Source organism: Idiotropiscis lumnitzeri, chromosome 8 (genome assembly GCF_059441095.1).
Source record: "Idiotropiscis lumnitzeri isolate Australia: NSW breed Sydney's pygmy pipehorse chromosome 8, RoL_Ilum_1.0, whole genome shotgun sequence".
Lineage (NCBI taxonomy): Eukaryota > Metazoa > Chordata > Actinopteri > Syngnathiformes > Syngnathidae > Idiotropiscis > Idiotropiscis lumnitzeri.
Genome location: NC_142398.1, coordinates 2861038 through 2933126, shown reverse-complemented (window position 1 = coordinate 2933126; position 72089 = coordinate 2861038). Strand labels below are relative to the sequence as shown.

At 40.9% G+C, this 72089-nt stretch overlaps 2 protein-coding genes and 1 pseudogene across 3 annotated transcripts in view; 2 read left to right on the top strand and 1 right to left on the bottom strand.

Annotated features, from left to right (window-relative positions):
- Positions 1–5573: 5573 nt before the first annotated feature.
- LOC148331506 (5S ribosomal RNA) lies at positions 5574–5702 on the bottom strand (annotated as a pseudogene).
- A 12228-nt stretch (positions 5703–17930) lies between these two features.
- On the top strand, positions 17931–55056 carry LOC148331505 (noelin-2-like). Its single transcript, XM_088302836.1, has 9 exons — positions 17931–18123; positions 18377–18526; positions 22289–22438; positions 24560–24715; positions 46240–46459; positions 47344–47450; positions 49247–49423; positions 53112–53285; positions 54635–55056. Exons 1-9 carry the CDS (start codon positions 18001–18003, stop codon positions 54953–54955), a joined length of 1578 nt encoding a protein of 525 aa, XP_088158962.1. The 5' UTR covers positions 17931–18000; the 3' UTR covers positions 54956–55056.
- Positions 55057–62208: 7152 nt separating this feature from the next.
- The window catches only part of trip10b (thyroid hormone receptor interactor 10b), a 29874-nt gene continuing 19993 nt past the window's right edge, over positions 62209–72089 (top strand). Inside the window, exons 1-3 of one of the 2 annotated variants that reach the window (XM_088302441.1) lie at positions 62209–62297; positions 63540–63680; positions 71942–72057. In XM_088302441.1, coding sequence (XP_088158567.1) covers positions 63657–63680; positions 71942–72057 — 140 coding nt within the window. In that variant the 5' untranslated portion in view covers positions 62209–62297; positions 63540–63656. The remainder of the gene's footprint in view (positions 62298–63539; positions 63681–71941; positions 72058–72089) is intronic. The other variant, XM_088302442.1, reaches the window with a different exon arrangement.

Genomic DNA, 72089 nt, shown 5'->3' with positions numbered 1-72089 from the left:
TCAGAGTCCCACTCCCTCACACAACCACCCTTATCGTGTACGCATGCTACGATTCCATCCTGGAAATTAATTCAAAACGACAAGTCTTGGTGGATTATTACTGATGAACGGGAGAGAGCTGGAGAAACTCATGAAACGTCTACAAGGGCGTTTATTTGGAGGCATTTACGCTTCGGATGAAATAAATTCGCTGCAACCTACCCCACCAATCTTCTACATCGTCAACACACATCCTCGCAACCTACCTGGAGAGCATTGGCTAGCTCTAACGCTGGAAAAAGATGGAACGAGTACTTTTTTCGATGCTTTTGGATTTCCCCCGGAATTTCAATATTATCCGCAAACCATAAACTCATTTTTGAAAAAACATTCCCGCCGTATTTTGTACCATAACAGACGGCTACAACATGAACTGTCAATCACCTGTGGTCAGCATTGCGTCTATTATTTAACCCATAGAGGTTGCGGGTTGAGTTATCAGGATGTGTTAGCATGCTACAAGGATGATGTGTTACAGAACGACGCCATGGTGTCTACTTTTGTTAAACATTATCAAACGTGTGTAGAAAAGCCATGTAACGGACAGGCGGCGTGTTCTTTTCACAAATTTAAAACGTCATTGTCTGTAATCATTTCAAAATGTTTTTATTGAATAAAACATATGTAAAAAACATACAAACATTTTCGATTTTTCATTGACACCTATGAGGGGGAATAACCCAACCACTTTACAGAAGCATGTCTTCTTTTTCTACTCATCTTCTTCCTACTGGATGTCCTCTTCTCAATATCACCATCATGAGAGCTTAACGACCCTCGGAGTTTCAATCTTCTGAATTCATCGCGGGCGTGGGGGTTGACGATGGTGGTTTCAGGAATATTGAGTTCGTATAGAGTGTGCAGAAACTCCTTCCAGCCTCTGGGTGTTCGAGTCGCGATGTTTTTGCCCGTCACAGTAATCTGTCTGAGTAAATCGGTCATATGAGATCCTTTTATCGGTTTATCTTGATACATAAATTTGTGACGAGGGGTCCAACTTCTATGAGTGTCCTTGAGTTTTCTCAAAACATAGTTGGTGTTTTTCCGATAACGAGTCGGAACGTTTTGCAGTATATCGAACCAGGACTCAGTTTCATCCCCCACCTTTTTGTCTTGCACTTCGACAACCGAGCTCTTTGAAGGGTTCAAAACTTCTGGTGTTAGCGGTAGGGCCATTGCTAGGGGTCGTTCTTCCTTTTCTCCTTGTTTGTGAAGAGTTAAATAACGGTGCAGTAAAGACTGATACTTTATTTTTTCATGCGGGGTTAACGATCGATCTTCTAAAATGGCTTTCATCTTCACATCCAAAGCCTGTTCAGCCGTCTGTCTGATGGTAGGTTTGGGTTTTTTCAGTCGTTCCAGTTGTTGAGGCGATAGAAGAAACATCTTCTGGGTTGCTTTCAAACTCATGATGGTTAGTTTTTGTTGATTAATCCTCCTAAAAGATTACCTTGGAGGGGTAGCATCTTTGGTAGCATCTTCAAAACTTTCTAAAAAGTATTTTTTCTTCACAGGGAATATCTGATTAGTCAAAATACTGATTTGTAATTTATCCCGAGGATTTTTGAACAACACCATGTAGTTCTATGATGTCTATATTGGGTAAAGATTTTCACCACTTCCGGGTGCTGCGAGGCTTGGAAAATCAGATCGTCGAGGATCAGATGAGTCTGATGTAACGGAAACAGGTTTTCGTCCTCAAAAGACTCCGGGAGACCTTTTATGAATTTTATGTTTTTAATCAGCTTTTGTAATTGGTTGCACATTGGGTTGATACGAGATATAAATCCAGACTGTTGAAAATAAAATATCCGAAGAAGGAGACAACTAAAACCATAATAAGACCAGAATAAAGTAAGCATATTTGAAATGTAAATTAGCCAGCTAATGATCTTTAACTATCCCGTTAGCATTTCTCACATGGTGGCGTCACGCACGGAAGCTTTTTTTTAAATTAGCCAGCTAAGGATCTTTAAATAAACTGTTAGCATCTCTCCCACAGTGTGGCGCGGACGCTTTTCCTTTTTCTTTGGGGGTTCTGGTGCGGCGATCGGGTTCGAGGGCCTACAATTTTTATGAATAAGGCCGGAGGGGTCAAGGCCAGAACGGTACAGAGATCATGGCCGGAGGGGAAGGGCCTGACCGCATACTAATATAATTTGTAAGCATTAATTTGACACCATAAAACAAAACAATGACAACAAAGAGTGATGCTCAGATGGAATGAAATATCTCAACAAAATACTTGTTCTGTGAGCATCACACATGTAATGTGAATCATGCCAGCCTAAGTTGTTATGATCCATATTTGGTGTTTTTTGTTCCGTATTTAGTTTCATGTTTTTTCCTTGCGTTTAGTGTGTCTCGTCATGTTTATTGTGTCCACCTGTGTTTGTCTACCCAAGCCCCAGTGTAAACCAACCAGGTCCTTCCAACCCTTTGTGTCTTGTCCAGGTGCTCCTCATTGTCTCATTAATTTGTTTGTATTTAGTTCTCAGTTGTCTTTCCATATCAGATGTTCATGTCCAAGCCAGTTGTCCTCCAGCCTGTCTCACCTTTTCCAGTTATGTTAAGTCCTTGTGTTTCGTCGCTCCCTGTTGTTTTGTATTTTGTTATTTTATTTATTCCAAGTTCCTTGTTTGCTTTTTATTTCGTCAATTCAGTACCACTTAAGTTTCCCTTGCCTCGCTTCCCTGCATTTGGGTCCTCATCCACCTCAACCTCCATGCCTACCTTACATGAGTGTGCAGCTCCGTTTAATTGGACAGGTTCATGGAATTTCCTGATGGTCAGTGTTGCATAATGCGCCTCCTTGAGCACTATTGCTACAACTGTAGGTCATTAGCCAGGGATTACGAGTCCGCGGTGTTTGATTAATGTTAACCTAGGAACACGTCTTGGTGTCAGAGAAATGGCAGAGGCATCCCCTTGCCCTACCTGCTGCTGTCCCTCTTATTCAGCAGAACACCAGGCCTTGCCTCTCCCGCGCTGTCAAAAACAGAAGCTTGTTCTATTTGGGGGGCGGCATGGTGGACGACTGATTAGAACAATGGCCTCTCAGTGCAGAGGTCAAGGGTTTGCGTGTTCTCCCCGTGCCTGCGTGGGTTTCCTCCGGGTACTCCAATTACCTCCCACATTCTAAAGACATGCATGGTAGGATGATTGATCACTCCCCCTGCCGGCCGGCCACCTCGGCCGGCCCCCACAGCCGGCCCCCTCGGTGGGCCCCTGCCGGCTCCCTCGGCGGGCCCCCGCCGGCCGGCCCCCTCGGTGGGCCCCCCGCCGGCCGGCCCCCTCGGCCGGCCGCCCCCCTCGGCCAGCCCCATAGCCCCATCAGTTCTTAAGAGGTGCCATGGCACTACTAGATAACATCAGGGGAGGGACTTCACTGGTCACCACACTCCTTCGAGTCACGGTTTCAAATAAAAAACAAAACAAAAAACGTAATGTATTAAAACATGTATTTCTCATGCCATCTATATACCCAAAAGAAATGAAAATAACACAAAAAGATTATCGCAATGGCTTCTTGGGAGCCACTCAGCCTTAGCCAATTACAGCAATGGATTTTTGGGAGCCACTCAGAATCACATGGCTGTTTAGAGAGATGTGCTGTTGTGCTTTGGGCTTTTTGCAGTCTGTAGTCTAAACCTGGGACGTTTCTTGCTTGCAATAACATAAATGATAAGACAGACTTTGCACATTGTGGACAGCTGCCCTTTTGTCCAGCTTTCTCCTACACCATCACCCAAACACCATAGTCACATAATGTATAGTCGCAGTCAATTTGGAGCATATATGACTCAGACTTTGACCAGTAGGGTGAGCGAACATGCACTCCGAACAGCCCAATGAGTAAAACAGTTGATGGTCGAGAGCGATGTTCCGTCCATTTTATGGGCGCCGCCGTTGGTTTTGGGGAACATTTGGGACTTTAGAGTGCGCCCTATGGTCCGGAAAATACGGTAGTTTAGTATGTCCAATTGGGATGTTCTTTTATTATTTAAGCAACATCGATTGTCAATCATATTGACTTTAATTGCTTTGTTACCTTCTCAAGATCCAGACAGAGACACACAAGATCCATCCATCCATTATCAGTACCTCTTCTCCTCAAAAGGGTCACGGAGATGCCAGAGTACCTGGAGGAACCCGGAGAACATGCAAACCCGACACAGGAAGGCCTGTGCATTGATGGCAAGCCTCCCAGCGTCAAGAACCAAGCACCATGGTCATTGAGGAAACTCGACGGTGTGGTAGGAGACTTTTTTTTGGAATGTGGGAGGAAACCAGAGGTCCCATGCAGGCATGGAAGAACATGCAAACTCCACACAGGATGGCCGAAGCCCCGATTGGAATCCTGGATCTATGCACTGTGAGGCAGACGTGCCAACCACTCGATCGTCGTGGCGCCCATCCATTAAATGTTGTGTATGAGCGCATTTCACCCATGTGTATGAGCGCATTTCAGTAATGTGTATGAGCGCAATTCACTAGTGTGTATGAGCGAAAACATTTCACCTATGTGTATGAGCGCATTTCACGAGTGAGTATGAGAGCTATTCCTGAATTATGTCCCGAACGGCACCTCATAAACATGGGGGGGCTTTCACTGCTATCCACCCATGGTCACGTACCATTTATTTGACATTATTTAAATTAAATTGGAATAAATGGAAGAATAAAGTGGAACTAATAAATTAAGAACAAATGATATAACCAGTGAAGCTAAAAGAAAATGAATGAAGCTTCTCCACACCTGCTAATTGCCAGATTAACTATACAGTGGAACCTCGGTTCTTGAACGACTCTGAGTTCGAACAAATCGGAGTCCGAACAAAAAAAATAGAGAAATTCTTGCTTCGCAGTTCGAACAAACATCGGAGTTCGAACGCCGGTACGACGCGTGAGTGCGTACGCGAGGGTGGGATGCTGAGCGGCGTACGGGTGTAGATTGCTCTCTTTGTGACCAACTGTTGTCGCGTGCGGACGTGCTGCGTTTTGCTCTCGCATTTTATATAGGTGTACGAAGTGTTTTAGCCCCTAATCATGCCGCCAAAGAAAGTCAGTGCAAGCAGCAAAGGAATGGTTTCGGTGTTCGAACTATTCGCTTTTCGAACAGGGTTCTGGAACGGATTATGGTCGAGAACCGAGGTTCCACTGTACTTCCCTTTACTGCATTCAGTAAACACCATTTTTTTAAATTGATTCATTAACTTTTTATTTAGTAAACACTGACTGCACCAACCCAACCGGACTGCATCGGGTCATCTGTCTGCTACACCTGTAAACTCCGAGGGTCCCCTTTTGGTCTTAATGTGTAGCTCCGGAACCACACTCAAGTCTCCAGACACGCATTTGCAAATTGCCACACGCATTTGCGAGTCCTCCACGGCGAGACTGTAGCAACACCCAAAGGCAGGTGGATGTTGGCATTTTGTGCTCTCAGCCTGTCAGGCGAATATGTGGAAATTTATTAAAAAGCAGCTCGCATACTTGCTGACATTTGTCAAAAGTTTTTTTTTTTTTTTTGCTGTGCACAGCACCTGGAATTCCCAGGCGGTCTCCCATCCAAGTACTAACCAGGCCCGACCCTGCTTAGCTTCCGAGAACAGACGAGATCGGCCGAGATCGGCCGTTCTCAGAGTCGTATGGCCGTAAGCGACAATTCCTTTCATAATTTTGCATTTTATACATGTGGTCTTTATTGTGGCAAATACTTCAATCCAAAAATACGTAACAAGAATCTGAAACTATAACCACAGTCACAAATGTGTAACAACAATCTACAATGCATGATTGAAGTCACAGATATGACAAATATCAGCAAATGTGTACAATGATTTGTTGGCACATAAAATGCGGACAAAAATCCGTATAGATGGGCGACCTGTAAAAACGGGACCTTTTGATTGGCTGTGTTCTTACAGGTGACGTTTGCTACAGTCCTGCCGCGGACGACTCGCAAATGCGTGTGCTGATTTACAAATGCGTGTCAGGAGACTTGTGTGTGGCTCCGTAGCTACACGTTCGGACCACATGGGGGCACTAATATTATACCAGCCCCGTACCACCAATATATACACCAAGAACATGGTGGGGCATTCACTGCTATCCATGGTCATGTACCATTTATTTGACATTATTTAAATTAAATTGGAATAAATGGAAGAATAAAGTGGAACTAATAAAATAAGAACCAATGATATAACCAATGAAGCTAAAAAAAATGAATGAAGCTTCTCCACCCCTGCTAATTGCCACATTAACTATACTTCCCTTTATTGCATTCAGTAAACACCATTTTTTAAAATTGATTCATTAACTTTTTATTTAGTAAACACTCACTGCACCAACCCAACCGTACTGCATCGGGTAATCTATCTGCTACACCTGTAGACTACGAGGGTCCCCTTTTGGTCTTAATGTGGAGCTCCGGGGCCACACGCAAGTCTCCAGACACGCATTTGCAAATTACCACACGCATTTGCGAGTCGTCCACGGCGAGACTGTAGCAACACCCAAAGGCAGACCTGCGTGAAGTTGGCCCCCCATTTCTTGCAAAATAAAAATGGGAAATAGTTTGTTTCGTTTGTGCTGCGTTTGTGCTCGTTTGTGCTGTTAAAATTTTCGTTTGTGCTGCTACGGTTCCAGAGATATTACACTTTGTTTTATTTCGAGTGATGACGTCACCCTGCCCCCCATTTTCATCCAAATGGGTCGGGAATGGTGCCATTCGTTTGTGCTGCGTTTGTGCTGCGTTTGTGCTGTTAAAATTTTCGTTTGTGCTGCTTCGGTTTAAAGGAGTGGAAGAGTTGAAAACTGGCTAGTTTTATTCGATGTCCTGCATCTTGTGTCACTGTTATTCTGTGGAATGCTGTGTGGGTGGCTGGTGAAGTTGGAAAAAGAAAGTGAAAGAATGTGAGGTTTGGGAGGTTTTAGGTCGGTGCCTGGCGCAGACAGATACCTCGAGGGGGAAGGGATGCACAAGAAACTGGACCCTTCAGCCACAAGCAGGAGGGGCCACCACTTGAAGAAAGACCAAGAGAAGCAAGCTAAAGTTAACTGCAGCATACACATAGCCAATAGAATCATGCCAGGATGCCTTTGTCTCTGTGTCATTTGCATATTGTGTCTATAAATTAATGCTGAACAGCGAAGACAGAGAGAGCTGTATTGAGAGGGACCCAAACTCAAGTTGTAGATTTGTGTGTTAAGAATAAATCCACTCGTGTGTGAAAATGCCGGCTTCCTGATACCTTTCTATTGCAGAACGAGCGCGCATATTGTTGGATGAGTGAGAGTTGGGTAAAGTCACAAATTGGAGTCAGATTATTAATTTGAGTTTACATTGGTTTAAAATTAAATTCTAACATTGATTTAAAGATAAATTCCAACAATTTATGGTGACGCCTGACGTGATGCATGAGAGGTAAAAGAAGTTTGGAACCACATGAGACTGGGTCTCGCACGTCCACACCAGGTGACGACCTGAGAAAGGATAAAGTATAAAAGAGCCACACATCCGACCATCTTTCCTCTTGGGCCCACAGTGAAACAAGGTAAGCAGAACCCTTTCAAATTCTGCACATTGGCAACGCTAAATTATAAGAGGAAGGAGGAGCGGAACGTAGTAAGCGTAAAAGTGTTGGACGCTATTAGGGTGTAAAATCTGGGATTTACCTTCTAGCATAATTAATGGTGCAAAAGTAAAGTAGTATAGTTAAAAAAAAATAAAAAGTGTAACAGTGTGGACGTTAGTAGGGTCTGAAATCTGGGATTTACCTACTAGAATAGTTTGGAACTATTCGTGGTTAAGATACGGTATAAAATCTGGGATTTACGTATCGGGACACGGTTTAAAATCTGGGATTTACGTGTCTGTGTGGAAGCTGTGTGAATGTGAAGGCTAAAATTGTTCTGCGTAAGAAGTGGTTGGGACACACACGAGTGGATTTCAAGATGGCGAAGGAGAGTAAGTGTGATAGTGGTCTCGGGTGTGGCACGGAGATTAAGGATAAATTCATAAAACTGAAACATAAAAAAGAGAAGAAAAACATGAAGTAGGGATGAAATAAGAAAAGAGAAAGAAAGAAAGCTAGAGAAAAGAGAAGAAATTGTGTCAGTGTAGAGATTGGAAGTTCAATAAGAAAAGAGAAAGGAACAATTAATGTTCCATTGAAAGGAGGATGATGAAACAGGCAGTATTGAAGAAGGTGTGACTTGAACAAATGAAAAGGATAAGAATTAGGGTCTGCTGTAAGGAGGAATTGAAGAAATAAATATTTTATGTTTCATACTTTAGTTGATGGTCTTTCTATTAAGGTAACTGTAATTAGTAACTGGAATGAAATGCACAGATGGAAATGACACAAAGAAAAAAGATTGGTGTTAAGAAATCATAATTGAATGAAGCTTTTGAGAGCATGAGAAAACTTTGCAAGAGCATAGGTGGTTCCTGACTTTGTAGTTTGTGATTTGATACCTTGATTGGTTGAGTGGCTTTGGTAAGGCTACAGTGAATTTGGAAAATTAAAGGAAAAATAAGAGTGAGAAAGAATTTACAGAAGGCAATGGGTAGAGGTGTAATCGTAAAATCATGAGTGTGCTGTAACAAAGAGTTCACAGCCCTTTGAAGTTGGATGCTCATTCCCAAGTAGGGGGAGGAAGTCAGAGAAAGAGGATGAAGTGATTGAAAAAGTGGAAGAAAAGACGGAATGTCTGAGAGGCATTTATCCACAGTTGCCAGACTCGCAACAGTATGTGTTTGAGCCGCCGCCCGATCCGACGGCGCCATTAATGGGGGGGGAGCAGAATGGTTTGAGATGCAAAAGATAACGATTCAAGGATGGCACCAGCGACCATACAATTGATCGAACAGGCTGTGAATAATGAGAGAGAGGGTGCGCGGAGAACAGCAGGGGAGTGTGGAGACGCCCATGCTGGCCCCGGGGGGAAGCACCAGCAGGAACATGTAAACATTTCAGACACAAGAGGAAAAACAGGCATCAATGGCAGTCGTTAACTGATTGAAAAGGAAGATATGCCTTTTGGTGTTCTCGAAAGAAGGTCACAGTCTTTTTGTTTCAGAGGTGTGTCTCGGCACCCCCCTCGATGTTGCTGACGATCTAATCTTCAGGCATCTGCCTCTACTTGAGGTGTTCTCATGTGGTCGAGCATGGGTCGCACTGTGGAGCAATTTTTTTTGCAGTGCTAGTGTAGTAAGGTACGGGATAAAATATATGTATTCAACCTAACAATAAATACAAATTAGCAGGGAATTAGAACACAAGTTAAATACTGAAACATGCAGGGGATGCCTGAGGAACAGCAGGGCGGCGACAATCTTATTAAAATTTAAATTTTTAAGCAAAGGGATTGTGGTTTTGGGATAAATTTTAAGTGAAGTATCCTATGAACATGTTGAAAGAAAATCTTTGGAAAGGGGAATATCTAGCCATTGGAGATTGGTTTACCAAATATAAAGTTGGACTAAATAGTTTTGTAGATGATTTATTAACTGATGTGTATTAAATGTGACAAAGGTGGAAGACAGATGTTTTTTTTGACTGTACGACGCGAACGCTGACATGACAATTTTAGAGGACATGACATCATTCCATAAATACCAGACTGCTAACATTCGCATCTATGAGCTGTTTGATGTCACAGGTGCAGTTTCGTCAGCTACGTCCTTGAGAGGAGAAACAACTTCACGGGGAGTGAATGGGAAAATCCAGAGACCCACAGTTGTAAATTTTGGCATACGCTGGCTAAATTAAGGCAAAATTATGGATCTGCCAGCACAAATCTCAGTGAAATCAAGGCGGACGCGCCAAAGGAGGGGTCTCTGTGTGGAATTGGAAAGTATCGTTTGGTGAATGAAAGTGTGAAAGAAAAGTGTTTGTATGCATATGTGGTTTGAGTGAATGTTGTAGGGACGGGCCTCAGGACAGAAAATTGTTTGAGGTCACCGGCAAGCCCTTACAGTACTTAGGATGCGATGGGTGGACAGGCCTGATCAACCTGAATCCCTATTGCACTCCCGAGTATTGATTTTCAAATTGTTTTTGGAGAAAGATTGGAGTAATTAAATTCAAGCATCAAGTGAATGATTGATTGACGTTATTACACAAAATTTATGCAAAACTGAAAGTTTTGGAAGGAAGATAATTTGTCTCTTCTCACTGGCAATTGCCACACCTCCAGTTATCTCCACAGGTTTGAGGTGACATGTGACCAGTGTGACCAGAAGGCCAGAGAATGCTTCAAATAGCGCCTCACCACTACCATCCCAGAGGTTCTCCTCAACAAGGAGGGAGATATAAGATATATTCACATTGGATGCGCGACTAGATAACACACACCCAGTCCAGGATAGGGCAAAATTTTCTTGGATTGTTCAGACTTTTCCATATAATACAGCACCACAGCAGTGATACTTGAAGTTAATGTCGAATTAGTGGCACTGTTTTTATGGAAAATTACTCACTTAACGCAAGGGTAAGTTGTTGTAGAGGAGATATTTCAGACAAAAATGACCCTGAAGTGGTCTCAAGCACGTGTCTCATGTTGGATGTATGAATGTAAAACACTGTTTGGAAGAACTTATAGAATACCTCAAATTTAAGAACAAATGGGAAATAGATGTTGAAGCAACTTTAGTTGACCATATGTGAAAAATGTTACGAAAACAAAAGACAGGCGCAAATTTAGAGTGACAAAGCTCTTTCCGTCTCCCAGCAGGGCAGTAATCTAGTAAAGCCAGGATACTGGGTGCTTGTAAGAAGTTTGAAGATAAGACATTTGTAATTACCCAAGGGGGAAGGAGGGGTTAGTAACAGCTCTCACAGCTGTAAAGATAGCAGAAAGGTCAACATTGGTTTATTCGACACGTTGTAAAGAGGTCACACGTTGTAAAGAGGTCACGTTGGTTGAAATCTCCTACAAAGGAGACACCAGACTAAGAGGTTTATACAGAGTTACAAGCGGGACAAAATTTATTTAAGAGGAACTGTCCTCACTTGAGGCCGAGGCCAGACCTGCTGACCAGCATGATGGTCACCAGCTAAGTGGGGACACCTCAGGTGAGATTGGCCGTGCCGTGCATCAGATATTTCTGGCCCGTTGGGGTCGATGTTGCTGTGTCTTTCAGGTGGGGAAGGGGGAGACAGGCCTGGTCTATGTGGCCAGGGCGAGACGTGAATAGAGTGAGACTTCCGGCAGTGACCCATCCAATAATGTCGACATTACACAGCTGTTCCAGTTGGCCGTCCACAAGGGCGTGCACCTTCCAGTGGCAGAAATCAGGCGAAATAGTCCATCAATGAAAAATGCTACTCGGGCTAAGTAGAACACATTTTGTACATAATTTTGCACGACATCAGAAAAGGAAAATATGGGATTGGATTAAGGAGCGTGACTAAAATTGTTGTACTTGCAGGTTTAGAAGGCCAAGAGAGATAAGAAAAAAGGAGGCAGCTGCTCCTTCCACTTCTGCTGCTTCTGGGCAAGGTTCGGGTGACGCAGCGCCACAGCAGACTGGCTGCTGTCCATAGCAGGCCGGTCAACGAGGTTGGGATTGCAGTAACAGAGGTACGGGTGGTTATGGACAGGGATTGTGAGTGGGGTGTGCTCTGGCTGCGGGGTGTGGGGTCACTGGGTGATGAGCTGTCCATGCCGAGCCACTTTCTGGAATGTGCCATCCTCCGGTGCCATATCTGTCACAAAGAGCTCCACCAGCGCAGGGGGCGCCACCGTTACCCACTCCCAACGCACTTGACACAAACCCGCTCGTACCCCATTCCATGACAGGGGGCCGCGGAGCTTCAGCGTTCGAGGACTAGCAGGTCCTAGCATTCCGGGGACGGTGGATGGACAAGTTTTCGATGGTGCTGGATATTGGGGCGAGCTATGAGCTCCTTCCGCAACCCCCACTGAGCCATGTGGACTCTCTACATTGCCTGAGTCACTGCCATTGACTGAACGAACACTGGAATTCGAGTGGCATTCCCGGATGGGACTGAACTTGACCCTGCACATCCGTCGGAGGGAGCATATGTCGTGCTCTCTTCCTTCCCAGTGGCTAAACTGAACTGAAACATTTGAGGGCAGCTCTGAAACCTGGTTCCCATCCTCCCGCGGTGGGTATGCCCTGTTCTTGCTCTGGTCTGAGTGGTTTAGCAACCGCCACCCTTTCAATTCACCGATTGACATATCACATTGTACATGTGATCACAAACATGATTTGGCTTATCAAAAATGCACTCATCCAAATTTAGTCATGAGTGCATCTTGCGTTAGAATTATATATTTGTTATGTCTACCTGCGTTGCCTCGCACGCGTGCCTTGTCCCTGAGCAGCGGAAATGGTATGAATTGTTTACTTTTGCCGAGCCACAAATCGCATTGAATATTGATGAGCGTCATCATACTAGAGATCTAGACCCCATAGTTGTTGCACAATCGGGAGATCATATTTCAGCACCGACATACAAATTCTTTGGTTTTGGGGACATTACTAAATTTCAAAATTTCCAGGGAAGGGTCGCTCGGAAATGGTAGTTCTGTGTGTGTCTCTGCTAGAGGTGTTGTGGACCCAGGGCCCGACTGATTTGGGGCTCGGCTCCACAGCTCCGCGATTGTTTTTACTGTCTCTACCCCCTCCCCCAGTTGACAGAATCAGTGTGGGCACAGCCTGTAGGTGGATTGAACCAATCATGAGACAATAGGAGGTGAAGACTGCAGCGGTCTTGGAGCTGTCTATGTCTTGTAGAGCACCTTTTCTTCCCATAAAAGAAAAAAAAAAAGAAAAAATAGAGGTTTAATTCGGTATCTGCGTTATTATAGTTTTGGGATTTTTTATTTTAAGCATAAATGGTTACTATTTCATTTGTGTTGCTTTAAAATTTGTCAATTAACAGTCAAAATTGGAGCGTTAGCTCGAGGCTTAATTTGTAATCTCGGAACACAGTTAGATATTTGAACTCAGTGAACTCAGCATCACTGGAGTCGGACATCACTCCGTACATCAACCTCCGGGTGCTTTCCCGGAGGTTGACTCAATCTCGCTGATAAGGCCAGTTTAGAGTTCTGGCTAGAACCTCACACGCCATCCAATTGGGAACTACGGGACAAAAGTGGTACCATAACTCACAGTTGCGCCCGGCCCCAGTATTTGTGCCCGCCAAGGTTGAGCGTAGAGGTTGACCGCCCGGACGGGCAGGTCAAGAGAGGGAATGTGTAGATGGCATGAATTGCATCAAAGTCAGACACTTTTGAGTCTGAACAAAGACGATGACGATGCAAATGTTTAACTTATTGACTATTTTGCCTGCTGGCGTGTGCTTTGTGTGGACGATGTTGGCGTTTGAACATAGGATGCGGGATGACAGAAGTGATGGAGCGAAAGGAGCATGTAATGGTATGGTATGGAGCAGAGCGAGATGATGGTAAGACGCTGACACAGACACAACAACTACTGCTAAATCTGAAATGTAAACAACCGACACAGGTGAACACTTGGGTGACAATTTTAATTGGACACACCCATGGAATGATGTGGGAATAAAAAAGAAAGAGCCTATTTTTGACACCCAAGTTGCAAAACAAAAGTTCACCTGCCTAAAAGTTAAATGGGACGGGTCCTGGGATTGGAAATATCCAGGAGTCATGGTGTAATGAAAATGTGTCTTTGCCAGTAGGAATCCCTCTCGCTCGTGATGATGTTTGGCTGTGGTGTGGAGAGAAAGTGCTGTACGATAGGCTTCCCACCAATGCCTCAGGTAAGTGCGCCCTGGTAACGCTGATCATGCCAGTTAGTGTGACAGCCTTAGATCTGGCCAAAATGGAGTGGGAAGGTGTTGGACAATGGGGAAGAATCCCCTTCCTTAACAGGAAGAGAAGGGACAAGCAAGAATGGTTGAATGCAGGAGATCCCACGTATATAGATGCAATTGGAGTCCCAAGAGGGGTCCCTGACGAGTATAAATTGGTGGATCAAATTGCGGCAGGATGGGAGAGTATTTTCCTGTTTGTTACGGTAAACAAAAATGTGGACCGGATTAATTATGTTGATTATAATGTCCAACGATTGGCGAACTTCACCACCTCGGCACTCCAGGCAGTGCATGAGCAATTGGCTGCCACATCTCTGATGGCATTCCAAAATAGAATGGGCTTAGATATGGTGTTGGCTGAAAGAGGAGGAGTGTGTAGTATTTTTGGGGATCAGTGTTGTACTCTGATTCCCAACAATACATCTCCTGACGGTCGCCTTACCAAGGCATTGGAGGGTCTGCGCACGTTAAGTGACAAAATGAAGGAGCACTCAGGTGTGGACACCAGTTGGTACTCTGACTGGTTAAACATCTTTGGCAAATATAAAAGCTTGATTGCATCAGTACTGATTTCTATCGCTGTGTTTGCCGCTATTATGGTGTTATGTGGATGTTGTTGTATTCCATGTAGCAGATCATTAACTGTTAAGACAATTGAACGCACGTTGGGGCCGCTCCCTCCTGGTGGCCAGTACATGATGATCCCTCAGAAGGACCCCCAGGAGGGGGAGACAGCTGTGGCCCTCCGGGAGTCCGGGATGTGAGTATGTGTAGATGGCCTCAGCGACCTGAGGCCATGAGGGGGGAATGAAATTTTCTATTGATTTTTAAGTTTTACTAATTCTCTATTGATTTTTAAGTTTTACTAATTCTCTATTGATTTTTAAGTTTTACTAATTTTCTATTGATTTTTAATTTTTACTAGTTTTCTATTGATTTTTAATTTTTACTCATTTTTATTGATCTTTAGTCTTTTACTAACTCTCTATTGAGCTTTACCTCACATTCTATTGATTTGTAAGTTGTTACTAACTTTTCATTGTTTGATTTTTAGCTCGTGTTTAACAATAAAATAAGGGGTTCGAGTGATGACCTCAGTTGTCTGAGGTCATGAGAGGGAATAAAGGAGTGGAAGAGTTGAAACCTGGCTAGTTTTATTCGATGTCCTGCATCTTGTGTCACTGTTATTCTGTGGAATGCTGTGTGGGTGGCTGGTGAAGTTGGAAAAAGAAAGTGAAAGAATGTGAGGTTTGGGAGGTTTTAGGTCGGTGCCTGGCGCAGACAGATACCTCGAGGGGGAAGGGATGCACAAGAAACTGGACCCTTCAGCCACAAGCAGGAGGGGCCACCACTTGAAGAAAGACCAAGAGAAGCAAGCTAAAGTTAACTGCAGCATACACATAGCCAATAGAATCATGCCAGGATGCCTTTGTCTCTGTGTCATTTGCATATTGTGTCTATAAATTAATGCTGAACAGCGAAGACAGAGAGAGCTGTATTGAGAGGGACCCAAACTCAAGTTGTAGATTTGTGTGTTAGGAATAAATCCACTCGTGTGTGAAAATGCCGGCTTCCTGATACCTTTCTATTGCAGAACGAGCGCGCATATTGTTGGATGAGTGAGAGTTGGGTAAAGTCACAAATTGGAGTCAGATTATTAATTTGAGTTTACATTGGTTTAAAATTAAATTCTAACATTGATTTAAAGATAAATTCCAACAGGTTCCAGAGATATTACACTTTTTTATTTCGAGTGGTGACTCTGGACAGGCGTAATGGTGCCTCTCTTCCGAAGTACCAGCATCACTGCAAGTTTGGCAGCTGTTGAAGCAGAGTTCAACAACATAAAAAAGGGCTTTTCAAGCATGAAAGCCTTCTCATTCGTGTTGACCGTTTCGTTGCTCGTCATCTTGCCTTCATTGAGAGAAACGTGGATTTCTGCTGCAAAACAAAAAAGCTGATGTAGGTGATGTATTAAGACCTGACGATGCCTCTACTACTTCTCATACTGAGGGAAAAAAATACATTAAAAAAATGATGTTGACCTTGGTGATGAGTCTGATGCTGCTACAGTCTTCATACTACTACTACTGAAGTTGAGAACTGGAGAGGCTTCGTAGATTGACACCGACTGTAACTCCCTCCGCAGGCACGACAAACACAAATGGTTTTCTTTTGGATAACGGGTTTAATGAAGGCGTCTTATTCCAACAAAGTAACTAATGTCACATACTGGAAGAATATAGAAATGAAAAAATACCTCGTTAGCTGCTGCCGCAAAAGAGGGAATTGAAGGGTGAATTTTTGAGGTGATCACTTGTCCTCCTTGTCTCTATTCTTAATAAAGTTTGACTGAAGCGACTGCAGGGTCAAACCAGTTGATCGTCGAAACACGTGCGGAGCTAAAACCGGGAAGTATTTAAAGGGAAACGGAAGGCAAGGGCGTGTCCTCCAAACAATGCAATACTATGTATATAATTAAATGTAAATACTAATATGTAAATTACTTAACTGCATACATGAACTATACATATAATTAATTATAAATAAATAACAAGGAACAAATAAATTAAATCCATGCCCAATTATGGCTACATTTACACTGACCTTGGTATGAGTTGAACAGAAGTTGCCCTGCTAGAAATTCCCAGAAGTCTGGTGCTGACAGAATTTACTTTGAGAGCAGTCATAGCATTTCAAAGAGGCTTGACCCAGGATTCTCTTAGACATTATGTGGCATACTGCAGGAGGGCTGCTTTTGGCTGGGAGATGTACAATGACCTGGAAAGTGGAGTGAAAGCAGCATCAGAAAAGACAAAGATCTTCCCACATGCTTTGTTCTTCACAAAGCAGTGATTGCTTAATTGTTGCAATGTAAATAGTTTGGTGTTTTTTTTTGTTTCAGTTTTTTTTTTTTACACATAAAGCTATTGTTTCAACCCAAGCTTTCTCTGCAGGCTCTCATCAATTACACATGTACTGTTTTTACATGAATTCAGTTGTTCTCAAATGAGGGAATGCTACATCGAGGGGTGTGTTTATGTTGTTTTTATTTCAAAATAGTTCAATGGATATGTTTCGACCTCACTTCTGCTATAATTTAAGAAATAATCACATAGCTTTAATGACTACTGATGAAATAAATGAGTGAGCAGTAGAACAACATATTAAAAGAAATAAGATCGAATTTAAAGTAATTGACAGCAGTGAAAACAGGAAGATTTTAAGAGAACTGTATGCTAGCAAAAAAAGCTACAACTGTGAGTGTAACATGTTTACCTGAAGTTCCTCCGGCAACAGTTGCTTTCCAGAATCATGAAGAATGTAAAATGCGCAGAAACATACAAAACATCGGTTCATTCCTGGAACTAGTTTATAACCTGGAATTAATAACAAATACGAGTGATTGAAGTGATTAACTGAACGCGGTAGCATGATACCTAGCTCCTTGTTCGACAGCATCCAAAATAAATTTGACTGACGCCGGAGCGTTAGTGTTTGTGACGTCACCGCGTGAATTAAAACGTAGAATATCTATCGAACCGAAGCAGCACAAACGAAACTTTTAACAACACAAACGCAGCACAAACGAATGGCACCATTCCCGACCCATTTGGATGAAAATGGGGGGCTGGGTGACGTCATCACTCGAAATAAAAAACTGTAATATCTATCGAACCGAAGCAGCACAAACGAAAATTTTAACAGCACAAATGAGCACAAACGCAGCACAAACGAATGGCACCATTCCCGACCCATTTGGATGAAAATGGGGGGCTGGGTGACGTCACCACTCGAAATAAAAAAGTGTAATATCTCTGGAACCGAAGCAGCACAAACGAAAATTTTAACAGCACAAACGAGCACAAACGAAACAAACTATTTCCCCCTATTTTTGCAAGAAATGGGGGGCCAACTTCACGCAAGTATACCCGCACATCCCTTCAGTGGAAGTCCCACACATCTCATACAAATGAGACGCCAGGAAACACATTCATGACCACCAGGTGGAAGTGTTGCACTTGGAAAAAAAGGCACCACTTCGCAAACAGCACCAGGCCACAGAGAGCAAGCGTTCTGATCAATTCCCAGCATCACTCTCTCGCCCTCTTTTCCCTCTCTCATGCAGGCAATCAATCAATACGTGGACAGGAAGCAGAACGAGCAGGCTGACTGCAGTGGACGAGAAGGAGGACAAGGACAAAAGGGAGGGAAAGGAAAAAGAGGACACGCTTTTGTTTTTTTTGTGAGTGCGCTTTTTTTACGTCATCTCAGGTTGGAGGAGGGATGCGGGAGAGTAAAGGCGAAAGAGGGAAAGAGCTCCTCGCAGCATCTAGAAATCATCCTCACATGGCCATGACAGGATTTCACATCATCGCAGAGACTTGACGTTGGGAAGCAACTGAGCAGACGTTTGCTTTCCTTTTCCTTCTTTTTTTAAGCATGTCAACAGTTTAATTAAGAAGCTACTGTGTGTGTGTGTGTTTGTGTGTATGAAGATGAGTGTACCCATGCTGAAGATCGGCGCCATGCTGAGCACAATGGCCATGGTCACCAACTGGATGTCCCAGACGCTGCCCTCACTGGTGGGACTTAATGGGACCACTGTCGCCATCTCCCCCGATGGCACGCACGAACGAATTGTCAGCGTATGTACACTTTGTATTTTTACGCACGTGCACACAAAGACACACGCTTCGAGGATTTGTCACGTGATGTCAGTTGAAGTTTTCCCACAATAGGAATTAAGGATAACAAAAGTCCATGGGAGATTCTCAAAGACTAGCAAGTTGTTAACATTATGAGAGTTGAAGCATCATGTTGCTGCATTCTTAAAATGGGATTTAAGTAGTGCCCTCTGGTGGATAAATGGAAAAATTAAGTTATTTATTGATTAATTTATATATGAAAAACGCTTTGTTCCAGCTCCAGCTATATATATATATATATATATATATATATATATATATATATATATATATATATATATATATATATATATATATATATATAATAAAGCTGTATGCTTTGCATGTGTCAATAGTGCCATCTCTTGGACTAAAATGAATGTTTCAAATGCAGTAATCCAGAGTGAAATGTTAACAAGTGATCAGATTAGTGATTATTTGTTAAGATACATTTTCAAGCATTTTAAGTTGATATTTTTTCAAATTGTTGTGTATCTTTGCCTTTTTATGCAGATTTTGACAACAGAGTAGGTACTAAACCATTTTGAAAATAAATATCAGCTGGCCACCTCTGTTCATTCAACCAAAGATCAAAATGGCACTGAAGGGTATATTTAAAATTTTGTGCCTGACTTTTAGTTTATCTTTATTTTTTTTATTCCCCCGGTGCTTTCACCCAGCGGTATGCCATTGCCAAGTTTTTTTTCCTTTTGATGTCAGCTGAAGATGTCTCACAAGAGAAATTCAGGATCAAATACTCTGCGGGAGATTCTCAAAGACTGCCAAGTCAAAACATTTTGGACACCCTGTAATAAGATCCATCATGAGAGTTGAAGCAAAAACTAGTGTTGAAACACTGGAAAGCAGTCTTGAGGCCACATTTTGAAGTTCTTGGATTTTTATTTATTTATTTAGTTTTAGCCATGCACTGATTCAGATGATTAAAATTCCGAAAACCGATTAATTGGACGATTAATAAAAAATATATAATTATATATATATAATTATATGTGTATATATATATATATATATATATATATATAAATATATATATATATAAATATATATATATATATATATATATATATATATATAAACACACTGTATTTTCATGGCCAAAGACGACCTGTATCAAAGGTCGCAGCGTCAGTTGAGGGTTCTATTACGGAATTAACACTTACACGGCCGCGGCACGTGGCGCAATGAGGCGCTATAAGGCGCTATGAGGTGCTATGAGGCGCATGCTAGCTCGCGCATGCTAATTCTCATCAAAGAGAGACTAGAGCTCTCATGTCCACATAAACAATCTCAGGGGAGGGATGTCACTTGTCATGATTGGAGGGCCACAATGGGTTCTAAAATTTAACAGAGTGGCCGGACCAGGAGCAGATGGATGGAGTGTTTTGGTAACCTCACCTCATCTGAGAATAAAATACATTAATTTTAAATGAACGTGAACAAAAGCATTACAACAATATATATATATATATATATATATATATATATATATATATATCTTTTAAAAGCTCAGTATTTAGAAAATAAAACATTAACATGATTTATTCATTGAATTTTTTTCAAGTTCAGTTAAAACGTTTAACAGGCCGTAGTTTGCCCACACCTGCCTTAAAGTCACAGTTTTAAATCAAAACCAAAAATATCTCTGAATAGCATACAGGCAAACAATGAAACAAACAAATAAAATTAACACAAAACATGCATCTCTCATGCCATTCACATCTCAAAAAGAAAGAAAACAAACACAAAACGATTACAGCAATGGATTTTGGGAGCCAATCAGCCTGAGCAAATCAGCTGTTTAGAGAGATGTGAGTGGTGTGCTGTGGGTAGTGTTTTTTATTTTTTTGCATTCTATTGTCTAAACCTGTGATGTTTCTTGGTTGCAATAACAATCGTGGACAGCTGCACTTTTGTCCAGCTTCCTCCTGCACCATGACCAAAAAACATATTCACATAATATATTTGTCACAGTCAATTCAGAGCATAGTAGTCTTAGAATTTGACCAACAGGAGTGCTAACATGCAGTCTGAACCGTCCTCAAGGGATCAGGCCCGATGGAGAGAATTTCACATCTATAGATCTATGGGCCTCAGTCTATACACAAGGCGTGTCATTTCAAGGCACCTTGTTTGTTTTGGCGAATATTTGAGATTTTAAAGTGTGCCTCATGGTCGTGAAAATATGTATATAATATATGTATAATATCTAATAACAAAACGTAGAAACTTATTTTGTGGTCTGTTAATGCTCACAATAATAATATGAATTAGAGGCAGAACATTATACTATTTAACGGTGCTTTGTCCCTTCGTGTTTGCTAAACTTGACTTTTTTTGGGAGGGGGGGTATTTGAATGACATTGTCTTAGTCTTGGGTTGTAATGTGTTTATGTTCTTTATTAAAAAGAATCTTTAAGAGCGAACTAAATTGACTGATTGAAATCGGCCGGTTGATTGAACAGTAAGGACCTAGTCTTGTCTCAGTCTCAGACAGGCTGGACTCAGGTTTTTCCATCAAGATCAATGCAGACCAGCACTGATCTGCTGTTGTTCAATGCCATTAGTGTGATAATGAGGAGAAGCCACTGGTCAAATAACAAACACCTTCAATTCGTGTGCTACGAAACACACTTCCTACGACTGTAAGTTGTGGCTTATTTTTTTTTATTTCTTATGGGTTATGCATGCCTCAGTATGTTTATATTCAGGTTGTGTGTGTTTATTTTCAGCTTGTGTGTTCATATTCAGCTTTGCAGATGCTATGTCTGCTATGTGTTTATTACGGTACTTATTGATGGCATTAAAACTGAAACCTCCGAAGTTATAATTTATAAAATAAATAAATTCACAATCCATAGTACTCGCGAGTCCACATGTGTGCTATTTTTAAAAATTATTGACCAATAAAAGATGATTTTGGAGGTATGAGGACTCCGCCCAGTGGCAGTGAAAATCATAGTACAGAAAAAATTTATTATTTTATTTATAATAAAATAAATAGAGGTCGAATGTATGTGCGGCATTTCAACACACACCAACCCACACACACACACTCATTTGTTTGTGCTACCGGCGGTGATATCTCCTCTCTGGGAAGGCTGGATCGCCTGTGGGACATCTGGCCATTTGTTACCGTAGCAACAACAAACCCTAGCGTTGAAGTCAGAGGGAGATGTCAGAGGCTGAGTGAGGCTCCTCCAAGATGTTGAATGTGTTGAGTTATTTATTCTGTTGGGATTATGGACAGTAAACAGACCAACTAGCCAATCACTGCTTCTGCAAGTATTGATTAGCATCTTGGCTGGCCAATGACTGCAGCGAATTTCTGTTCCCTTGCGCAAGCAATCATTAAAACAATACGAACTGTGCTGTGATCTATTTGAGGGGCGTGCTCATTCGAAAATTGTCCAAATATGTGGCTATTTAAGAGAAAATGTATTTCTTTGAAAGCAGCCATTTGAAGAAGCACGATGGCCGCTTTCCCGCCAAATCTCCCGCTCAGAGATTCGCGGGAGCGCTTCAATTAGCCAGAAAGTCCCACTTATGCGCGCTTGGGTGAACAATTATGCAATAAGACTAGAGCAGTCTGATCTATGAAGCAATAATAGGGAAGCTGGAGGACTGCTGTTGACATTTTGCTGTGTGTGCACATGTGCGCGCTTGTTTGTGCGCATGTGCGCTTGTTCGTGTGCATGTATAAAGGGTTTGTATCCGGGCTCAGAGGAAGCTTGGCAGGTGTACAGCACCGCGTCGGACCCGGACGGCCGCTGCGTGTGCGCCGTGGTCGCTCCTGCCGGCGACCTCTGCAAGCGAGACCTCCGCAGCCGCCAACTGAGCCTGCTCACTCAGCAGGTGCGTCTGTGCGCGCATTTTACGACACACACAACAAATAAACAAAAAACTTTTGAATCGACAAAAAAAAAAAAAGAAGAGCAGCATTTGGCCTAAACCACCAAGTCTCATACACACACACATGCACACGCACACTTCCTGCCCTAACCCATGCTGGGGAGACCGGAGACCAGTGGGAAACACACACAAACAAGAAAAACAAACCCTCTCTGTCTCTCGCTCACTCGCGCACAAACACTCACAAATCGACGCACTAAAACCAACAAAGATTCACACACACATAAGACAAACGCACACCCGCACACACACACGAATGCGCACGCAAAACATTAGCACAAAACGAAGACATTACACACAAAAATACACAAGAACACACACAAATATACATTGCGATTAATACACCTAAATCCAAACAAAAAAGTAAAAACTGGTCTTTTCTCATCTTGAGTGTTTTTGTCACTGTTTTTTTAAATGTTTTTTGACGACATTGTTGGAGATTGAAAGCATTGAGTGTTTCTCAAAAAATGTGTGATCAATAATTCATTGCAGCTGTCATAAGTGAGAGTCAGCATGCAGCCCTCTTAACATGTTCACATACATTAAAAAGCACTCGCTCACTTATACATTCTCTACATGCCCTCAAATCAGTACACACGTGAAAGTGGATTGCAGTCGACAAACCTAATATCTGTTTTTTTACAAGCCAACATATGCATTTTGGTGAATTGAAAAGACAGTTTTGTTCACGAACTTACCTTGCATTTAATTCCAAGTTGTCTTTGAGGTTTTCGAAAGTCGAGACCTGTAGATTCGAATTTGTCCGTGTTTCGTCCTTAATGAGACTCAAAATTGTCTTTGTCTACATTGAGTAAGGGGAATTGTCTTTGAAGTTTTCAGAACCGCTAGTGTTCGATTGTAACTATCAAAGGCAATTGAAAGTCTCAATGAACCTGACTGTTTTTTTTTTGTTGTTCACATTTTTTTCACATTTTGTCAAAAATCAAGACAATTTCCAGTCTCTGGCAGACTATAAATATGGAAAATGTTGTACTAATCCCAAAATATTTAGATTCTTTTGCAATATTACGCATTTCATATTCGTTGAAGACTTTTAATACAATACAATACAATACAACTTTATGTAAAGAGCGCATTTCACAATGTTAAGTCATACAAATCAAAGATTCTTTGAGTCTCTGAAAACACAAACACACATTTTGGTAAGGTTACTGATAGTTGAGTTGTGTGCAGGCAACGTGGGTTCAGTTCCCACTCAGTGACGGTGTCTATGTCTACCCTGTGACTGACTGGCGACCAGTTCAGGGTGTAGTGCGCCTTTCGCCCGTAGTCAGCTGGGATAGGCTCCAGCACCCTACCGCGACCCTGCGCAGGATAAGCGGTGTGGATAATGACATGACATGACATGACATTTTGGTAAACATCAAGGACACCAAATTGAAAATTTCCATATGTTCATTATCACAATATGTTCAATGCCACTTTTTTAGAGCACTACTATCAAGATGAATTTTCACTCTTGATTCCGCAGCGATACTGTGTATTGATACGAGTAATACTTTTGATATTAAAAGTTCAACAGCAGTCTTTCTTTGTGGCACACAATGATTTACTGCTGTCTTAGAATGTGCCATTCTAGTGCCAACTACTTGCTATCTTTTCATTTATTTATTTTTTTCCAAATATCAGTGGCTGCCTTCATGAGAACCAAATACCTTAAAATAACTCCTGCCGGTAGTGGTTCTTGGCCATCCCTGATGTTCGGTTTAGAAATAGTCCATGTTGGGTTTTCCAAGGACTCTTGACTTTGATGTTAAAGACCTAATGTGGTTTTGGTAAAAACAAAACAAATCACGACTCTTTGATAAACTTTTCAACTTGTTCCCAATAAGATAGCGTATGTGTTTTGGTGACAAACATGACATTCAAGTGTATTTAGCAAACAACCGTTTTTGGAACCATCGAAGACATTTTGTTCTTCAGTAAATCGTCACAACACTCTAGTTTTGTGGTTTAGGGTTTGCCGGAATGTGCACCCAAGTGACTTAAGGCTACAAAACGGACAGATGGATGGTGAACTGCAATGTTTTTGTTGTGGTCCAGGTACAGAACGTGAGTCAGTCTGTGGAGGGGGTCCACCTGCGGACCTCCAGGGATCTGCGACACTTTCGTGAGTCTGAGCCACTGCTGCGGGGTGTGGACGGACGTCTGCATTCATACGTCAGCAGTCCTCGCACGCTGACATCCAAGGGGCTACAGGTACACACACACACACACACCAGCACGCACGCGCGCACACACACGCCCACAAGCAGCTACAAGCTCTGGTGTGAACACATTGATTTCACGCTGTTGGGGGAGGAGGAGGAGGAGGACATAAAGTAGCGTGTGGATGCTGTCGCTGTGCTGACACCTGCATCGCTGCACTAAGTAGGAGATTGAGAGCTCTGCATGGCAGAAAGAAAAACAACAAGAATCTGAAGGGGAGGAATGGGAAATTGTATTATTGATGTTGGCTTACGAAACCAAAGCAGAGGAGAAAGGCGCTTTGAAAGTCAGCTCTCTGCTTTTTTTTTCCCACTGCAACTATCTATTAGTTGGCTCATTGATGGGCCTATTTTGTCTAGGATATTTTATGAAGGTGTTCAGTTATTTAAAAACTCTTTGTCAACAGTGTTTTACGTAAGCTTCATTATGTCAGGTTCATTACGTTAGGTTCATTCAAGACTCTAAATTGTCTATGATATTTGATAAAAGACATATGAAAGACATATGATAGGGTCACTAAATTGTTCATGCTTGTGTACAAAAATATGTACGTTAGGTTAGTTAAAACCAACCATTTTTATGTAAGGTTCTTTAGGTTAGATTCATTGAAGATTCTAAATTGTTTGATATTTTACAAAAATGCGTTTGTTACATTAGTTGACATCTAAATTCTTAGATTTTTTTTATGAAAATACATACGTAACATACGTGTCATATCCTAAATTGCATGCCGTTCATTATGTTATGTTCATGGAAAACTAAATTATCTGATATTTAACGATAATACATACATCGGATTGTTTAAAAACTTCAAGGCGAATGTCTATGATGTTTTCTGAGAATATGTAACGTCCGTTAGGTTAGTTGAAGACTCTAAACTGACTGTGGTGTTTTCCAAAAATGTGTACATGAATTTTGTTGATTACATTGTCTGATGTTTACATGAGGAATATGATGCTGGGTTTGTTCAATACAAAATGTTCCTTCATATTTTTATGAAATGATGTATACTGCATTCATTAAAGACTGAAATGGTATGATATTTTTAACATAAGTCAAAAAGTTAAAAAAAACAAAAAAAAACGTCTGTTCGAAGACCCAAAAATGTCTTGACCAAAAGACATTGGTAATGTTTGTTGAAGACGCTGGAGCAGCTTTTGATTTTCTTTTTATAAACATTAAATTCAGGTTTGACGGTAACTGAGAGTTAGTCTAGCGGTTTTTATGAACATCAAAGACAATTGGCACTGTGTTCCAAATTATTATGCAAAGTACATTTTACTAAAAAATATTCAATAATTGATGCAAATATCAGTAACTATAATTTTCAAGTCATCAGTTGTGGGTTAATTTCAAATTTCATTGATCAAATTTCAAAATTATAACAATATTTTTTACAATAAATAAATACAATAAATAATTCAAAGTCTGCTGTTCCAAATTATAAAGCACAACAGCACTTCGATATGTTATAGGCTGTATAGAACTCAAAACAGTCAAATGTTGAATTTGTACCATTATAAAAACTTATTAAATAAAATGTTTTTATTGAAATAACTTTTGAATAAACAGGTAGTGGCATGTTAATAAAGGAGCTCTTGCTTGAGATCACTTTAATAAGCGTTAGATCCATTGAACTGGTGAGCTCTTGGACAGTTTTTAATTGTAGGGCTGCACGATTTTGAAAAAAAAAAAGATTATTCAGACCAATATTGCGATTACGATTCGATTTGCCGTTTTTCTATTTTACACGTTAAAATGCTACTGTTTGTAAAATACGTATTCAGGAGCATTAATGACAAGAGCCAACAGTATCTGAGTCAAGGCTGAAGCGCTGTCTGTCTTTATTGTGCACTTCCGTGACTCGCTGCCGCTCAGTACGGCAAGCGAGACGGACAAAAACAATCGCGGACAGTAAACAGATCTCAGAATACATTACACCCGAGGTATTCACTTAAAAGTCACAGAGGTCCACGACTAAAATATCTTCCAATTAAAAGGTCCGAACCAAAGTCCAACTTCCCTTAATGTCTAGCCTATGTTTATATTTTTATATAGTTTCGATATTTAGTCATTTTCAACAGAGCACGCTTATATACTAAATATTTAGCAATGTTCCCATTAAACACCTTTGCCAGTCAAACAAATATAAGGCGTTTATTTCACATTCAAGAAAATGTGGCTCCAGGAATTTAAGGGTGCCACTTCCAGAAAAAAAACTGTAAAATATCTCCTGCAGAAATATATCAAGTGCTAAGCATTGAGTCAACATCTTTGACCTTTTTTTTAAATCAAAGAGTTATCAGCCTAAAAAAAAAACGGAAAGCCTAATTATCCAAGTAAACCAGGTCAACATGTTCAGTACACAATGAATAAAAATGGCTGTCCTTATGAAAAACTAATTCAAAATGAGCTATGACACCACTTTTTCTTTTGAATATTTTTTTAACTTCTCTTAATGAGAAAAATGAGTTTGTGACTGCCCTGCCAGTGACTTAAATCTGGGTTGGAACGGAGTCAGGGCCTGTTACGTTATTGTATGATTAAATAACGAGAGAGAGAGCGGTTAACTTGCTTGTTAACGTTTACTATGACGACTCTCATTTTCCTTACAACTCTACATTCCTGTAACAAGTCCCCTGATTGGCTGAGATAACAACATTAACTTTGATTGGTTATATTAACCTTTACACATCTCCCCCTTTTAAGTAAGAAACAACATCAACATGACTTCACTTCAAACAGTCAAACGTTTTTTGTTTTTTTTTCCACATAGGAACATTGATCATAACAGTCAGGAACTCTTTTCACACAATCACAAGTCCAGTCGTTTGGGTGGACGTGAATGTCTGCCTGAGCTTGTAACATAAGCAGCATTTGGCTCTGCTGCAGGTTGATTCATCCTAGGCAAGTCAGTTTCCTGCCTGTTGGTTGGAATGGATGCTGACTGCTGGGTAGCTCGCAGGTGTGCGCGGTTTCTCCTCAACAGTCCATCCTCTGTTCTGACTAGGTATGATCTGGGGGCGTCTGTCTGCTGCACAACTGTCCCGTGAGTGCTTTCTGTAGTGATCCATACGTTCTGGCCAGGATGTATCTCCGGTTGACTCTGTGTTCTGTGGCGTCTGTTATAATATTCCACTTGTTTCCGTTTACCTTGTGTGTCTGTGGTCCGGAACTGTTTAATGTTGGGCCAGCGTGGACGTAGTGATTCGGGCACTTGTGGGAGTGTGGTCCAGAGCTGTCTTGCCATAAGAAGTTGGGCTGGAGAGTAACCATTTTCCAGAGGGGTAGCTCGATAACTAAGCAACGCTCTTGCATAGTCTCCTCCCTCTTTCCATAATCCCTTGACGATGGCCACTGCCCGCTCAGCCTCACCATTGGCTTGTGGGTATCGCGGACTGCTGGTTATGTGAGTAAAGCCGTACCCACTGGCAAAGTCCTTAAAGAGTGAAGCAGCAAACTGTGGCCCATTGTCTGACACGAGCACCACCGGAACTCCATGTCGAGCAAAGACGTTCTTTAGCGCTGCTGTGACTGTTTCAGCTGATGCTGTATGGAGGTGTGCCACTTCGATGTAGCGAGAGAAATAATCTATCACTATCAGGTAGATTTTCTCATTCCAGATGAACAGGTCAGTTCCAACGCGTTGCCACGGTCTCTCCGGCACAGGGGTTGGTAACAGGGGATCCCGCTGTGTGTGCCGGTGTTTCACACATGTCTGACAATTTCCCACTTTGTTTTTAATTTCATTTGAGAGTCCTGGCCACCAGACTGACTGACGGGCTCTAGCTCGGCACTTTCCTATCCCTTGATGACCCTGAGGGAGGATGTTGAACATGTCATCTCTTAAGGAGCTGGGAATAACGATCCTTTGTCCTTTCAGGAGCAGGGCACCGGACATAGAAAGATAATTCCTCGCATACCAGTAAGGTCCGATATCAGCTGGAAGGTGAGTTTTGTCAGGCCACTTGGTTTGACAGTACTGTCTCAAAGTACTGCAAACTGGATCCTCTTTCTGCTTTTCTGCGAGCTGTTGCAATCTTACTTCCGTTGCTGGAAGACACTGTCTGGTGGAGTCCACGAAGATTTGAACATCCGCCTCCATCTCTTTCTCCTCCTGTGTGGCTAAGTGACTCACTGGAGCTCTCGACAATGTGTCTGCCGCGGTGAGTTGCTTCCCTGGCACATGCGCAATGTCATAGTTGAACCTTAACAGTCGTAGTCGAAATCTCAAGACACGGGGAGGAAGCTCATCCAGCGCTTTGCAACTCAGCAAAGGGACCAATGGCTTGTGATCCGTCTCAATTGTGAAGTTCATCCCTAGCAAGTACGCCTGCAGGCGTTCACATGCCCAGGTTACTGCTTGCGCTTCCTTCTCAATCTGAGCATAACGTTTCTCAGCATCCGATAGCTGTCTGGAGATGAACACGACTGGTTTCCAGTCTCCACTCTCAGGCTGTTTCTGGATCAGGACTGCTCCAATCCCAAATGATGATGCATCAGCTGACACACGCGTCTCTGCATAAGGTGAGTATACAGCCAGGACTCTGGGTGAGCTCATTTCTGATTTTAGCTTCTGGAAAGCTTCTCTTTGTGGTGTCACCCAGCACCATTCTGTCTTCTCTGACTGAAGGACCGTTAGGGGCTGGGCATATGAGGACAGATGAGGCAGGAACTTGCCCAGGTAGTTAGCCATGCCCATCACTCGCCTCACATCAGCAACGCAGCTGGGCTCTGGCATCTCCAGAATGGCTTTGACTTTCCCTGGGTCAGGCTTAATACCTTCTGTTGAGAGGCTGTGTCCAAGAAACATTATCTTGCTTTTAGTAAATTCACACTTGTTCAAAGTTAGACCCGCCTCACGAAGTCTCCTCAGCACCTGGTGTAGTCTAGAGTCATGTTCAATTTGGTCGTTCCCATACACTAATATGTCGTCGGCATGGCACACTACACCTTCACAGCCCTCTAGAATTTTCGTCATCCTCCGCTGGAAGTGTTCTGGGGCTGAGGATATTCCAAACGGCAGCCGGTTGAAACAATAGTGACCGAATGGAGTGATGAAAGCAGTCAGGAGCGCACTATCTTCAGTCAATGGAATCTGCCAAAACCCTGATGTGGCATCCAATTTCGTGAAGATTTTTGCTCCGTCAGCATTGCCAGTGAGTGATCCACGTTTGGCAGAATAATCCTCTCCCGCTGCACCCATTCATTCAAGTCTGTCATGTCCACACACAGTCTCAGTCTTTCTTTTGACCTTGGTTTTGGTACCACAACCAGGCCAGCGCACCAATGAAGTGGGTTTTGTGACCTTCGATATCACCCCCATGGCCTCCATCCGATCCAGTTCTGTCCTCACCTTATCACGTAACGGGAGAGGAACTCGACGTGGGGTGGACAGACCATATGGTGTGGCCCCTGGTCTTAGCTCAATTTTGTATGGCGTTGTCAGTTTCCCCAGTCCTTTGAAGACTGTGGGGTAACACTTTACAAAATCATCTCCCACTTGAACTGCGTGCATACGCTTCACAAGAACCAGAGCTTTAATGGCTGGAAGTCCTAACAGTAATTTTGACAAATTGTTCACCACATAGATGTCTTGTTCAGTGTGTTTATTTCTCACCTTCAGTATTCCTCTGAAGTAGCCTTTTACCTCCAAGGGGTGCCTGCCCGGGCCGTACAAGGGAATTTCCGGGGGTTTCAAAGTCCCATGTTTGTCTGTTGAGTAGTGGTGAAACGGAATAGCTGTGACTCCTGCTCCAGTGTCTAATTTAAACTCTCTGGTTTCTCCATTTAATTCAAGATGTTCTGTCCATTCATTTTCAACATCGTCCATTGCAATAATAATTTCTGCCAGAAAGGTGACGTCAGAGTTACACTCCGAAGAGTCATCTGTGGTGTCATGGACGCTGCCAGCTGACCGACATTTCCGGGCAAAATGTCCTTTCTTTTTGCATTTGTGGCATTCAGCATCTTTAGCGGGGCTGTCTTTCCACGCGTGGTTTGTTTTATTTCCACATCTCCCGCAGTTCACCTCTTTATGCCTATTTCCTGATTTGGGACGTGCGCTGCTCCTGTCTCCTTTTGAGGTCATCACATCTATATTTCCCGACTCGCTCTCATCCCTACTGCCACGCAGTACCGGTTGCTGCCTCTTTATTTCTTCACTGTGGCGCACTCGGCATATTGTCTTTTCAAGTGTGAGATCCGGGTCCATCTGTAATGACTCTGACAAATTTGCATCTCTTAAACCAACAACAATCCTGTCTCTGATAAGCTCCTCTCTTAGTGCTCCAAATGCACAGTGTTCTGCAAGACTATGGACAGCAGTGATGAATGATTCTTTTGGCTCTTGATTTCTTCGATTGAAACGTGCACGCTCAAAAATTACATTTTTCTTGCTCACACAGTGATTCTCAAAGGCTTGTTTCACATCTGTATATACCTTCTTCTGCTCACTGCTTAAGGGCAACACGCTCAATATATCTTCAGCTTCATCTCCTAGAGTATACATCACGGTGTTGACTTGGTACTCTTCCGACTGTTTATCCAAACTTGATGCTATTCTGAAACGTTCAAAACGTCGTATCCACTTTGGCCATTCATTTGCATTGCTGAAGTCAAAGTTACTGGGTGGAGCTAGCTGGACACTGCTCGCCAGTGCTGGAGGGTTGTTTAGCATTTTTATTTTTTTAATTATAACTTAAACGGCACCTTGGTTCGTTGTCCTTCTTTTTAGCTTTATCGGCCGCCTTCTCGCCTGTTTTCGTCTCCCCCGACGCACCTTCGGCGAAGTTGGCTCCTATCTCGGCCTTCTAGCCTGGCGTTAGCGAGCCACGTTAGCTTCGAGCCTAACGTAGCCACCCGATCATATCGTCCGGGCAATTCTTCTCATGGGAACGTATCCTCCCGCGATTCACGAAGATCCCACTTCTTTCACAATGTTTCGTTATTGTGTGATTAAATAACAAGAGAGAGAGAGCGGTTAACGTGCTTGTTAACGTTTACTATGACGACTCTCATTTTCCTTACAACTCCACATTCCTGTAACAAGTCCCCTGATTGGCTGAGATAACAACATTAACTCTGATTGGTTATATTAACCTTTACACAACAGGGCCATTGGGATTTGGTAGATTATTTCACACATCTGGCCTTTGTGTTTTCCTTTAAATAATGTTTGTGCAACCACATTTAAGCACTCCTTCACAACTTCCCCATCACTTGAACGTTTTTTTATGTTTCCCCAAAATCCATGATACTTTTACTGAATATTCGTTTGCATGCCGCTGGGATGTAAACGAAAATGTAAAAATCTGTTGTACTGCACTCGAAGTTCGATGTTTTTGCGTGCGCTCACCTCAAACGTCAGCGGATAACTGTGCACAAAAGGGCGGTGCTTTGTTTCGTAGTGGCTCTTCGCAATGTTGCGACGGTTTCGGAGCTTATGATGCACACTGGTTTTGAATCGGCTGCAGCCAGAACGAAACTAAATTTCTCCGTCCATTCATTTAAAACAAGACGCATCGACCTCGCTAACTTTTTAGCAAGGCATACTGTCAGCAGCACTCTTTTCCGGTCTGCTGCGCAATTGGCAGTGGATCGTAAACAAAAGATTTGATTGGCTCAAATCAGTGACGCCTTTTCCGTATTTACTAGAATTGCAGCGCCAACGTTTGCGAATGCGCCCTGAAAAAAAATCATCATCATGGGTCCGTTCCGAATCATCCGGACCGCAGTCCGCCATTTGGTGATGCCTGCATTACACTGTTATCCGTTTCTGCTTCGACTTGCTTCATTTTATACACTCTTTAACTTTTCCTTTACACTTGCTCGCCACTGCAGCATATCCGTTCATCTCCTCCTCTGCAATCTTCCTCACACATGCACGCACACACCCACACGTCACGCACAAGCTTGTCACAATGCTCGCAAAACTACGATTGGGAGTCAGTTTAGTTTCAGACAAAGAATTTGATCAATATTATAATACAAATCACTAATGTCACCATTTGATGAAAAGTACGAGGCGCTCTCTTCTGGCGATAATATTGTATTAGTTTTTTGGGGGCTAGAAAAAGCAGCATATTCACCATTGCTTGTATCAGACATGCACGATCAAGTTACAATGTTGCCATTAGTACTGAAAAGATGCTCTGAGAGGGAGCTTGTCACCGGTACGCACAAATACTTAGGAGAACGTTTTCAGATGCCAATTTTTTTCAAAACGTGAATGCTACTGTTAGCGATCTTAGCTTGACCGCTAGTTGTTGCCTCCCCTTCATCTGTTGTTTCAAATCTGTTTGACAGGCTTCATACTCAAATCGGTGGTGCTGTTTTAAACGTCGAAATATGTTTTTTTTTTTTTTGATGCGGTTCATTTTTGTCGAATCTATCGTACGTCCAAATAATAGACGGACCTCCCGTCTATAGCATGAGCATCTCCCTCGCCTCATCTGCGGCGGCAGAAGTTACTTCCATTACATCCACTTTGGTACACGGCAATGACAGAAAAAACAGAGGTGCACGCGTAGTGTGTTATTGTCGGACTGACTGTAGGCACCTGAGCGCAGACCAACGCGTGCTAGCCAACAAGACTGATTGGCCAGCGCCATTAAGACCCGAGCATCGACAATTCTGGTTGGCTAATTCATCTGTCACTTAAACGCCAAAGGTTGGGGGAGAGAGGAAAAAATACAAAACCTCACTGTCTTGCGATTAGATAATTGCACTACATCAAACCTCAATGTCGATTAGATTTTGATTTATTGTGCAGCCCTATTTAATTGCTTTGTAGGATGTTAGAATAACATCCCAAAGCTGCTGCTTGGTTATGAACTCGCTCCTACGCTCTTAGATGTTACCTGATGGTTCTCAATAGGGTTGTGGTCAGGAGAAGACGTTGTGGCCTCACCATCAGTTTCTCTTCTCTTATGCCCATAGCAGCCAGTGACTCAATGGTGTTCTTTGCAGCATGAGATGGGGGTTGTCATGCATGAAAAGGATTTGTTGACTTAAGGTATGGTTGTTTTTACCATGGAAGAAAGTGGTCAGTCAGAAACTCTACATACTTTGCAGAGGTCCTTTTCACACCCTTGGGGATCATAAAGGGACCTACCAGCTCTCTCCCCACCATTCCAGCCCAAAACATGACACCCCCACTCCCTGCCATCTCAGCCTTGTTGGGACATTGTGGCCATTCACCAACCATCCGCAGCTCCAGCCATCTGGGCCATCAAGGGTTGCACGGCACTCATCGATAAACAAAACTGTTTGAAAATTAGTCTTCATGTATTCCTGAGCCCACTGAAAATGTTTCTGCTTTAGGGGTGGCTGAATATTAGCTTTAAGCACACTTGCAAACTTCTTGAGGATCCAACAATTTGAGGTTCATGGGACTCCAGAGGCACCAGCGCCTTCAAATACCTCTTTGCTGATTTGCAATTGTCAAGGTGTCGCCGGTCGGCGAGGAGGGGGAGGACCCAAAATGCGAGGAAGCAGGGAAAAGGGGTAACTTAAAGGGAATTTATAAATTCAATCAAACAAAGACAAACAACGTGGCAGGGTGCAAAAAATAACAAAGGCAAACTAAAACGTGACTAAACGGGATCAAGGACGAGGAACAAGGACAGGGACAAATGCTGCGGGGGTGAGAGCGGGGGTGAGAGCGGGGGTGAGAGCGGGGGCGAGAGCGGGGGCGAGAGCGGGGGCGAGAGCGAGATCAGAGAGCGGTAGTGATAGTCCGTAACGGAGCAATGCACCGACACTGAGTTGTCGGCACGGGGTGTTTAAGTAGTCCAGTCATTAGGGGAGCAGATGGGAATCAGGTGTGTGACGATTAACGGGGAACAGGTGCGTGGCTGGTGGGGACGAGTGCTGAGGGGAAACGCCCCACTCATCTGACAAAATAAACAAAACCCAGGACATGGCAAAAATGTGAAAAATAATAACAAAAAACCTGACATGACCGACACGGGTCATGACAGCAATGGCCTTTTAGTAACTTCTCTCTTGATCCAATGAAGTTGTCAGGCACAAACCTTTCTTTGCCTTTTTTGGCACAAACTCGCCTGTGCTCTGAATTAACAACAGATTTCTTTACAGTTTGATGTTCACTCATACGTTTTTTTGGAAATATCCAATGTTTTCCTACCCTGAGTAAGGTCATGTACTATTTTACACTTTTCAACAACAAAAAGATTTTTTTTTTTTTCCATACCGCCTGAAACCTGTTGCCTGCTTAATAATGTGAAAGATCACTTTTAATCAATTTTCCTTCAATTGGGCTCACCTGAGAGACCTTTTGTCAAAAAAAAAAAAAAAACTAAAAAAATGTTTTTGACTCTTAAATCCAATATGGCTAATAATTTGGAACACAGTGTCAACTTGTCATAATTCCTATCCTAACACACATGTTGTCATAAACATCAAAGGCAATTTATAATCTTTAGCGAATGTTGGTGTTTTCGGCTTGTTGTAGATTTTTACAAAAGTGCAACCCCAACACAGCTGGACGCTTTCCAGACTTCAAGCGTGTCAACATCATTACAACACGGAGCACTCCCATTGGTCCTCACAATGCGGGCACCGTCAAATGAGCTTAAGCATGATGCAGAATGTTCGTTCGCTTTTCATTTGCGATTGTTAGCTTCACTCGAGCGGCGTACTAATCAGTTTCACCGCTAACCTTTCCAGATGGCTCCCTGCTCTGATGTGTGAGACGCTCTCTGAGATCCAGCAGAGTTTAAAGCGCTTTATTTTTTAGGACACAAGGCATCATCATGTTTGTTTTGTTTATCTTTTTTTTTTCTCCCACGTTGTCTGTAAGTGCCAAAAAAAAGCAGACAGTTGATGATAATAGCGCACCCTCAGTTTTGGTTTCACGAGTCACCAGTAATAATAAAAATTTTACTGCACGGTGGCCTGACTGGTTAGCACGATGGCCTCACAGTGAGAGACGGCAGCGGTTGTGGGTTCTTGTGTGGAGTTTGCATGTTCTCCCCGTGCCTGCGTCGGTTTCCTCCCACATTCCAAAAACATGCATGGCAGGTCATTTGAACACTCTAAATTGCCCTGAGGTATGAGTGTGAGGGCAGATGGTTGTTTGCCTCTGTGTGCCCTGCGATTGGCTTGCAACCAGTTCAGAGTGTACACCGCCAGTTGCCCGAAAATCGCTGGGATAGTCTCCAGCACCCCCTGCGACCTTAGTGAGGAGAAGCGGTACAGATAATGGATGGATGGATTTATCCTCTTCTGATTCCTGTTTTTTTTTTCACATCCCACGCAGAGCTTCACACTATTTACTATTACTATTTCAATTAACTTGACAAGCATTCAGTGATTCAGTGTGGTTTTCAGGTTTTCGCTAGGGATACACAAAAGTATAACTTTATTTCTTGTAAAAATGATTTATAACTAAAGAAATCCCCCAAAACATTTTAAATAGAACTGTATTAAAGAAAAACATCCATCCATTATCTGTACCGCTTTTCCTCACAAGGGGGGTGCTGGAGCCTATCCCAGCTATCTTCGGGCAGTAGGCGGGGGACACCCTGAACCGGTTGACAGCCAATTGCAGGGCACACAGAGACGAACAACCATCCGCGCTCACACTCATACCTAGGGTGTCATACCTTTGAGTGTTTAATCTACCTGCCATGCATGTTTTTGGAATGTGGGAGGAAACTGGAGTACCCGGAGGAAACCCACGCAAGCACGGGGAGAACATGCAGACTCCACACAGGATGGAAGGCCAGAGTCGGGGTCAAACCCACGACCTCTGCACTGTGAGGCCATCGTGCTAACCAGTCGGGCCAGTGTGCCGCCTAATGAAAAACAGATAATATTAAGACATATCTTGAATAATATGAGTATTTTTCCCCAAAATAAAAAGAAAGGACTTCTTTTTCATAAGATTTGATTTTCTTGAAAAAAATGTCTGCAAAAAATTGTGATTTGAGCATTTTCTTGAAAAAAAAATAAAACTTTCATCTTATAAGATGACCTTTTTTTTTCATTTTTCAAATTCTATGACATTTTCTATTTAAAAATCTGTCTGTTTTCCATAAAATGTTGGATGTTTGTTTTATAATTGTATTTAGGCGCAATTTGTATTCAACTTATAGGGGTAGTTTATCTGAACATGTTTATTGTATGTAATGGGTGTATGCAGAGGATTCATTGAGTGTAACTCAATTTGCTGGTTTGCAGCATTAAATTATGTCAGCAATCTACAGAAGACAATATTGTCACACAAGATCATATCAGCTGCATCTGCTCCCCTCAGCAATTGTCATCAGATTGTGAGAAGAAGAAATTTGCACGGAAGCCCAACAACAATGACAGATTGCGCAGCCGCACATTACGCAGGAAATTACTAAATATTCATAAATGAAAATAACTAATTGAGATTAAATTCACGCATATACAAAAATAACCATGAAATGATCATTGAAATTAAAAAATATAAACAGGAATAAGAAGAATAGGTAAAGTATATTTTTAACTCCTTTACATGTACGATGCTGAGAGGGGCGCATGGGACCCTGGGGAACATGCTTTTTTTCCGCCGTAGGATGTTTTGGGACAGAAAAAGGCGATCTCAGACAACGCGAGTTGGAGCTCGTCAAAGCTGTTTGCGCCCCTAGTTCATGCAGCAGATCACGCACGCAGTACTAATTGGAAAAAAAAAGCGTCGCCCTGTCCTGTCGCTCGTTGTCCCGGAACTAATTTCTTTCGCCCCTACTTGAATACTAGCTGCCAAGCTACTGTGGGCCGCAGCACTATGAGCTTTATTTTTACTTTATCTAAGTCCGTGGACAGCAGCAGCAACGAGCTGTGTGATGACAAATAAACGACCCTAAGCTGCGTTCTAAACGAGGAGGCGAGCAAGGAGGCGCTAATCGCTAAAATAAATTGCTTTGACGTACGCTCGACTTTTAACAGAAGTCTGACTCGAACTGCGTTTGGGCGGAGAGCCAGCAGCTATGAACAGAAATGTTGTATTGCAACCATTACGTATCAAAACCTAAGATAAGACGACCACTACGTTAGCAATTTAGCAGACGCTCTCAAACCGGAACATGGAAATCTATGACGTCATCACGACGAAGAGGTTCCATGTCAAACGTTTCTTATCAATTTAGCTTTGCTAAAGGGACATTTTATTGACATAATCTAACATCAATATACAAAGAACATGTACATTAGTACGAAACAATTGGGGTTTAAAAATGCATTTTCCTATACGGAAATACAAATATACAAAATTCTACTTGATGGACAGTAAGTAAAACTTGAGAACTTGAGAAAAAAAAATGCCCCTCCCACAAAACCTCCTGCGTGTCCTTGCACTATTAGAGCTGTTGTGAAATGTGCAATATAAATAGTTGTATTGTAATAGCTTTTATTGTTTTTTTAATGGTTTATTGGCATTTTCCGCCATGTTTGTAAATGTCACTGTACATTGTGAAGATATTGTGATTTTTTGCACAGAAGCTGAATTTAAAAAAAACGCAAAAAAAATCTAAATTGCAGTATCAGCCAGAAAAATTGTGATTTGTTTTTTTTCTTGAAATTGTTCAGCCCTATGCCGTACTCCAATAAAGTGTGATTGCCCATCCACTCCAGTAGTTGTCAGTGGCGCTCTCCTTGCCCGTTGTGCGCTGCGAGTATTAACGCTACGTTGTAGGTTTGTTTTGCCACGAAAATTCTATTATTTTTAGTTGTGGCGGAGAGAAGGTGGTGGTGGTGGGGCGCAAATTGTTTTCTTCTTTGTAGGGGGTGGGCGTGACAGAAAATAATTGAGAAGCACTGCATTAACTCAACATTTTCCCAGTTCACACAAACGTACGAATCAGGGCTTGAAAATCGTTACATCCCTAATATACACCAAATCTCCCCTAAGTGAAAGAAGAGACTCTCTCCTTTTTCTGTTCTTTTATGATCCGCAGTAGAATAAAGGTGGGTTGCACAAAATGTTGCCATTTCTTCCATTGGACTCAGAAACTGTGCTGATTTCATACCTAAAATGGGCCATTAGGAAATGGTTTCCAAGTTTGAAAAGTACAGTGGAGCAACATCAGATGCTCCCTACCCATCTCTGTGCAGTGAATGAGTTCATATGAAACTTAACTCAATTAAAGACGGAATCACCAGCAAAATTACAAGTTGTAGAAAACTAAAAAACTTTAAAATGCACGTTTATGTTGAAGAATATGACAGTGACTAACTTGTTTTTGACGTCAACAGAAAAAACATTATGAAATTGTTAGAAGAATAAATTGACTGAAAATAACAAAAACTCGCAGGTTCACTCTGATAAAGGAAATTGTTCCCCTGTTTCCAGACGATGCAAGGAAACAAAAAAAAAAAAACAATGCTGATTTCCTCCTGCTGGATCTTATTTAACTCAATGAGAGAGTGCGGAAGAGAAAAAAAAAACGCGTGACTCGATTTTACTTGCTAATGCCTCCATTCCCTCATCATCTGACTGTGCCTCCGGCTATCCTTTTATAATTCCTTCCTTTCATCCGGAACCCCTACAGAGAGGAACCCCCCTTGTGTCCCACATGCCAACTCGGAACCCCTCCCACTGTGTTGCTTAAAATACCTTGTGGTTATTGATTATTTAAGTGATTGAATCTGCATACAATATGTAACAGCTCCACTTCCTAGTGTCATGATGAGCCTTTTTTCCCCATGTCTTGAGACAAAGTTAGCGTATTTGATATCATGTGCTCAGGCAATAGTGACTGAACTTAATGTACATATTGTTAAAAAAAAGTACATGTTTTCTTGTCATCAACAAATCATCAACATTGTGTTTAAGAGGAACCTAAGGTATGTGTTTTTGGAGGGAGAATTTTGTGTCTTCAACAAACTCAACGTGCGTTAAGGGCAAACAGGGTTTTATTAACATTCTATGAGAATCTCGCTTCCTCAAGAAAAAAAATTGTGTACATGTATTCGTAAATTCCCAAAGACAATCTAGTGCAGGAGTCCTCAAACCTGTTCCTCGGGGGCCGGTGTCCTGCCGTCTCTTTTTGATGCAACACACCTGATTCAAATGATCAAATGATCGGGATCGTTATCTAGCTTCTGCAAGCCTTGCTCATTATCTGATCATTTCAATCAGGTGTGTTGCAGCAGGGAGGGATGAAAAAGAGGACAAGACACCTGCCCCCGAGGAACAGGATTGAGGAACCCTGATCGAGAGTTTTCCCTGACACAAATGTACAAAGGTTTGTGAGCAGAAAACCGAAATGTTATGTTTTTGACAAAAGCGGCACGGTGGCCGACTCGTTAGTACGATGGCCTCACAGTGAGAGACAGCATCGGGCGTGGGTTCGATCCCGGCTCCGGCCATCCTGTGTGGAGTTTGCATGTTCTCCCCGTGCTTGCGTGGGTTTCCTCCGGTTTCCTCCCACATTCCGAAAACATGCATGGCAGGTTGATTGAACACTCTAAATTCCCCCTAGGTATGAGTGTGAGCGCGGATGGTTGTTCGTCTCTGTGTGCCCTGCAATTGGCTGACAACCAGTTCAGGGTGTCTCCCGTCTACTGCCCGAAGATAGCTGGGATAGGCTCCAGCACCTCCCGCGACCCTAGAGAGGAGAAGCGATACAGAAGATGGATGGATGGATGTTTTTGACAAAACAAGACTTCATAAACGTAAAAGGCAATTTAGCATCTTTGAAAAACCTTGCAAACCTGTACATGTGTTGTACTTATTTTTGGAAACATCAAAGAATTTAGAGCCTTCGACGAAGCTACCGCACGTTTTTTCAACATCAATGACAATTTTGCGTTTTAACCCCAAGACTAATGTACGTGTTTTTGTGGACGTCCAAGATGATTTTGTAGCTTCAAAAAAATCCTAACATACGTTATCATAAATATCGAAGCTAATTACGCATCTTTGACAAACCTTGTATGCGCTTTTTTGGAAAAGTCAATTTAGCGTCTTCTGCAACCTTAACGTACAGGTACGTGTTTTTTGTAAACATCAAAGACAATTCATCATGAACATCAAAAGAATTTCGCGTCTAAGCATGTTTGAGACTGACCAAATGTGTGTTGTTCTTTTTGTCTTTAACTTTGATTTTTTTTTTTCTTTAACTCACTCAAAAATGTCATCTAAACAGAATGTAAAGGCGAAAAAAAATATAAAAAGAACTGCAATCTCATACAAAAAGTCCTAATCTCTATTATCCACATCCACAATTGCCATCTATTTTTCTTACTGGTTGTAGATGACACTAGTTTGTAGTTCTAGCTTTCTTACTTGCCACTGATGGCATATTCACCAGATATTTTTATCCCTGTCAGATATCACTCCTTTGCTGAAGTCATTCATTGTACAAGGTCTTACAGTTAAAGGGACCATTATACCTGAATGTTTTCTGCATTACAGTGTGTATCCTTTCCCACAAAAGTGTTATTTTTATCACATTTCCAGAAGGTATGTGCATGGTTTGCATTTAATTCTCCAAAATACATCTGTTTTTAATTATGAGTTTCCAAAAATTAAAAAAACGTAATTCTTTCATTAGAATTCCCTCCGTGACTGTAAGCTAGTGGTTGATTGGTGGTCTTTCCACATCCCAAGCCATTGTTGTTCTTGATTTCCACCCCAAATTCAGATTCCCAGTTTTATCTTTATATCATTGATTGAATTTTTATTTGCTATTAATGCGCTGTATTCAGCACAAATAATTCGGAGAGTTACCCTTTTTTGATTTGATCAAAAATTGAGCCCCCCCCATATTTCTCAACAGCAATCCATTCTTATCTTCTTCCTATAATAATCCCTTACTTGTAAATATTTAGAAAAGTTGTCATTATCCAGATCATACTCTTTTTTTCCATCTCCTGAAAACTTTTCTTTTCTCCACCCAACAATGTGAACCATGTTATTATTCCACCGTTTATATTCCGTCATACTGGTTTGCTTTCACCAAATGCCACCCACTTTAACGGCGTTATGTCCTCAATTTTATATTTCCGGATGACTGTGAACCACAACTCCAAAGTGACTGAGAAAATGGGGTGTAGCTTTTCCAACACCTTCTCATACATTGCTTCCAACAGCAGCCTGAATCGGGTGACCATCAAACTGGCTTTCCATATCTTTCTACTTTGCTGCATTTTGTGTATTAAACCAACAATATATTTGAATTAGAAGTACTCCTTTAAATTTGGGTGGCCCATACCTCCTTGTTCTTTAGTTAAATGTAAAGTTGCGTCCCATTGCAATTTCCAAACAGTGTTTGTGGAACCCCTAAGGATTGAAACATATAGAGAAGCAGAGGCAATATATTCATTCTTTTCCTCAATTTGTGAGGTAAAATCCATTGTTAAAGTACACCATCCCCTATTCAATTTCCCGATTAATAATATCTTAATTCAACTTGTAGAGATTTGTCTGTTTTTACGTGATGTGGTCCCCTAAATATTTGATCGTTTCTTGATTCCAGTTGAAATGAAATGTTTCCTGTATCAGCCTCGATGGAATGTAGTGTTTTTTCATTAGCGCGGGTCGGGAGTCCCCTGGGTGTCTGAGGTACGCTATGATGTCATCTTGTTTCCATTTCTGTTTATTGTTGTTTATTGTTCCCCACGCTGTCAAACTACATGCGGTAGTGGCTTTATAAAGTCAAGTGGGTGAGAGACAGCAACCCTGTCTAGTACCTTTGTAGATGTATTGTCGTTGTCAGCTTACCATTCATTTGAATTCTAGCATAGGGTTGAGGGTATAGTGATCTAACACATTGCACAAACTTACTATTGAAGCCAATTTGTTTCCAGTAATTTATTGATGCCAAAAGTAAAGGTTTTAGTTCTTTCCTGAATGCTTTATACATTTGAGTTTTCTTTGTTCGCCCATCGTTCAGGTTTTCAGTTTTGCTGCCTCTTTAGCATCCTTGTACGTTCTCATGCCATTCGGCCAGTGTATATGCACTTTGGAGATCAGGGTCTGAAATTGAATTCCTTCTTGTTTCAATCTTTTGATATTCGCTTCAGTCTTTCGTTTCTGAAGGACTTAGGTTGCAAAATCATGATCAAAGAAGACTTGTTTATCTCCTATCTTTACCGCCTTCTTTTCTTTTCCCCATTCCTTTTGTAAAATCATTTGTTTGGTTTCGAAAGAAAGAACGTTGGTGACAATAGATGTTGGAGTCGCCTCTTGGCCAGGCTTTTTCGTCAGTGCTCAAAGACAACGCTGGATACGTCGCGCTGTGCTTGCAGGCAATTCGAGTGAAGTTGTGAGCAGCCGCGTCACATAGTTGTTATTTTCGGAGCATTTGGGATCGATTTCTTCCCACATTGTGTTGATCTCTCTATTCATCTCCCCTTGAATGTGATCCGGTCTTCTTGGAACTCCATCCTAAATTATTTTATTTCTTCTTAGATGGCAAAAATCCCAGCTTTAAGTTCCTATATGAAGTTCTCCATTTCCGCTCTCTTGCTAGCGTCTGCTTCCCAGTCTACGACGTCAACTTGTTCTGTCTCCATTCAGCGTTTTTCCTCGTCTTTGTTCTTGTTTTTTGTTTTTGTCCATTTTTTTAGACTTTTGGCTATTGAGTCATGTGCATTAAGCAACTTTTCTCAACCAACTGAGGAGCTGGCCAACCACCCGGCCGTTCACTTCACCATCTTGGAATTTTTTTTAAATTTATTTATTTAATTTTTTTTTAAACACACATGATAGAAGATAATTGATAGTCTTCGAGTTTAACATACAACAACATTGACAATTTGGCATCTTCAGTGGACTAAATGTGTGTTTCAGAATATCAAAGATAATTTAGTGAATGTTTTCATGAACATATTAAGACAATTTAGCATGTATGTCCAAGTTATTTCCCATGAACACTGAAATAATTTTGCATGTTCACTGAACCTAACACTTGCTGATGAGTGTATCAAACACAACTTAGCATTTTGTACAAACAAGCGTGCTTGATTTTTTTAAACATCCAAGAAAATTTTGAATCTTTGACAAAACCTATAAGCACAACACACTTTGAAGAAGCACTGTTTCATAGGGCGGTGTTTACAACCGTGATGATGAGCTGCACCACTTCTCTCAAAAGAACTCAAGGCAAATAAATAAAACTCAGCAATGAAGAAGGCAAAAAAAAGAAAGACCCGGATAACAAATCCACGGAGACCCTCAAACATCTCCATCCCAATCCAGTTGGCCTCGATTCAGCCCCACTAAGAAAATCTGCAAGGCCAACTCCGTGTAGTCATGAAAAATAAAGTAGTCTTGTTGCGCAACTCATCGCCTGAGAGGCACACGACGGGAGTCCTCTGGGTTTATCCCCATGTCAAGCAGATGGGACTTTTGGGGCTTTTTCCATTTAAGTCATCACCGCTTCTCGCCTGGCAGTTCTTTCACACCTCTCAGCAGGGACCAGAGACAGGATTGGAAGTAACGGAAATGAATAGACAATATGGCATGGGATCGAACTGTAATTCCGAGAATCACAATTGTAATTTTTCCAGGATATATTAGAATAATTTCAAGATGAGGTTATAGTTTTTTTTCATAAACCAATGTTCATATCTTGCGTGACGTTCTTAATAGGAAGTGCTTTTTTTTTTTTTTTCAAAATCTAAATCATGGTAATAGTAACAAAATACATGCATGTTTTCTAGAATAAATCTCATAAATTTAATTAGAATAAAGTTGTTGTTTTTTTTACATAAAATCTTATTTTTCAAGATAAAAAGCTCTTTTCATAAGGTGAACTCGCTTTGTTAGGATAAAGTTGAGAAACAGTTAGATTAAATAAAATTGTGATTTTACAAAAATAAAGTGGGATTAAAAAAAGAGAGGTTTTAATTATATTATCATTCTTACTTCAATAGAAAAAATTTAATAATCGAATATTTCAAAAAATCTCAACAATATAGATTTTTTGGGGGGGTCCAAAATGTATAGACTGATTTTTTTTTTTTTTTTTCGGGGGGGGGGGGGGGGTTGGTTAAAAATATTTTTCATATTAAAAGAACAAAGTGGAATTTTGGAGGATGAAAAGTATTTTAAATGAAGTCAATCTTTTTCATGACAAGAGTCAGAACATGAGCAGTTCTCCCACAATTTTCGCCGATTTAAATGGTATTTGAACATAGTCAGTGTAGTATTAGCAGCAACTTAGGGGCTCTTGAGTGTCTTATAAAAGAGGCAAGTGAGACATGAGGGTGAAAAAAATAGAAGCGCTTTTCTTCCACGGTCGTAATGCGGCTACCATTGAAGCGCCACTTCAAGCCACACAATGTCGGAAAATAAACCTTTTTGCCCGTCAAGTGCGAGAAGATTATCCCCTCACATTGGTTCTTTCGAGAAACATCTAGCCAAGGGGCCTCTGTTCTGTTTTTTTTGTTTTAGATTTTTTTTTTATTTATATTTATAGTTTTTAAAGGATTCCTTTCTAAGCCTCTAAATCGAACCGAACCCGCTTTCTAAACTGAACATCGTACACTTAGGCATAAACCTAGACCTAACTGCCAAACCTCAAACCTGTTTTCCACCTTAACTGTAAAGGTGATGAGATGCTGAGACATCTAAACTGTAAAGACGCCAATGTGTCCAATGTAAGGGTCTGAACATTGCAAACATGGTGAAGCTACATTTAGCTTATATATATATCTATCTATCTTTATATATATATATATATATATATATATATATCTTTATATATATATATATATATATATATATATATATATATATATATATATTTCTTTATATATATATTATATATATATATATATATATATATATTATATATATATGTATATTATATATATATTATATATATATATATATTATATATATATATATATATATATACGTCATCTAATTATTTGAGCGTGGGACCTGAGGCGATGTGAACTATCACACGCTTCGTTGGGTGTATATGTATGTATATATATATGTATATATGTATATACATGTATATATGTATGTGTGTAATTGTTTGAATTATTGTCATAAAAATGATGATTTCTTGATTATGTTAGGTCAGCAGTGAAGGCCTTGACCGTCTACCACTGATGTGAAGTATATTTAATTCAAAGACTGTTCTAATAGCTTTCTTGGATTCTTAAATACGATCTAAATGGAGACAATTTCGCAGACATTTATTTTGGAAACATTTCTCAGAACTGCCCTCAAGCGCCACACTCCAGCAGTGTTGGTTTGCAAGGCCCGTGGTAACTTAAACACAGTGTTTTGTTCTGAGACGTGCTAAAGACAGCTAATATGGTACAATATTTGCAAAGTATGCAAATTATTTTTTAAGTAAATCAAACTGAGTTCACTGAGTTAAAATATTTAACTGAGTTAAAATTTTTTGGATTAAGACAGTCCTGGGAATTTCCTTAACCAAATTATCTAGCAGACCAGAGAAAAAAGAAAAAAATGTTTAAAAAAAAAAAAAACCTCCCCTATTAGTCTCAGTCCCCTCATTTTGGCGGCTAACGATTTGCTTGCTGTTGCCGTTCAGGAGCTGAAGGGTCAGGTGACTCAGCTTCAGCCCCTCCTATCCACGGCAGATCAATACCGGTCCGATGTTCAAACGCTGGCCACCCTGCGAGGTGAACTGTTCAACCTGTCCGTGGTGCTGACAGCCATCCAGGAAGAGGTGGGCGCGTATGACTATGAGGAGCTTCAGAGGAGGGTTCTGATGCTGGAGACCAGACTGCACAGCTGCATGAACAAGCTAGGTCTGCCCCAAACTTACCAGTAGTCTACCTCTTTGCTGATTGCAGGCATTTAAGTGTTTTAGTATCGTAGTTTGAGATGGATTTAGGGTAGGGATGTTCAGCACTACTTTTTTTCCAGATCGATACTCGTACAAGTATTCACTCTTAATGATCCAAGAACCAATACCTCTAATTGTTTTGATGAAATTTAATTTACCACTATAACAAAAACATTGTGAACCAAGACCTTTCTTTAGATGCAGATGGTGATCTACTATCCCAACTGCAAAGGGGGTCATAATCTGACCAGAAATCAGTCAATTTTCCATCCATCCATTATCTGTACCGCTTTTCCTCACAAGGGGGGTGCTGGAGCCTATCCTAGCTATCTTCGGGCGGTAGGCAGGGTACACACTGAACTGGTTGACAGCCATTCGCAGGGCACACATAGACTAACAACCATCCGCGCTCACACTCATACCGATGGGCAATTTAGAGTGTCCAATCAACCTGCCATGCATGTTTTTGGAATGTGGGAGGAAACTGGAATACCCGGAGGAAACTCATGCAGGCATGGGGGCAACATGCAAACTCGACCCGGGAAGGCCACAGCCGGAATCAAACGCAAGACCTCTGCACTGTGAGGCCAACGTGCTAACCAGTCATCCACCGTGCCTTCAGTCCATTTTAATAAACATAATTTGCTCATGATAAAAATCCTCTCAGAATAAATGTACATTTTTTTAATTAAGTCATTATCTTCTAAGAATTAAATGATACTTTTTCAAGGAAAAACATCATCTTATAAGTAAAAATGTGGCTTTGGAGAAAAGTATTTGTCTTTTACTGATTTTCTATTGGACCAAAATAAACGTATGTTGTTTTCATGTGTTCTGGGTGGGCAGGTTGTGGTCGCCTGACAGCCGTCAACGGTCCCATCACGGTGCGGGCATCGGGGTCCCGCTTCGGCTCTTGGATGACTGACGCCATGATTCCCAGCTCTGACAACAGAGTGAGTTTTACGCTGTGTGTGTGCATGTGTGTGCGTGTGTGCGTGTGTGACATCAGTATTGTTTTTGGCAGGCATTTTAGATTTAGTGTTAGTCGTAGTCATTTGAACAAAAATGCTTAGTAATTTTCGTCAGATTTAGTCATTCCTGTTCGTGATAGTTTTAGTCTAGTTTTAGTCGACGAAAACTCAAAAAGGTTTTAGTCGGTTTTAGTCGACGAAAACTCCTAAAGGTTTTAGTCCGTTTTAGTTAAAAATAGGCATACAAGGTTTCCACCCAATAGCAGACTTTCGGATGGACCATTAAGTATTATGCATTACAAACATATAAAGTAACAAGGATCACTGATGGTGTAGTGGTACACTCCCATGAGTTCTGTGCGGGCAGAGTGGGTTCAGTTCCCACTGAGTTACGGTGTCTATGTCTGCCCTGTGACTGGCTGGCGACCAGTTCAGGGTGTAGTGGGCCTTTCACCCGTAGTCAGCTGGGATAGGCTCCAGCACCCTCCCACGACACTGTACGGCACACATGTCAAACTCAAGGCCCGGGGGCCAGATCAGGCCCGCAACCTCATTTTATGTGGCCCGCAAAGGGCAAATCATAATAATAATAATAATAATATTCCCTTTATTAGTCCCAAAATGGGGAAATTTGAGATTCGAACCCAGGCCTCCTGGGGAGACTGGGTTCTGAACGCGGCGCCTTAGACCACTCGGCCATCCTGGCAGCCACGAGATTCGAACCCAGGCCTCCTGGGGAGACTGGGTCCTGAACGCGGCGCCTTTGACCACTCGGCCATCTGCATCAACTTCCTGTTTCTGGCACATTTTCTTCACTTTTAACAACAACACTGAGATATGAGATATTGTCATTTATTTGTTACCAATCTTCCCCTTTTAAAATACATTTAAAAATTGTTGAACAATTACTTACTAGTTTCTGATTTCAAAACTAGCTTTCCAATCAATTTATATGGGTTCACATTCATACCGGCCCTCTGAGGGAAACCACAACTACGATGTGGCCCGTCCACAAAAATGAGTTTGACTCCTCTGCTGTACGGGATAAGCGGAGTGGATAATGACATGACAGATAACGTAACAATCGAGTCGATGCTCATTGCTCCAAAATAAGACGAGCACCAAAACGTTTTATTTGGCAACTGTTGTGGCTTTATTACACTTAAAGCAACATAAAATCAACATAGACTTGTAGTAGACTAGTTCTATAGTACAGAAGCACAAGTACAAACTCAATCAAATATAGCTTGCGGTTATCAGAGCGAAGTAGCCTTGCGAGTGTCACTGTTGCCATGGTCCGTCAAAGGAAGCGTGTCAGTGTGTGCTAGCCGAGACGAATGACCGCAGACGTGTTTGTGCGACACAAGTATGTGTGACGGTGCATGCGCGGCGCATGCGCCTTGCGTGCTGTCCTGGTGGTGGGCGAGCCCAAAGGAAAGATATGTTGTACTTCACTGCAATGTTTTGAAAGACAGATTACATGTACAATAGGAAGGGATGTCATAAATGTTCAGCTTCTGACGAACCACACGCTAACAATTTCATCCTGTCTTGTCTTGTCAACGAAAATTTCATATACGTCACATCATGTTTTCGTCATCAATCTCGCCTACCTCGTCAGTTCTAAAAAAAAAAATGTAATATTTCGAGAATGAAATTCGTCCCTCTAACTTTAATATCAGTATATTACAACTTTTGATCCCTGACAAAATGCATCTTGTCTAGATATCTTATAGGGCTGTCACAAAAAATATTTCATTGTTGTGTTTGTGGTTGAGGTGTGGTCCATGGACGGCTTCTACCGCGGCCGGCGCGTGCTGGAGTACCGCACCATGGCCGACTTCACCAAGGGCCAGAATTTTGTGCAGCACCTGCTGCCGCACGCCTGGGCCGGCACGGGCCATGTGGTCTACAATGGCTCGCTCTACTACAACAAACACCAGAGCAACATCCTGGTAGGCAAAAATCACAAACATTTACCCAGGCACATGCGCAGACATTTTTTTTGGGGGGGGGTGCTCAAGCTACGCCCAAAATTTGATGACAGAATATACATTTAAGATATTGGCGAATGAAAAAAAAATGGGGGCAGGCAAAGGGCAATTTCCTCATCAGGGGCAAAAGTGTTGGTCGCTGGAGCACCACTAGGGGTCGACTGTATCTGTGTACAAGCCTGCATTCATCCACAGTGGAATGCACATTCATACAAGGCTGAGCAAACATTTTGTACTCAAAGGTAGGGCTGCGCAATAGATTGTAAAAATCTTTATATTGCAATAATGGCCTGTGCAATGTGCATATCACAAAGACATGCAATCGTTTTATTATTTTATTGTATGGTTTTGTCCCAATTTGACCAGTCAGATGCAAACCTAAATGCACATCATCTAGGAGAGAAAGTATAAGAATCACGCTTTTTAAACAGGTGGCCACGCCCTAAAGAATCACGCTTTTATCAAATATTTCCACGCCCCTCTAACATTTCCCCGCCCTACAGAATCACGCTTCTGTCATAAATGAAGGGTGATGTCTCCACCCCTCCCGCCTCCTGCTCCTACTGGCACCCTCCTATTTCCCTGTACGTCACGTCCTTCCTACATCCAGCAGCCCCCATGTTTGTAGTTCATGTTTGTAGTCCATGCAGCAAAGAAAATACCATACGGTTAAGAAATAGAATACAGCTAAGAAAATAGCATACAGCCAGGTTAAGAAAATAGTATACAGCTAGGTTAAGAGCATGCAGCTAGGCAACCCCCATGTTTGTAGTTCATACAGCTAAGCAAAGAAATATTAGATATTATAATATATAATATTCTAATATATTATATAAAAAATAAATAGCATGCAGCTAGGCAGCCACCATTTTTGTAGTTCATACAGCTAAGAAATATTATATATTATAATATTATAAATTATAATATATTATATATAAAATAAATAGCAGTATTTGGAGTGGCTCATACACAGTCAAAAACTACAGATACAACACGCTCTTAATAGAGGTGAAAAACAACTCGGTCGCTACACCGTAGACGGTTGTGTTGAAATTGATGGTATAAAACATGTTTTTGAATATCTAGGTTGTTTTTATCATGGTTGTCACCGACTGTTATAATCCAACTGAGAGGTTTCCTTTGACAAATCAAACCTTTCGACAATTGTTTGACATCAGCCGAAAGAAACTCGCGACCTTGAAATCGGATCCGAGCGTACGTCTCACTGTGATGAAAGAGCATGAGTGGCTCAACATGAAGAAAACTCATGTGAAAGAGTTCATGAGCAATTATCAACATCCTGAGCCCCTAGCACTCCGTCAGCCTCTTTTCGGGGGTAGAACCAGCGTGTTCACATTGCGATACACGGCCGCTCCAAACGAGCGAATGTTTTATGTCGATGTCACCTCTCTGTATCCTTTTGTCAACAGCAACGGCGCCTATCCTCTCGGTCATCCAATCATTATCCGCAAAGACTTTGACGATCCTCATAAATATTTTGGTTTGATCAAAGCCAAAGTCTACCCACCACGAGGTCTCTTGTTGCCTTTGTTACCTTACAAAACAGCTAAAGGTAAACTAACGTTCCCTCTTTGTAGAACGTGTGCCGAAATCAACAACCAGACCTCATCGTGTCACCACGATGATGAGAGCAGGGCTCTGCTTGGTGTTTGAGTGTCTATCGAGTTTAACAAAGCTCTATTTTTATTAAATATTATATAGCTATTGATTATAGAAATATAGTTAAGGATTAGTTGCATCATTTACCTGAAGAAATTTCTGCAATGTTGTTAGAAACCTGATCAGGTGCAGCAATGGTTGTCACCCTCCTCGGTGTGATGTCCATGGCCAGGCGACGTCTTGTTCTGCTCATCTTCATTTTTCACGAGGAGCAAGTCTGGGTCTTCAACTGGGAAAAATTGGTTTGTCTGTGCAGAGCGTGACTTGGGCTTTGTTTATATTGAGTCTGGGGGCGGGATATGATAGGAGGGGATGTGCTTATTTTTGACAGAAGCTTGATTCTGTGGGGCGGGCGGGTTTGTCTTCGTTCACAACCACCACCACAACTTGGAGGTCGTTTGTGTGTTCAACTATAGATAAGAAATATGTGAAAACATGGCTTGGGGAAATCAACCTTCATATTTGACAGAAGCGTGATTCTATGGGTTTGTCTACGTTGACAACCACCACCACAACTTGGAGGTCGTTTGTGTGTTCAACTATAGATAAGAAATACGTGGAAACATGTCGGGGCATGTTTGCAAAGATGACTTGGGGGTGTCAACAGCCAACTTAAAATACAGACAAGATGATGTTACTCCTTGAAAGTTAAAATAATTGGTAAAACAATACCTTAATGATATCTTAGCTGCTATTTCTTGACATAAACACATGTTGTTTTTTAACCTAACTACTAAATATTTCTTCGCCGTATGCTGTTTCTTAGCTGCATGCTATTTATTTTAACTATAATATATTATAATATATAATATTATAATATATAATATTTCTTAGCTGTTTGAACTACAAACATGGTGGCTGCCTAGCTGCATGCTATTTATTTTTTATATAATATATTATAATATTATAATATTATATATTATAATATCTAATATTTCTTTGCTTAGCTGTTTGAACTACAAACATGGGGGTTGCCTAGCTGCATGCTCTTAACCTAGCTGTATACTATTTTCTTTATTACAGAAGCGTGATTCTGTAGGGCGGGGAAATGTTAGAGGGGCGTGGAAATATTTGATAAAAGCGTGATTCTGTAGGGCGTGGCCACCTGTCAAAAAGCGTGATTCTTATACTCTGTTAGGAGAATTACAATTAATAAGCAAAGAACACATTGAGCTACTTTATTTTGCCACATGAAAAAAAAACCCTCCCAATACTTCTTTCATAAGATAATTAAAAAAAATCTTTCTTTCGGTAAATGTAACTATCACAATAATCCACATCCATATTGCATGTTTTTCCAATATGGTGCAGCCCTACTCAAAGGTCACATTTGATTTTTAAAATGGACACTTTAGCACTTACTTAATACAATGAAAAATATCAAACGTATTTATTTTTCTAGGTTTTGTGATTTTGTGAAATGGTTCATTTAAGAGTCAAGCATTTAATAATCACATTTTATTAGTGACATAATGCATGATCATTTTTCACTTTCTAATTAATTGCATTACAATAGATTTTTTTAAATAACCGAACAACTATTTAATTAAATAGAATTCAGTTTTTTTTACTGATCTATTTGTATATTGTGTAAAACTTTAAAATAAAATCTGACATGCTATTTTTAACCAGTCCAGGTTGTGCCTTACCTACTGCCCAAAGACAGCTTGGATAAGGTCCAGCATGCCCACGACCCTCGTGAGGAGAAGCGGCATGGATAATGGATGGATGGACATGCTATTTTGATTTTATTTATAATTAATTTCATTATAATTGCTTGAAATAAATATTTTCTCACCATATTGGTGTTTTCACAAAAAAAAGTTTGTATTTTTTTCAAGAAAAGAACATCCATCCATTATCTAAGCTGCTTCATCTCACGAGGGTCGCGGGCATGCTGGAGGCTATCCCAACTGTCTTGGGACAGTTTAGGTAAATTGGTTTGTGTTTATGTGCGTGTGTGTTGTAGGTGCAATACCACTTCCGCTCTCGCAGCGTGCTGCTGCAGCGTAGCCTGAGCGGCGCGGGCTATAACAACACTTTCCCGTACAGCTGGGGGGGATCCTCCGACATCGACCTCATGGCCGACGAGACTGGCTTGTGGGCCGTTTACACATCCATACCCAATGCTGGAAACATCGTGGTATGACAAAACTAGCGTGCAGGCATTAGCCTTCATCGAAGTTGTGACTGTTTACTTCAGAGTTGTGACGTAACAGATTGTCTTAAACTAATGTTGGCATCCAACTGAGTTAGAATGAAATATAACTGTGTAACATTAGCAGTCAATGGAGATCAGAATCAGAAGAATCAGAATGTGCTTTACTGTCATTGTACTCAGTGTAAAATGAGATTGGAGAGCTCCCCTCTTCAGTGCAATATAACAAATAATTTAATTAAATATTTCACTTAAATTAATTAAATATTGAAAAATTAAATAAATATGAAATTGAATAAATAAATAACAAATAAAACACACTATGTTGCTGTTCTAAAAGGTAAATGTAGTTGTGTGCGAGAGTTCAGCATGGAGATGGCTCTCAAAAGAAACTGTTTTTCAGTCTGTTAGTCTTTGATTTGATGCACCTGCCGCGCCTATCGGAGGGCAACAGGTCAAATAGGTGTGAGCTCGGGTGAGTATGGTCCTTGATGATCTTGTGAGCTGTGCTGAGACACCGGGTGGTGGTTAGTTGGATTATTTTCAAAAGTGGCTAATTTCAGAATTCTTGTTTATCTAGCAAACATTATTTTTAATTAGTTGATTGTGTCTTGCAAATGTTAGCTCGATTGTCATAACTGGCTAATGTTAGATTACATCACAGTTGCTAGTGAGCCAGTTGTAACTGGTTGACGTTAATATTTTTCAGATTTGTTAATTAACAGATTGTCGTAACTGGTTAACGTTAGAATTCATTGGATTTAGATAATTTTTGTAAACGGCTAATGTTACTATTAATCAGAATTCTGGTTTAAATGGCTAACGTCTGAATTGATTTAAATTTGTCAATTAGCTGATTGTGACTAGCTAACATTAGCCCTAACTCGTTAATTTTAGCATTCATCACAGTTGCTGGTTAGCCATTTTTAACTGGTTGACATGAGCATTTGTCGGAGTTGTTAGTTAACAGATACCTGGTTTACGATACAACTCAACAGATTTGGTAGTCAGCCAATTTTCATCACTATCTGATAATGGCCTTCCACAGAGTTGTTAGTTCACAAGTTAACATAACTCAACTGATGTCTTAGTCAACATTTTTTTTTTATAACTGATATTAGCATTTCTTAGAGATGTTAGTTAACAAGGTAACATACGTCATCGGACTTTTTAGTAAATTTTTGGAACTGTCTGAAATTAGCATTCATCAACATTGTGTTTTGGCTGATTGTAACTAGCCATAGTAAGCTTTTATAAGAGCTGATTGTACCTGGCTAATGCTAGCATTCATTCACATATTTAATCAGCGGTTTCTCCATCTGCTTTGCGCTCAGGTGAGCCGCCTGTGCCCTCGTTCCCTGGACGTAATACGTAGCTGGTCCACTGGCTTCCCGAAACGCAGCGCAGGCGAGGCCTTCATGATCTGCGGCGTCCTCTACGTCACCAACTCGCACCTGGCCGGAGCCAAGGTCCACTTCGCCTACAATACCAACACATCCACCTACGAGTACACGGACGTGCCCTTCCACAACCTCTACTCGCACATCAGCATGATGGACTACAATCCCAGAGAGAGGGCGCTCTACACCTGGAACAACGGTCACCAAGTGCTCTACAACGTCACGCTCTTTCACGTCATACGTACTGACGGGTAAACCACGTTGAGTCTGGAGAGGAGTCACGGATTTGTCGAATTTGTGCTGGATGTGTCGAGCCCGCATGGTTCTGTTTCTTCAATAAACATCAACAAACTTGATGCCTCTTTTCTTCCTTTTCTGTTTTAGAAGTGCAAAAAAATTTACAACTGTAATTAACTGAAGTTGTCATTCAATCAATCAATCCAATTTTATTTATTTAGCACTTTTCATACATAAAATCCAGCTCAAAGTGCTGTACAATAAAAACCTCCAAATTACAACAAAAAATTAAAACACATTCCACCCACCCAACATAAACACAAGACACATCCACATACACGCCTAAACTCGCTAAAGGACGGAGGTAGATTTTAGTCCGGCCCTTCGTGCGTGTGATGTGTTTGCAAGGAAGCTAAACGTTCATCTCAAAAATTGCCTCAGAACACATCAAAAGCACCACTTCGGCTTGACGAAACACTTAGCAAAATAATAAACCCACAATAAAGTAAGCGGATTTGAATAGTAAATTAGCCAGCTAATGATTATTATATACAGGGATTATTATATATCAGGATATATCATATATGGCAGGGATCACCAAATGGTGGACCGCAGTCCGGATCCGGACCGACAGATGGTTCGGACCGGACCCATGACCAATCTATGATGAATTTTTTTCAGGGCGCATTCGCAAACGTTGACGGTGCAATTCTACTTAATACGGAAATGGCGTCACTGATTTGAGCCAATCAAATCTTTTGTTTACGATCCACTGCCAATTGCGCAGCAGACCGGAAGAAAGTGCTGCTGACAGTATGCCTTGCTAAAAAGTTAGCAAGGTCGATGTGTGTTGTTTTAAACGAATGGACGGAGAAATTTAGTTTTGTTCAGGCTGCAGCCGATTCAAAACCAGTGTGCATCATATGCTCCGAAACAGTCGCAACATTGCGCAGCGCCACTACGAAACAAATCACCGCCCTTTTTTGCAAAGTTATCCGCTGAAGTTTGAGGTGAGCGCACGTAAAAACATCGAAACATCGAGTGCAGTATAACAGATTTTTACAGTTTCGTTTACAGCCCAGCGGCATGCAAACGAATGTTCACTAAAAGTATCATGGATTTTGGGGAAACATAAAAAAGGAAGTTGTGAAGGAGTGCTTAAATGCGGTTGCACAAACATTATTAAAGGAAAACACAAAGCACAGATGTGTGAAATAATGTATCAAATCCCAATCCGTTCCAACCCAGATTTAAGTCACTGGCAGGGCAGTCACAAACTTATTTTTCTCATTAAGAGAAGTTAAAAAAATCTTCAAAAGAAAAGGTGGTGTCAAAGCTCATTTCGAATTAGTTTTTCATGAGGACAGCCATTTTTATTCATTGTGTACTGAACATGTTGACCTGGTTTACTTGGATAATTAGGCTTTGCAGGGTTTTTTTAGGCTGATAACTCTTTGATTTAAGAAAAAAAGGTAAAAGATGTTAACTCAATGCTTAGCACTTGATATATTTCTGCAGGAGATATTTTACTGTTTTTTCTGGAAGTGGCACCCTTAAGTTTCTGGAGCCACATTTTCTTAAATGTGAAATAAACGCCTTATATTTGTTTGACTGGCAAAGGTGTTTAATGGGAACATTGCTAAATATTTAGTTTTAAGTGCGCTCTGTTGAAAATGACTAAATATCGAAACTATATAAAAATATGAACAGGGGCTAGACATTAAGGGAAGTTGGACTTTGGTTCGGACCTTTTAATTGGAAGATATTTTAGTCGTGGACCTCTGTGATTTTTAATTGAATACCTCTGATATATCGGGATTATAGGGTATTGCCGTCCACTCTTGTAATGATAAGCCCCAGTAGCAGGTGGGAGACGCAAGTTACGTGGTGTCAGAATAAGGAAATACAGGCACGCTTGAACGCACACGCTGCTGTCTCACGTCTCTTCTTACACAAACAATGATCTTTAAATAAACCTTTGCCGTTAGCATCTCTCCCGCGCGGCGTCACGTACGGATGCTTTTTTTTTTTTTTTTAGGGCTGGGTGGTGGGTATTGGTCAGAACGTGGTCGGGGTGCGACAATTTTTATAAATAAGGTTGGAGGCTTGAGGCAGTCAAAAAAGGGCCAGGTGTCCAGCTCTGGGCTGAAAAGGTCAAAACTGGCTGTAAAGTCAGCATTAGTTTGCAAAATTGCATCATCACGTCAGCATCATCAGTAAATTGTTATAACTAGCTAAGATTAGTGTTTATCAGAATTACTAGTTAGCCAATTATAATTATCTAATGTTAGCATTCTTCAAAGTTGTTTCTTGGCGGATTGGTAATTGTCAGGTTGTGGTGGAGGTGGAGGAGGACCCAAACACAGGGAATCGAGGCGGGAGCAATTTAAAAGGTATTTAATTGGAAATAAAAAGCCAAACAAGGCACGGGGAAAATCAAATAATACAAAAGTACAAAATATCAGGGATCAACAAAACAAGGACTTTACTTGGGAAAACAAGACTGGCACGGAGAACAGACATGAACACAACACGGACAGCAGCAATGGACAATGCACTGACAGGAACTAAACGTGAACAGGGAACTAAATACAAACAAATTGACGAGACAATGAGGAGCACCTGGACAAGATACAAACGGTTGGAATGACCTGATTGGTTAACACTGGGGTTTCGGTAGACGAACACAGGTGGACACAATGAACATGACGAGACACACCACTGACTTGTAACTGGCGGAATTTAGCATTCATTAGAGTTGTTTGCTGGGATTTTTAACACGCTAACGGAGCTTCTTACCACAACACTACAATTAGCTTGGTTTCATTTATTGATGCTGTCTTTTTTTTCTCACCTTTAGCTTCTTAATTACTGATGGTGGCCAAATATAAAATATTATTTTGTCTCAGTTCAACCTTGTCATCTGTATCACATTCAGCTTCTAATTAATTCATCTTCTCGTTTATCCTCTGGCTTTTGGCTTTTCTGGTCAGCTAGCCGCCTGCTAAATAATGCGCCACCTGAGCAGGGAGGTGAAATAATCCATCCATTATCTGTACCGCTTCTCCTCACAAGAGTTGCGGGGGTGCTGGAGCCAGTCTCAGCTGTCTTCGGGCAGCAGGTGGGGTACACCCTGAACTGGTTGCCAGCCAATCGCAGGGCACACATATACAAACAACCATCCGCGCTCACACTCATACCTAGGGGCAATTTAGAGTGTCCAATCAACCTGCCAAGCATGTTTCTGGAATGTGGGAGCAAACCGGAGTACCCGGGGAACACCCACGCATCCACGCGTTCAGGACCCAGTCTCCCCAGGAGGCTTGGGTTCGAATCTCGAATTTCCCCATTGTGGGACTAATAAAGGGAATATTATTATTATTATTATTATATGCAAACTCCACACAGGAAGGCCGGAGCCCACGACCTCTGTACTGTGAGGCCATCGTGCCACCCAGTCGTCCACTGCATGAGCCGCCAAGGTGAAATAATGGCAAAACAAAAGGGAAGGTGTGCATTGTACAGAACATACACCAGTACCTTATTTTTAATGAGTGGACGAGGCTCTTGTGTTAATATTTAACAAGCAAGGAGCACCACCGTGTTGAATCTATTTATAGCCTTCAGAGCAAGCCAACAGCCAATTAGAATCATACACACACACGCACACCCCCACACACAGACACACACACGCTCGGAGTTTAGAGTTAAATTCTGATTGGATGGACTGCTTTCAAGGACAGTAAAAGTATTGATCAGATTAGGATTTAGATTATTTAGAACATATTATTTTGATATGCGCAAATTGACCAAATATGCCAGAAATAGTACTAGGAGTAGAAGCAACTTCCATGTCAACAAAACCGCTCCATCCATTTCGACTTTAAACTTTAGCGTTAATTTGCATATTTTTCCTGTTTGCGTTGTTACGTCAAGGATGGAGCTGCAATGTATCCTGCAGACCGCACTTTTTAATTTGGTTTTGCACCCATCATGTCTTTCACTCGCTCTGCTTCCACTAGCTTCCGTGAATAACAAACGCGTATTCTGACAACACTGATGTGCGGTAAAGAGGGTTTGTTCAGAATTTTCCGAATAAATGTTTTCATGCATGTAGATCAGATTATCAATCAACATACACCACCCCTATCATTCGAATTAGAATCTTGATCAGAATGGGCTTCATCAGGTAAGAATATTCCGAATGGGGTGTGTACATGAAACATTTTTATTCTGATCAGGCTGTTAATCCGAATAAATGTGTCTATGCAAACGTAGCCACTGTTTTAAAAAGAAAAACAAAAGTTAACCACTGCACAAAGCTAAATTAAACTTAAATAAAGTCAGAGTAACTGTCTGAAAAAGATTTTAACTCTGGCAAAAGTCGAAATCCAACTGTATAAATAAAGTCAAATTTATACTGGAAACTAAATGACGGCCAGCGCAAAAACATGAAATAAAACCATTATACAGTAAAACTACTCGCCGGTTGAAGTCATTCTGAATTGTTTTGCAACATAAATAGATATTAACAACTTCAAAAATAAATATACAAATAAATGAAATAAATGAATAATGCAACAACAATGGCAGTTGAGCAACTCACCGGGTAATAAGCAATGCATTACAATTGCAACTGGCAGCTCGTGATCGTGTTTGTGTGCGCGTGCGTGTGTGTGTGGGGGGGGTGCGCATGTGCGTGTGTGTGCGCGTGTGCGTGTTAGTGTAGCCATATTGTGTCTCAGTAGGACACACAGGAAATGAGTGTTCAGTCAGGAAGACACACATTCTGTTTCCAATTCTGAGCTATTTATGTATACACAGAAACACTCACGTCCACACACGCGTGCACACAGATCGTAACGCTCGTTTGTGCGTGCACTCACTCTTTGTTTATCTTTGGAGCAGACCAACGCGTGAATTGGAGCGTGTGTGTGTGCGCGTGTGTGTGTGTGTGGGCGCGCGCACGTAAATGTGTGCACAGACACTCATGCAAAAGATGCGCGCTTCTTCTATTTAAAACACACATTCACATTTTATGGACTAATGTTGTGTTTATTTGCAGCAGTGTGTTTTCTTTTCTTTCGTCTCTACTGCTTTTGTTTCCTCCTTTCTGGACATCGCCTTTCCTTTCCTTTCCTGTCCTTTCCTGTCTCCTTCTTTCTTTTCTTTTTACTTCTTTTCCACCCTTTCTTTTCCTCCTTATTTACTTTCTTTCCCTTATCCTTTCCTTTCATGTCCCTTCCTTTATTTTTCATTTCCTGTCTCCTTGGCCATCTTACCTCTTCTCCTATCGTTTCCTTTCCTGTCTCCTTCATTTACTATTTTACCTTTTTCCTTGTTTAGGTACTGAAAGATTGTATTATTATGTTAATAGTATTAGTTTCAGCATTTACGTGACAGAATGTCAATCATTAATATTAACAGGTTCATATTTGCTACAGGTGTTAAGCATTTATAAAAATAAAAGCGTTGATCAAATGAAACTAGAAGTACCGTGCACAGTAATGACGATTGTAGTGATTGTGTTTACTGATATTTATTGTTACTCCTTTCGAGTTCATTCAAGGCTCAACTTCGTTCTTCGGATTTAACAGATATTTAATGTTGTCTACATGTCTTTACATGTTAAAACAACACCCAACAATGCAGTCAGAACTGAGAAAACAGCAACATAAAAACGCAATTAGCACGCAAAATAAGGATGGGTCACTAAACAATAAAGAAAGCAAATAGCACAGTATTCACCTCATTGGCCACATTCTCTCAAAAGGAAGAAACGTTTAGAAAAATCTTCTTGACACAAAACACGACTTGTTGTCTAGGCCAAAGTCCCGTCTTCTCTTCAAGGTACATTGCCTCTTGTGGCCATTATGTGTCCCTAAACAACAGTTTATGGAACAAAAAGATAAATTCCCCCTCGTTACTACGATTTTAAACCCAAACAAATTACCTGAAAATTATACCTTACTTTACATTTTAACATGAATTAATGTCTTTAATCAATGGGCTTTTGAACCACATTAAAATGATGAAATAAAGGAATGAAATAAATGGGAGTTGCCTTTGACGGCAGCTACATTTATATTATTCTCATATGTTAGATTTATATTACTCAGTTTAAATGTGTTGAACTCTTTAGAATTTTCATTCGTACACTTCACACTTGCAACGCACACTCATATTCAGTCTGCACATAACAACTGATGACAACACTTCATAGACACAACAAATACGATAAAGCACATTGGCCACATAGACCGTAGCAATACACACAACAAATTGGGCACTGGAGGGGTCACTAGGACACCTTTACAAAAACACAATTGTAAAGGCACGACAATTTGAGATCTGAGCACACACACACACACACACACACAATTGCACGCAGACAAGATTGCAGGGGAATGCCAAACCTTGGGATGGATAAACCATGGAACAACCAGATGTGAACCAGTCTTGGGATAATCAGAAAAATAATACATAAGTGAGGGTTGGCTCTCTGGAAAACGCGATTTTCTGACTGCACTCGTTCGAGTGCAGGTCCTCGTAAGGATAAGGAAAGCCACCCAGATATCTGACTTGTTCTATTTTCCTGAACTCCAAAGAATTTAAGTAATTATCGGAACAAAACTTGAATCAGTGGTTGAGTTTTTATTTGACATCGTCTTTCTTGAATATAAAAATGAACACACATTGAGTACATATAGTTAATTAAGGTTTTAATTGGCATTTATTTGGAAACTAATTCCTACAGTACTTTCCTGTCAACCCGTTTCTTTGATCATTCTTCATCTATCTTTATTTTTATATATCTTTCCTCCTTCCTCCTGCTTTATTTTTTTGACATGTGACCTCTTCTCCTTTCTTTTCTCTTTCTTTTATTTTTCCTTTCCTGTCTTGCTTCCATTCATTTTCTTCCCAATGTTTCCTTACGTTACTCCCATTCATTCCTGTGCCCTTTTTCATTCCTTGCTTTGCTTTTCTTCTATTATCCTAGTCTACCGTCTGTTTCACTCTGTTCTGTTTTCTCATACAGCGAGGACGATTAGAGCATTGACTTGCTTACTTCACTTTTATTAACTTCTTAACTTTTGCAGTACAGTACGTTACTTCAGTCTGTTGACATAGGGAAAACGTCACTTCCTCTTTCTTCCGTCCGTCACTGTAATCCGCCCCCTAAGCAACATAACATAACTAACAATAATATTGTTACAACGTCCTTTGTCTGTTTCTCTTGTCTGTCTTTGTCCTTGTTGCTGTGTTACGTTTCACGGCTGAGATCCTGAGGAGCATAATAAGAGGGGAACGCAGGGTTGTGGGAAAGGAAAGGAAGAAGATTGTCTCCTCTTCTCTTCTGGTAATCCTTTTCGCTTCTGTTGCTTCATGTGAAATAAATAAGCATCATCTCAATCGGCTACTGAGGGACAAAACTGGGATAAGGCTAGGGAGATATTTCAAGTAGAAGAGCAACACCGTTATCTAGTGGCTTAGAGACAGTACTGCAACAGGATGAGTTGGACAAAGAGACCCACTTTCTCAGTATGTGTCAAAGCCAAAAGGTAAGCAGAGCTGCGGTGTTAGCGTAGAGCATGTTAGCAGCAGTCACTTCTGATAACACAGTGGTGCCTTGAGATACGATTTTAATTCGTTGTAACTCAAATGCTCTTTCCCCTTTGAAATTTTAAAATAAATGACTATCCATTCCATGAAAACATTAAGTAATGATGAATGAAAAAAATGTAATCAAAAGAATTAAATTACTGATTTATTTGTCACTCACTTGTGGGCATGTACAGCACCAATCAAAATTTTGGAAACACCCTCTTATTATGTGTTTGTTTTTTTCAGTATTTAAATTGTTAATTAATATTTAAGTCATCAACATTATTAAAAAAATATTGGTATGTTAGTTAGTTAGTTAGTTAGTTAGTTCACGCCTCAATGCTTTAGTTGGGTTTTTTATTTGCTTATCACTTTACTCAGTTGTTTCATCATTGTCATATTTTTGTTGACAGCTGACAGCAAAATTCTGACTGTTGGCGTACAACCTGATGTGGTGACTGACTTTTATTTGAATGATAATTTCAGAGCTGGGCATTTGACCCTTTTTTGCCTGTCAGTCCCGGCCCTCCGGCCGTGATCATTGTGCCGTTCGACCCTCGACCCTCCGGCCTTAGTCATAAAAATTGTCGGCCCCAAGACACACTTAGTTAATCGAACCCTTTCCCGGGACGGACTGGCCAGCTCTGGATAATATAATTTGTTAGTGGGGGTGTGTGTGTGTGGGGGGGTGTGTGGGTGCGTGTGTGTGTGGGGAGGAGGGGGGGGCGTGCGCATGCGTGGGGGTGTTTGTGTGTGTGTGTGTGTGTGTGTGTTGCCCGTCCCTTTGTTCTTAACTTCATCCACATTCATTTCACAAAGATGTGATGTGCGCCAATTGAAGTGTATCATTCCCACGTCTTTTGTTGCCTTTTTCCTGCTTTTCTGGAGTCATGTAAACTGCTGCTACTACTTTAAGATCAGCTCAGCTGTTGTGCTCCTCCTCTCTTTTACACTCTCTCTCTCTCTCTCTCCCTCACTCACACACAAAACAAACCAGTTTCAGGAGAAGAGAGAGTAAAAAAAAAGGCATTATTTTGTGCAGCGAGAAGGCGTGGACTTCCTCCAAACCCTTCCAGGAGAATTGTAGTTTGAGAAACGTGTGAGAGGTGCAGATATGGATTGGGGCACTGATTTGTGGGTGAGTATCACACTTTTTTAACAACAACAAACTAAATTTGAGGTCTGCTTTAAGTTACGTCAGTAGGCAGTTTGTGTCTGTCTAATATTTGTGAGTGTGAGAGTGTGAGAAAGAATTTTCGCAATCGCTCTCGCATACCTTCTGCTGTTTTCTCTTAAAGGTGTACAGTCCATGACTTCACCTGATTGTTTTTCACGCGTGACAGGAAGTCTACTACCAGACGCCTCCATGTTCCCATGTTGTTGTTGTTTTGTTATTGTGGTCTTTTCATGATGACAGTTTTGTCCCATGTCCAAACAGCTGTTGTTTATTTTTGTTTATAATTTTCGTTCTTCTCAAGCCGATACAATAAAATGTCCTAGATGTATTGCTTCAATTATTTAGAATTTGTTGCCATAAAAAGCTGATTTAACCAAAGTGAGAAGTTCTGCTTTCATTGTTGCATATAATTTAGTTAGCTAGTTGTTACTCTTGTTTGTTTGTTTGCTCTAATGTTATTTTGTGAGTAAGTTATTTATTTTTCTGGTTGGTACCAGTTCTACGTTTGATCTTTGGTCGTTTATTATTTCCTTTTTGTTTTACTTAAATTAACAAATTAAAAGTTACTTGCTTGGTTCCCTCAATTACATTGGACACTACTTTTTGTGTTTGTTTTAATTTTGTTACCGAGTTATTTTGTTCATTAATTAGATCATGTTGTTTGACTGGTTACCGCTAGTATTTAATTTATCTGCTCGTTCCTGCATTCTTTTGTCAGCTAATTATCAAATGTTTTTATTAATAATACAATACAACCATATTATTATTATTATTAATATTAACTTTATTTAGCTAGTTGTTCTTCTTTTTCTTTCGGCTTTTCCCTTAGGGGCCACCACAGCGAATCTGTTGCCTCCATCTAACCCTGTCCTCTGCATCCTCTGCTCTCACCCAAACTACTTTCATGTCCGCTTTAACTACATCCATAAAACTCCTCTTTATTTAGTTAGTTGTTATTTGATACAATGGCTTGGAAGACAAATGATAAACAAAGTGTGTGTGTCAAGAAGAGAACCATGTTGAACTCTTCAAATGACCGTATTTGAATGATAAGCATAATATTGCGATAAAAATCATATATTTTTTGAATTTATGAGAGTGACAAAACATGTTTATGCTCTCCTTCAAAGTGTAACGTATCAGATATAACATTGCGTATGTCCGGCTTGCAAGGATTTGTCCGCTATGGAGGGTAATTTTATATTTAATGTGCGCTATGGGTTCCAAATTGATTTCTATGACAATCACAAGTCTCAGGAAAACTTCTTGTTCCATGATTTACAGTCAGCCTCATACTTGCCGATGCCTTTTTGCTAGTTGTGAAAATATCCAGGCAACGGACGGTGGTTGTGCAAGAAATCTGCTCATGCCTCAAATGTACGCAAGCTAGGTGGGAAACGGGCAAATATGGCCTAACTTACTTAACTTATTCATTCTTTTGTTCGTTTGTTCATTCAGATGTAAGATGCTGTTTGGTTAGTTCATCCGCTGGTTCTTTTTTTTTTTTTATTATGAGTTAGTAGATTAATTTGCACGTTTATTCGTTGGTGATTTAGTTGATATTCCGTGGGTTAGAGCTCATTAGTTGGTGTTGTTGTTTTGTTTTGTTTTATTTTCTTGATGTTTTTTTGTTTTTTAGTTCACTCATTTGTGCAGTTTTTCATTAGTAAGTTGTTTTTTGGTTGGTTAGTTGCAGCACTTCTAGCAATACTTTTTTGCTTGCACATGTTTAATCTTTTAGTTAGTTAGATGACTCATCTTGGCTGTTTTTCACCATCACAAAGAAAATAGATGAAGAAATAATCCATAGAGGACAAAAATGACAGCTACAGCTACAGCTACTCGCTGGTGTGAGTGCAACTCTGGATCCCGACAGCTGAGATTTGGATCATTTGTCAACGGATGTCAGGGGAGGCGGGACAAGTTGGACTGGTTCAGGCCTCGGCGGAGCACCCAAAATCATCAGTCCCTCATGAGGACTTCAGCGTAGAGAAAGCAAAGCCAATATGACGATTTAAGGGCGGTATCAGTAGAGCCATCTTGTCGGGAGTCACCTGACTTCCTTAGCTTCCCGACCTCCGTCTTTCCTCTCCATTGTCTTCCCCCTTCCTTCCCCTACAGGACACTGCCCACCCTTTTCACCCCACCGCCCCATTTCTACCCCCTATCCCAAATGGCCTTGACATCACTTAGGTGGAGTCTGTGTTTCACTCACTGTGCGGCAATTCCAACTAGAGTATGTCATCATGTCTTTCCCGCGCTGGATGTCACACATAGAAAACGTTACACAACACACATGCAACATTTGTTCACAACACGCACTTACAAACAATCACGCGACACGTGTACAAACTCACACGACCCAAATAACACACACAAACATCGGACACAAACACACAGTCAATAGCAAACACAGTCACACAAAACAAAACATGTAGACAGCACACAAACATGTAAACAACACACTTGCATGACACAACGCACACAAAATATATACATAATGCAAACACAGTTACACTCAAAATACAACACACGCAATATGCAATAGATATTTACACGCTCAGCATATCTGCGTCTCACACACACACACAATATGCACAAGCAAACTCACAACACACAAGAGATTCGAGTAGTGTACTGGGCAGACGTGGTTGCAGACTTGGTGTCGCTGAAGTCGGGAAGGACACACCAGGGTTAGAATTGTTCGGGATCTTTCAGTATGCGTGCCTACTTTTTATTTCATTTTGACTTTTGTTTTTTAAATTCACTTAGTTTGAATTGTTTTTTACAGCACGTTTGTTTGATTTTTTTTTTTGTCAAAATCATACTTAATTTCATGCATGTAAAGTGTAGTTCCAGTTAGTTTTTGTTTGTTAAAAAATACTTTTGCTTTTATTTTATGATATTTCCAAAGATGTTTTTAAAAGTTTAGTTTGTAATAAAAAAAAAGAAATTAGAGCCCGTTAACTCTACTCACGTTGTGACAGACGTGGACGAAATCCCGCATCGCGGTGAGTGACTTGGTGCCCGTGAGGAGGTTTGTTCAGGTGCCAAAAAGGCAAATGTTTACATAACTCCATTTATTTTTTTTTTTAGTCCACGACTGCAAACGTGTACTGACATGAGTTTGTGCTGCTTGTACTGTCACGCGGTGTGTGTGCGTGTGTGTGGGTGTGTGCGCGTGTGTGCGTGTGTGTGTGTTGTGCGTGCGGGGGTGGGCGTGGGTGTGTGTGTGCGTGTGTGTGTGAGTGTACTACAAACACATTGTTCACCATAACACACAGTAACCCATGCTAAGGTAAATTTTGGGGAGTGTTCTCTGTTTGCACAAGTTGTCTCTCTTCAAGATGCGTGTGTTCATTCTAGTTCAAATGGAATGCGGTTGTTGTGTGTGTTTGTGTGTTCAGAAATTGTGTGTACTCAGTACATGTATACAAATGTGTGAGTGTCTGTGAGTTGATGTTAATGTTTAATATTCCTATTGCATGTTTGTGTGTCATGTCAATGTTCTCAGAGTATCGTGTGTAAAAATTCAGGTTGGGTGTCATGGCCTTCAGTTGTATTTCTGTGGCCGTGTACATGTGTGTATTTGTATTGAGTTTGTGTGGCATATTTGTCCATAGAGTGTGACGGTTCATGTTGTGTGTTTTGGTATTCAGTTGTATGTTTGTGTGAAAGTGTTTTTGGGTGTAGGTTGTGTGGCAATGTTTTGTGTGCCGTTTGTGTGTTTTCAGGTTCATGTTTTTGCTTTTCACTTGTTCTGTGTTTGTTTTTCTAGGTTTGTGAATGTGTTGGTGTGTTTGCGTGCGTGTGTGTGTTCGTGTGTGTGCGTGTGTGGGTGTGTTCAGGTCATCTCATTGCATGGTGTGTGTTCTGGTTGTGCAATTGTATTTCATGTTTGTGCCATCACATTTTGTGTGCGTGTGTGTGTGTGTGATGTGTACAGTATATGTGTTGCGGTTCATGCTGTGTGTTTGTCCCACGTGTGTTCGGGTTGACTTATGTGTTTGAGTGTGCATTCATTTTTGTTTAAACTATAGAAGGTGTTGATGACATCATAGGGTGGTGTACAATGAGCTCATACGGAAGGGCGCAACAGCACGACATCATCATCATCAGTCCAGACACTCGAGGCGATGAAACGATTTATATCATAAATACGATGTGGAACAATAATCAAGCAATATAATCCTCCATTTTTTTATATGGGTCGATTGACTTGCCTGTTTCAAATTTATTAGACTGTGGAATGTTCTGTTTGTTGTTTATAGAGCCTTCTAGTGGCCATTCTGTGGTAAAATCACCTCTAAACTTTCCATTTATTTGATTTCTTGTTTAGACAGGAAGATGTCATTAATCAGGAGTTAACTAACAGAGACACTTTTCATTCTTCTCCATCCCCTTCTATTCCTATTTTTCTGCACATATTGTATTTTACCCGTGGCGGTCCATGCATTTTCCACCTAAGCCTTCAGTTAAAATCTTCTTGGTTCGACTTGAATAAATAGCGTCATTTATGACACCATGGCTGGAGAAATAATATACAGACACCACACTTATGCACCACTGAGTGTTGGACCACTTCGGATCACGGGCGAACTTCTCTTGAAAATCTCTTGAAAAAAAATGTCTTCCATCAAATCTACACTTTCATATATATATATATATATATATATATATATATATAAATATATATATATAAATATATATATATATATATATATATATATATATATATATATATATATATATATATATATAAATATTAGGGGTGCAACGATACACAAAATTCACGGTTCGGTTCGGTTCGATACATTAGTGTCACGGTTCTATTTTAGCAACACCTGACTCGTTTTCGGCTGCCCGTACTTAGCAACATACGAAAAAAAACAGCAGCATGAAAAAAAATAAAAATATTGTACGAATACAAAATAAATTATCTGAGAAATGACCCATGTTCTGTGGTGCATTCTAAGCAATAGATTACAGTATATTTGGCAAATAAACAGCTCCTTAACAAATACAATTTAGACTATACTTATCTAGCGAAGTATATATTCAGCACCATTAACTTATTAAACAAAAACAGGACCTTGAACTTAAACTCTTGGGTTAAAGATATCGGCTATATATGTATGTAAAAAAATACTAAAATATTTATTAGAAAATTTCTTTATTTTATATATTAAATTAAAAGGTATTTTTCTGCAATTCATATTTATCAGTCGATTATACATAAAAAACAATTATCTTCCTTAATATCATATCATTTGAAATATCATTGTTTTAAAAATTTGAATCATTGTAACACAAACTCATCCAAATGCAGTAGTGTATCATCGTGGGTGCTTGACTGTATTTTCAGAATAGGCAGAAAATAAACACTTTATTCCTTAAATTCTTTTTTTAAACCACTGTACTTTGTATACAAATAAAGATGGATTGGAGTGCATTGTACAACTACAAAATATTTTAAATTAAATAAATAAAATAAAACAGGTATAGTTGTGTTTGGGCGTGCTAATTTCCATCCTCCACAACTTCTTTCAGACTTTTCTGGTTAAATCATCAGTCGTGTGACTTTCGAGCAGCTGTGTCTGAATAACGTTGCATTTGTTCTCCCACTCCGCAGTGACGTTAAGTGCCGTAGCGGTCAACTGGCGCAGCGGGGGCTGCTGACAAAGCTCCGGCTATTTTGACTCTCGTCTTGTTGTACAAATCAGGAATTGCAGTATTGGTATTGCAGTATTGGTGAAATAGGTCCGCGCAGGAACCTTGGAAATTTCCACTCATTTTCACATTGAAGTGATGTCGGCGTAAATGTGACCAAGTTTGTTGTATTTCCACCGACGTAGTTAGCATTGTGTGACACTTGCAACCTACTGTTGAAGTTGTAGTCCACGACACGCTTTCAGTCTGGTGCATACTTGAAAAATAAATTACTTCCCAACGCTAGACGTGAAGTTTGGTGGATCTTATTCCGATTCAGGTATGCTTTATAGCCATGTTGCAACCGCTAGCAAGCTTCTCGTGCAGCTTGAGCCAAAATGAATGTGGGAGGGGCAGTAACGTACAGTGAATGGGTCTGAGCTCGCCAATCCAGCATATAAAAGGCGGAGTAGGCAGCGTTGCTCCTCATCGTCAGAACATTTTGCGTATTGTTCGATCCAGTGCGCACCGAACCGTGACCACTGTATTGAACGATTCAATACAGATACACGTATCGTTGCACACCTAATATATATATATATATATGTATATATTTATATATATATAATTTTATTAGTGCTGTCAAGTGATTAATTTTTCAACTAATTAATCACAAAAACATTACATGATTAATCATGATTACCGTATTTTCGCAGTCATAAGGCGCACTTTAAAGTCACAAAAATTCCCCTTAACAAACAAAGCGCCCTGTCAGTCGATGCTTCCATTAAATGGACAAAGTACCACTCACGTCCATCAGCCCTTGTCATCAACGAGCTGTTGGAAGTGCATGTTAGCACACCCTGCTGGGCAAAGAGTGAGTTGTTCATGCTTACAATCGACCGTGACAAATACACTATCTGACTATAATGTTTGGGTGATGGTGTTGGAAAAAGCTGGACAAAGGGCAGCTGTCCACAATGTTTTAGTCTGTCTTATCATTTATGTTATTGCAAGCAAGAAACGTCCCAGGTTTAGACAACAGACAAAAAGTCCAAAGCATAACAGCACATCTCTTTAAACAGCCATGCAAATCTCTCTAAACAGCTATGGGATTGTGGGTCTCTGCTCCCAGAATGCATTGCTTGAATTAGCTAAGGCTGAGTGGCTTTTGTGTTATTTTCATTTTTTTTGGGGTATATTGATGGCATGAGAGATACATGTTTGTGTTAATCTTATTTCTATGTTTCATTGTTTGCTTGTATGATGAGTTTTTTATTTTTTTTTTAAACCGTGACTCTAAGGAGTGTGGTAAGCAGCCAAGTCGCTCCCCTGACGTTGCTTTGTAGGCTATTGCCAATGTACCTAATATTGGCCGGAGCCATTGTCAATGTCAGCTATTGTCAATAGAGACTTGGCGTCTGCTGCAACAATGGGTTGATTGCTTATGTTATTGGGGCATAGTAGGCTGCTATGGCTGTGTCAGTGTGGGCAGCTCTGCCAAGTTCATGCTATGCTAACAGCAGCTGTGCTATCGTCTTGTCAGGCGGTGCGTCCAGTATATGTTACAAAGACAGAAATAGCGCCCTTTGACACGGCGCGTCTTTTGGGTGCGAAAATACGGTAATCACATTTTTCAACTACTATTTTTTGCGACGCTTGTAACAGATATTTACTTGAATAATAGTTTGGAATTGATCCAAAATCACCAAATATGAAGTATATTTAATTCAAAGACTGTTCTAATAGCTTTCATTACAGGCATTTTTCTTCCAAATTTTTCCTCAAAACTGCCTACAAGCGCCACACTCCAGCAGTGTTGGTTTGCAAGGCCCAGTGGTAACTTGCTAAAGATGTACAGCTAATATGGCGCAATATTTGCAAAGTATGCAAATTATCTGTGAAGTAAATCAAACGGAGTTAATTGAGATAAAATATTTAACTGAGTTAAAAAATTTGGGATTAATCACCTGAGTTAACGCTTTAATTTAGATTAAGATCGACCTACTGCCAGAAGATAGCTCGGATAGGCTCCAGCACCCTCCGCGACCCAAGTGAGGAGAAGCGGTACAGATAATGGATGGCTTGTGAGAGAGAGCGAGAGAGAGAGAGAGAGGGGGGGGGGAAGCCAGAGAGATATCACAATGAAATGAAATGATTTTTTATTTAATCTTAAATATGATCATTATTTCTTGATTATGTTAGCCCAGCAGAGAAGGCCTTGACCTCCCACCACTGTATTTGACATATTTATTTAAATCTACCGCTAATCCGGGTCGGGACTTGGAGGCAGCAGCTTCAGTAGGGTTAACCCAGACTTCCAACTCTTATAGAGGCAAGCCTGTGTAGTCTAGAGAAAATGTGTTTTTTTTTAAAGATCAGTGACATTTTTCATTAATTTAATGAGACTGAAGGGAAAAAATCATAACGTCAATACAATATGATCATCATCAGTAATGACACTCGTGGGCTTGAATTGTATTTTCATCATGATAAATGGAGGAATTCGCTTACTACTACATTACATCTGACGTTTCTGTGCGTGTGTGTGTTGGACGTGGCGTGATTGTCAGGACCAGCACGATGTGATCGACAAGCACACCCAGGCGGGCCTGGACCTGGTGGAGCGCTACATCAAGTTTGTGAAGGAGCGCACCGAGATCGAGCAGAGCTACGCCAAGCAGCTCAGGTGTGCGCCACTAGCGCTTGCGCGTGTGCAGC

Bases quoted from the DNA above. Each gene is read 5' to 3' on its own strand.
- LOC148331505 (XM_088302836.1), top strand. From the start codon at position 18,001: ATGCAGGCAATCAATCAATACGTGGACAGGAAGCAGAACGAGCAGGCT. The intron at 18,124-18,376 runs GTGAGTGCGCTT...GTGTGTATGAAG, and splicing joins GACACGCTTTTGTTTTTTTT to ATGAGTGTACCCATGCTGAA. The intron at 53,286-54,634 runs GTATGACAAAAC...CTTTGCGCTCAG, and splicing joins CCAATGCTGGAAACATCGTG to GTGAGCCGCCTGTGCCCTCG.